The 60000-nt window shown below is 38.5% G+C and overlaps 2 protein-coding genes and 2 pseudogenes across 2 annotated transcripts; 3 read left to right on the top strand and 1 right to left on the bottom strand.

The window, feature by feature from the left end:
- The window catches only part of LOC122143822, a 9290-nt pseudogene extending 6559 nt beyond the window's left edge, over positions 1–2731 (top strand).
- Positions 2732–6904: 4173 nt separating this feature from the next.
- Positions 6905–37613, bottom strand: LOC109110978 (polycystic kidney disease protein 1-like 2). The gene is given in 44 exon segments (XM_042754411.1): positions 6905–7055; positions 7139–7270; positions 7362–7463; positions 8226–8436; positions 8570–8730; positions 8817–8944; positions 9027–9160; positions 9242–9572; positions 9679–9864; positions 9936–10076; positions 10180–10276; positions 10441–10895; positions 11253–11466; positions 11560–11804; positions 12064–12263; positions 12364–12510; positions 12622–12800; positions 12888–12989; positions 13107–13337; positions 13474–13664; positions 13751–13976; positions 14063–14194; positions 15791–15911; positions 16321–16445; positions 16530–16685; positions 16766–16903; positions 16985–17167; positions 17931–18076; positions 18179–18460; positions 20340–20469; positions 21620–21728; positions 21834–21892; positions 21894–22018; positions 22308–22443; positions 23396–23517; positions 23729–23796; positions 23798–24131; positions 24565–24791; positions 28539–28583; positions 28585–28690; positions 29001–29111; positions 35994–36185; positions 36262–36420; positions 37292–37613. Coding segments are annotated over 44 exon segments (7467 nt in total). The 3' UTR covers positions 6905–6929.
- Positions 37614–42613: 5000 nt separating this feature from the next.
- On the top strand, positions 42614–48818 carry LOC122143820 (beta,beta-carotene 15,15'-dioxygenase-like). The gene is made up of 11 exons (XM_042754413.1): positions 42614–42781; positions 44816–44944; positions 45117–45246; positions 45339–45486; positions 45609–45756; positions 46207–46427; positions 46537–46803; positions 47072–47177; positions 47255–47349; positions 47525–47636; positions 48262–48818. Exons 1-11 carry the CDS (start codon positions 42688–42690, stop codon positions 48417–48419), a joined length of 1608 nt encoding a protein of 535 aa, XP_042610347.1. The 5' UTR covers positions 42614–42687; the 3' UTR covers positions 48420–48818.
- Positions 48819–59478: 10660 nt separating this feature from the next.
- Positions 59479–60000, top strand: part of LOC122143821 — a 26306-nt pseudogene continuing 25784 nt past the window's right edge.

The raw sequence follows: 60000 nt of genomic DNA, 5'->3' as shown, positions 1-60000 counted from the left end.
CCTGAAGAGGGCCTACGCCTGCAGGGCTGAACATGAAAAGGAAGATGATGACGAAGAAGAGGACGGAGAGGAGGAAGAGGAGAATGGTAACTGAGCTTTACCAAATCATAATTATTATTTTTTTTTTTTAATCTATGTAGCAGCAGTATTTCAGTCTTCAGTCAGAGTAGTTGCAGTAATATTTAGTCATTTAGTTATACATTGCATTTTTCAGTATGGATACTGCATATCTTTTTTTATACTATGTAGAACAAATAATACAAAAAAGAAAACATTTCAAACATTAGGGAGGTCTTTTTTATTTCTCTCTTTATACAATATAGATTTTTTGAAAGCAGCTTTATAGTAATAGGGAAATAAGTTAATGTTGAAGTTCTTAAATGAAAATATAACCATTTTAAATTCTTTATTAATTACATTTTTTTATTAATCCAATTGAGTTGGAGCAAATAAAGCGTCAAGCTTGTATTTTTTCCAGTTTAATTTATTACATTGAAAATGGAACATCAAAATGAGTGAATTGGTATATTTGATAAAATAACTCTGTTTCCTGCTATTGTTTCAAAGTAATGAACTGTAATTTTGACATGGGACTCGTTGCATTTCCATGCAGTCGAGTTGGGCAGTGATGAAGATGACATAGATGATGAAGGCCAGGAATACCTTGAAATGCTAGCTAAACAAGCAGGAGAGGACGGTGATGATGAAGACTGGGAGGAAGATGACGCAGAGGAGACCGCTCTTGAGAGTTACACGACCTCAGTGGATGACGAGGACAACCTTGTTGATGAATACCAGATCTTCAAAGCCATAATACAGAGTATGGCTTTCACCTATAGTATGAATTAAATGAGCCACGTTTAAAAGGGTGTTTTACTGACAGACTGCTTTCCTTCCTCTAGATGTGCAGGCCCGTGACCCAGCATGGTACCAGGCACTCACACAGTGCCTCGATGAGGAACAAAGAAAACAACCTCAGGATATTGCAACACTTGCAGATCAGCGACGAGCAGCACATGGTGAGGCAAAAAAAAAAGGCTGTGCGAGGAAATTGATTGCGCAGCACTTTATCCCACTTGTTGACCAATATTTAATGTAAGATTTTCCTGGCAGATATTGGACCCAAAACTTACTTTAAGCTTTTAAACTTCTGTAAAAAGTTATGTACACACTAATCCAGATATATTTGAAAGTTCCACACTAGTGTTTTGCAAATGTTACTAGTCCATGCTGACCCCAAAATGGAAATTTTGTCATTAATCACTTCGTTCCAAACCTGTAAGAGCTTCATCGTCTTTGGAACACAATTTAAGATATTTTGCATGAAAACCGGGAGGCTTGTGATGTCCCGTAGACTGCCAAGTAAATAACAGTGTCAAGGTCCATAAAAGTATGAAAAGCATCGTCAGAATACTCCATCTGCCATCAGTGATTCAACCGTAACATTTATAAAGCAATGACAATACACATTGTATTTTAACAAAACAAAAATAACGAATACATTCAAGGACCTTTACACTCTATCTCTCCCTACATCACCGCCATTTTGGAAAACACCTGCTGGATGCAAACTGCGTACACTCTTCTATGTCAGCCGTGCCACAAGGCTACATTTTCTATGTGTATTTTGACATGCTTTGATTTGAAAGAAAACAGTGCATCCCTGCAGTGTGGCTTTGTTGAATAAAGTCGTTATTTTTGTTTTCTTCTCGTACAAAAAGTATTCTCGACGCTTCATAATGTTACGGTTGAACCACTGATGGCAGATGGACTATTCTTTTAATGCTTTTCATACTTTTCTGGACCTTTACACTGTTATTTACTTGGCAGTCTATGAGACAGTCACAACCCTCCTGGTTTTCATCCAAAATATCTTAAATTGTGTTCCGAAGACGAACAAAGCTTTTACGGATTGGGAACGAAATGGGGCTAAGTGATTAATAACAAAATTTTTATTTTGGGTTGGAGTATACCTTTAAATCACTGTGCAAATCATCAATATTGAGATAATACAGAGAGGCCAGAAATTATTCTTCCGGAAAAAATCATTTCAAAATCAAAAATTTCTATGCACGGTCAAAGAACCGCAGTTCCGAGTAAATACTGTCAGGGTTGTACAAAGTACTTATGCATTGTTACATTATGCGTTAATTATGTGCCATGACTAAACATGCATCATTGTTTTCAAATACCCCAGTTTTCACAGTCTACTCTAAAATGCATAAACTGAGTTTTCAAATTTAGCAACTTGGCTTCTGTTTTTTGCTTTACAAAAATTCATTTCAATGTGGATGAAAGGGCCAACATGTAGAGAGAAAAAAAAGATGTGTCCAGATTAATGGAAGGTTTGCCTTAATGTTCTGCCAAAATGTTAAATGTTAATTTTTTTTCACATTTTTTGCTTGTTTCTGATTGATTTTTTAGAATCAAAAATGATTGAGAAGCATGGAGGATACAAGTTTGCAGATCCGGTGGTGCCATCCAATTTCAACTTTGGTGGCAGTGCTCCTGGGATGAATTGAGTCCTCTCTTTCCCTTCCCCTTTCTAACTGTGACTGAATGTAGTGAAATGAAAACACTTGTGTTGCTCCCTGAAGTAGTGGTTCCAGAACTGGTTCTTCTCTCTCACTCTTCAATCTGACTATCAAATTTAAACAGCACCAGAAGATGTGGGAAGGCAACCAATGCCTGGGAAAACAAACCAAGAACTTGAACGCTAAGCAAGTTGGGGGGGGATAGCTCTGAACAACGTTGTCTTATGGAATCCAAAAATAAGAGGGATACCATAACGGCAGCTCCCACACACATACTACGGGGGCTAATGAATTGAAATTGAGACATAATGTTAAATCGTTGTCACTGTATGGGTCAAAGGGCCTTTTCAAGATTTTACCTCTGGGCAGTAGTGTGTCAACGTTTTTTCTTCATCAAAAAACAAAAAAAAAAAAAAATCTCATATTGTACATAAGCCAAGGCACTTGATTTTTAAGTTGCCTGGTCAAACAACCAGAGGCATTTGTAAGGTTTCAACGTGTATTCAAATGTAGCATATTGGATACTTGTCATAGCACTATGTGATGCCTGATCTCTGTAAATTAATAACTAGCACTTTCATATTGTTCAGGTCTCTTAGCCTTCTGTATCAGACTGCAAATTTTTTAACTCAGTTGAAAACTATTTAAGAATTGGAAAATTGTTACCTGGGCGGTGACTTCTCCTATAATGGTTGTGTTTCAGAGGGCTTCAATAGTAGTGTGTGGCAATCACTTGCTGCTTGTAATAATGTTTTAGGCTCCAAAAGAAATGCACTTGGTGTTTGATCTGGATGAAGAATATTGTTACAAGCACTCACTGTAAGTCATTGGAGCATGATTTAAGGATGTCTCAAGCATTTGGTTGATGTATGGATGAACCATCAGTATACACACAACATTAAAAAAACAGCTTTAAATTTGATATTTTTTGATCGATTTGCCTTGAATTTGTTAATTTGCCTTTAATGCGATTCGCCAGTTATTTGTCATTGGTGGCATTTCTTTGCTATCTGGGCTGCACTACCCAAAAGCATCATTAGCCAACTATGGTCGCAGTTTCTGTCATTACTAACATAGTTCAATGATTCTGTTTCCCGAATCTGTAGTTCCAACAAACATTCATTTACAAACTTGTGTGGATGGAACTACAGCATGTTCCAATCTCTTTAATTTAATTCAAAAACATATACATTGCAATCTATATATTCTAGCATGCAAACAATCAGGCCATGTTTGTAGAGTGAATAAATGTCTATGACAAGAGGGAAACCGCGAAGAATCAAACATCAAATAAAATAGAAGCAATACAAATAGGTTCAAAAACAGTGAAGTAGTCTTCAAAAGCCATGTTTGTAACGGCAGCTTCTCTGCAAAGTTACTTTTAGGAGAACGCTGCTGACTGTATGAACCATGTATGGCAATTACATGTTGTGTGTTTAAGTGATTCAAAAATGAACAGCTTTCTCTGTTTGTGTAATTGACATTAATCTGACATCGCTGTCAGGTCTGTCATTAATCTGACATCAATTGTGATTTCTTATTGATTGGAGTTTATTACTTCACCTATGTGACATCATTAACAAAAGTCCTTGTTGAACCAACATTGTGCAAATGACGGAGGTGCGACCATGTTGTGGAAACCAGTTATAGCTAGCTAATTATTTTCTCCAAGAATGCTTTATACTATTGTAGTTAAGTGAGCCAATAAAGAGTCCCTTAAGGCATGGTCTTGGCCACACCAAGACTTAGCTTAACTTTCATGAAAATTAAAAGTGAAAATTTGTCATGTTTTTTACTTTGTCTGAATCTGATCCAGGAGTTTTCAGACTATTCCTGGACATTTTGGATGTTTCCATTATTTAACACACCATGACCTTACTGGGTATGTCCAATAAAGGAGACATCCAAAAGGTGCGGTGCTTTGGAGGCACCATGAACAGTTTGAAAACCCGATCTGACCAAACTCTGACCAAAAGTTTAATGCCATTGTTTGGAACATGTGATGCATTGTTTTGCATGTACCCTGGGGTTATATGGTGATGAGCAACAGTGATTTAAGGACAATTTATTCTAAAGATGTCATGGTCCGGTTTACTTAAGTACACCAAAGCTTTAAAATATAGCCTCACTTCCTGATTTCTATTCCTGAAGCCAAGTAGCTCTTCAAGGTCAGAAATTTGTTTTACACAAATTATTTGGTGTGTCAAAAAGCTTTGATAACTATAGATGTTATCTAACCTAAATGTGAAGCAAATCAAAATAACAGCTGTAGGATAAGTTCTCATAGTGATGTACAGACTGTCCATCTTTATTAGTATAATGATGGCATTCATGTATTTGTTATGGCATCAGAGGCCACCTATTTCCTCATCATTCTCTTCTACTGTACTAAGTTTTTGTGCAGGTCAGCTCTTTAATGGAACACTGAAATATGTTGGTGCGTCAGTGAAGCCTATAATGCGCAATATCATCTGGATTTAACAGGACCAACCGATGAAACAGCACTTTCGGAAAGTGGCTCTCCAGCATTAGAAATGGGGATCCCAGCGTTACACAGAAATGATTTGGTGCATCAGAATTATCCAACCCAAATGTGGAGAAAATCAGATGCATCATGGGTGTTTAAAAATATGTGGTTTGTTCAAAATGGCAGGAAATGTGTGGGTGAAAATTGAAACCAAGTGCATTGGATATACACTGCCCGTCCAAAAAAAAAAAGTCACACACTAATATTTTGTTGGACTGCCTTTAGCTTTGATTATGCATTCGTGTGGCATCATTTCTATAAGCTTCTGCAGTGTCACAAAATTTCTTCACGTCCAGAGTTGCATTAATTTTTTCGCCAGGATCTTGTATTGATGATGGGAGAGTCCGACCACTGCGCAGAGTCTTCTCCAGCACATCCCAAAGATTCTCATTGGGGTAAAGGTCTGACTCTGGACTCCGTGGTGGCCAATCCATGTGTGAAGATGATGTTGCATGCTCACTGAACCACTCTTTCACAATTTGAGCCCGATGAATCCTGGCATTGTCATTCTTGGAATATGCCCGTGCCATCAGGGAAGAAAAAAATTAATTGATGGAATAACTTGTTCATTCAGTATGTTCAGGTAGTCAGCTGACCTCATTCTTTGGGCACATAACATAATCATCCATGCAGTAATTATCTTATGGGAGGATCTTAACTATTTGCTTAGTTAAATCCAGGTGGTGACTTTTTATTTTTTTTGGACATGCAGTGTATTTCCAGGCCACACTGTTCAAAAATTATAAACAGAAATATGTCAAAACTGTCAGTGGTTCTGGAATGTTTGAGAGACTTCAAAACTGCTACCATTAATGCCCTGTCCAATAAGTATACCAGATTTCACAACCGTTTTGCATATGGTTTTAAAGGCTATAGACTCCCAAAATATGTGACACATACTGATGAACTGAATAGGTTTGTTGCCAGACCCCAATGAAAATTCTAAACTTTATCAATAATTTTTAAGACTGACTGATTTAGGTCTTTTTGCTGGTACATGCTACATATTTATAATGGCTGGGCACCCAAAGGCTATTTTGTTCCTTATTTTTCATAGTTATTTGAATGAGTTTACGATCACAGGCCACTTTTTTAATGTAAGTCATTAAAGTGATTGACTGCACTCTTTAAAAAAAAAAGGTGCATTGTGATACCATAGAAGAACCTTTGTGTCTAAATTGTTCCAAAAAGAACCTTCAACATCTGGAGAAACTTTCTGTTTCACAAAATGTTCTTTGTGGTGAAATAAGGTTCTTCAGGTTATTAAAAGGTAAGAAAAAGGTGGTTCTTTAAAGAACCTTTGGCTGAATGGTTCTTTGTGGAACCAAAAATGGTTCTTCTATGGCATAGCTTGAAGAATCTTTTGAAGCACCTTTATTATCAAGAGTGTGTGTGAAATTTTCCTAGAACACAGAGACATTTAGTGCATGGAAGCAACTTTGTTTATGCTGCATGGCATTTATGATTCATATCCCTTTATGGATAAATACTCGTACACAGTGTGTTGGTTAAATTAGGTTGTAAACTCCCCAGATAGTAATTTTACTGCAGGTTGGTTTTTTTAATTACCCTAGAAGAAAAAAAAAAGAATGTTTTCAACTGTTATCCACTCAGAAATGCTGATACCGTGATAGATGTAATGCAATAATATAGTAGGACAAAAACTTTCAGAGGAGTTGCATATTTCATGCTTATCATTTGTAATAATAGCACTGACAAACATTAAAACAGAGCTAATGGAAACATTCTGCAAGATAAAAAGCTTTTTGAGATGTACAAGAACAATTATTAAGCATCCAAAGACCGAAAGGCATTTTACAATAAAGCTTACGTTGACTGTCACATGGTTATAAAGACAAGCATAATTTCTATGATATGACAGAAGCTGTAGTCACTGAAGCATCTGCATCAATTTGCTTTTTTTTACACTTGATGCCAAGAAGACTGCAGATCTTCATCAGCATCAGGTCAACAATCTCCTCTTCTTCAGAAGGCTAAGGGAAGAGATAAAGGACAATTAATTTAGAAAGGTGAAAATGTGGTACAGCACTGGATTAACTGATAATGAGAGATTTACAGTGGGATGAAGTTGCTCTTCATTGAAAGCCACCAAAATCACAGATATAAAGAGGTTGAGAACTACGAATGTCATAAAGATAATGCAGGATCCAATCAGGAAAGCTCCCAGGACTGGATCGTAATCCAAAACCTGTCGGTAGAGGGAAACGATACATTGAACAATGTAAGTTCTTAAACACATTAGCAGTGAGTACAAATTCAGTATAGGTCTTTATTTTTACCTCATCATAGTTAAAGATACCCAGCTGTAGACAAATAATGGTCTGTGCAGCCTCAAGCAAAGTTCTGTATGAGTAGAGCCTCCAACCGTACATCAAATTGCACTAATGGGACACAAAATTTAAAACTTTCAGACAAACGTGAGTAAAATTGAATGTGTGCATCCTGCAAAAGATAGATATGGTGGCAATCAAAAATTCCAGCAAATAGCGTGCATTTCAGTTCCTTGTGTTATTGACCAGTGGTCTCAAACATAGTTCCTGGAGGGCCACAGCTTTGCAGAGTTTAGCTCCAATCTTAATTAAACACACCTTAACAATCTCATCAAGGCCTTCAGGATTACTAGAGACTTCCAAGCAGGTGAGTGGAGCTAAATTCTTCAAGGCTGTGGCGCTCCAGGAACTGAGTTTGAGACTACTGACCTTTCAGGAGCTTGTAGGCCAAACTCAGTTTCCGAAGGGTCACAGTCCTGCAGAGTTTAGCTTTAACCCTAATCAGACGATGCAGCTAATCAAAGCCTTCAGGATTACTTGGCTGTCTCCAAAAGCAGAAAAATGCTGCCTCTGCAGGTAGCATACAAAGGCAACAAGGCACTATATCCAGTGATTGTGTCACATGCTCTGTCTACTGATACCTTCATCTGATTTACTGTGGAAGGCAGCATAGATGTATCCTTCACTACTTTAGTGCACAAACTCTGTCATTGCCTGATAGGGCAGTGAAGCAACAAGTCAGCTGCCAAAACTTTTGGATGCTACCATTGAAAGCTACAGGTAATTGTGTTGGAGCAGGGCTAGAACTATACTCTTCAGGACTTAACCATTTCTGGTCTATTTTCATTTTGTTACAGAACATCACATACTCACAGCAATGGAATAGGCCAGAAACATGATGGTCATGACCACAATGAAGCCAGAGATATCTGTCCATGCCCGCTGCAGTGTAGAGGTGATCATGTGTAGCTTGGGGTTGAGTCTCAGCAGATGCCACAGCTTTATGGTGGCCAGCAGGACTAAGAAAGCTATCAGATAGCCCAGTACAGCATCTGCAGTGGCAGTCTCATAAAAACTGGCAAACCTGTTAGAGAAGCAACTGTATTAATTCTCAAGTATTTTTTAAATATAAAGGGTGTATTGTGCAGGAAGAGGAAGTTTAGTATTCCATTCTGAACATGCCGATTGATTTTGAAGAAGTGAAGACATTCACTCAAATGTCTTTGTTGTTTTGGTAGTACTCAATGTCTCGGTTACCCAATATTGTCCTCTTGACAAACACAGATAATGCACTCCAACTTAGAATAATAATGGCCAACTCTAAGAGATTCCATTTGCTTTTGAAGTATGCCCATTTCTGCTGCTTCATCAGTTTGCCCTGTTAAATCCACAAAATACTGTGCATTACAACTCCACTGATGCAAATTACACCTTTTTATTTTAATGTTCCATAAGCGAGCAGACCTGCACAAACATGTAGTAGAGAATGAAGAGGAAATAGATGGCCTCTGATGCCATAACAAATATGTGAAAGCCACCAGTGGACTGATAAAGATGGACAGTCTGCACCTCACTACGGTACTGGTATACACCTGTGAAAACAACAAAATTACCATAAGTCCAACCTTTGACAACATGAGAATCTTTCAAGTATATAGAGAGGAGATGCCTCACCCACTCCCGTGGTCTCAAAAATGAGAGTCACAATGCAGAAGAGGTTCACATTTGCATTATAAACTGTGAACTCCACAAAGACAGCCCGTGTATACACGTCCAGCCAGATGTTGTCAAAAAGATACTGAAGAAGACTGTAGGACAGGAGAGGACATATTAACTGTTGTAACTTCTACTTTTTAAACTACATTGCATGTTGTTACACATTATGCTACCTGCTTGCATTCTTTTGATCCGGGCCTAGTTCCACCACAAATCCTCCACCCTTATAAAGGGCCAGCCCACCCCAAACAGGGTTTGCCCGGAGTTTGGCCTGAGTTTGGTAGCGCCAAGGGTTGGTTACAATCTTAGAACCGTTCACATTTTTAGTCCGGTTCCACCCTGGACCGTAAGAGCCCATGTCCTCCGCTTCCCAGGAGTATGGGGCATGGCAGTCAGGAACAGTGTACTGCATGGTCTTGGCAATTTTACAAGAGTCTTTCCTTACCCTAACCTGGCGGAATCGAGCGTTGCCAACAAGTTTTGAATTTCCATCTGTTATGAAGCCTGAAAAGGTAACAAACAACAAGGTACATTTAGGTCCGTCGGTTCAATAAACAAGCAGTTTTTAACCTTGAACAAGTAGACAATGTAGACATTACTGAAAGAATACCTGGATATTGCCCAAACAGATTACTGAGCAAGGAGGATTTTGCCCAATTTAATATATCTTTGTGGTTCATACTCTCTGAAATGCCATTGCTGAAACTCTGCCGGATATGCCGAGTGAAGTAGTATGCATGTGGATCTCGATGACCATATGCAACCAAGAGAAGCATCCAAAGGAATCCCACATAAACTGCAACATAAAAGGCTGTGTCAAACAAGCTGATCTTTCGATTAATGAAAGAGAAATGATGTTCTTCTTACTGAGAATCTCCCTGATGAGTGCAAACACTTTCTGCTCCTTGATCATGTTGTTTCTCATCTTTTCTATGTCAGTGGGAGGAGGAGGCTGATAGAAACTACATGTGCTGTCTCTCCTGGCAATTCTGATTGCATCGGGATCATCTGTGGACAGATATTTCAGCTGAGGTTTTGTCACACTAAAAAAGGGATAGTCAAATCAAATATGATGCTATAAAGTAATTCATGTAGCTCATGGTCCAGTTACCCGTGTTGGGTAGAGTCCCATCAATTGGAACATCTCCATAATCTTCTTGATCAACAGTTTTGAGTACCAAAGCAAAGAAGACTGCAAAGCCCAGTACCTAAAGAAACCAATACAAGCACATCACATCCAGGTCCCTGTAGCAACAAAACATCTAGTGGACAATGTCATGTAAATACAAGCTGCATGGGAAGTAGTAATGCACTATACACAAAAATATACAATCATAAAATGCAAAAAGGAAGGCCACAAGAATTGTCTTACTTTTACAGGCTGGGTGATGAAGAGGCTTTCGAAGAATGACACCACCATTGAAATGAGCCAGCTGATGGAACGGTCCTTTCCATAGGTCAATCCATATATCATAGTGAAGTATGCTGAAACACCACTGGTGGCTACAACAAGAAACCAACCAACGAACACAAACCACCAGGGCAAGCCTTTCTGACTACACTTTCTGCTGTCTCCACTGTTTCCCTCTGTAGGGCTGGAGCTACGGGTATGTAGGCCACTGACAGAACAGGAGGAGACATGAGGTTCAAGTAGGTTCTTCATGCCTTGAACCTGCAATACTGCCTGGTTGTAGCTGTTTGGCTTGGAGAAGGATGAAGGCCCCAGCAGTCTCAGCTCTCTCTCCACATTTTGCAGCTGTTTGTAGAGATACTGGCTGTAGACACTGTGTTTTTCATTTCGCTCTGAGCTCTCACAAAAACTGCTCTCTGTGATAGGAACAAAATAATATTGTTTCATATATATAATAATAATTATGATTATAATCATATGTTGCTCTCCATTCAAAGTTTGAGTTGGGAATACTTGAGTTGAACATTTTTACTTCCGACCTCAAAGCCTTCCTGTCATACTGCATTTAAGACAACTAGAACTTAAATTCTCCAACTTCCACTTGAAAATAACCAATGGAACAATGCTTTCGTTCCACCATCATGGATATTACATCAAAGGACACTTCTCCCTGAAGTCGAGTAGATTAACTCCAAAGCAACCAGAAGTTAACATATTTTAAATTATTAGATGGGAAATTTGAAGTTCTGAATTGTCCATGTCTATGGACTCACCTTTCAGATTTACACACTCCAGGGAAGCTGTGAGAGTTTGCTTCTTTTTATAAGAGTCAGTGTAAAACTCACTTCCAACTCGATTGTGTTGACGAATTATCTCTTCTACTAGTGACAGCAGATTGTTGATGTCTGTTTTGGTGGAGTCCAGTTCTGTTCTTGGAACAGGTCTTCTCATGACCTTATAGAGTGACTGTGCTATCCGTTTGATGTCCTGAAAAGATATTATAAAAAATGTCATAATACATCATCCATAATTACAGAGAGATGGAACTATTCTGGGCCAAATTCTTAGAGAAGGACTTGCCTTTATCACAGTGTCAGGTGTGATTTCCTTGTGATTATTGTGTGGAGGCTGATTTGGAGACACGCGTCCCATTTTGCCTTGCTTTTTGGGGTCTATCTTTGACTGTTGCTTTGAAGATGATTCAGACTTTTGTTCTCTTGGACGAGCATTTCTGAAGATGCTCACAATGAGGAGATTGATAGGAAACATGATAATGGAACTCTGGATGCCAATCATGACCTGTTGCCAGGTGAACTCAATCTGACCTGTAGTTCATGCAAAGATAGAAAACACATTATTATGAATCTACATATGTTTGATTCAAGTAACACAATTAAAAAAAAAAAAAAAAAAACTTTTTTTTAATGACTGAACTACTGCAATCAATGGAGCTGTCTAGTATATTAAACAGGTGTGATGTGATTGTGTTCTAGTGGCATGGAGTGTTATTGTCATTCTGTGCCCAAATATGTTTGAGTACAGCATCCTGTAGTCATTGTTAGATTAATGTTTTATTGGTCATACCCATGTCCATGGTCTGCTCTGAGGGGTCTGATGGGATACCCCAGAACATGATACTGGTCAACATGGTGCAGAGCAGCAGTGAAAAACAGCAGGAGACACGCTGTACTCTAGTAAAATTACTACTTGGGGGACGACTGATTACAGAGAACCAGATGTGACCATCACGGAAATCTTTTGCAGTCTTCATGAAGAACAAATTACTGTAAAGTTTAAAGACAATAAATTAAATGTTAATGAGAAAATACCCTTAATTTTGTACCACACATCTGTTTCTTACCAAACAATCTCTCAGCTACATACCTAAACCTTTTCAAGTCCATCTCTGTTGCTACAGGGAAAACTTTATCTAGTGTACATTCTCCCAAGTCAACGGACAACCATGAGTTGCACAGGAAGTGACACTTCTGCCCCGTCTCCAGGTCCTGTACCATTACCTTGTTAACATACCTGTGACAATTCCAGAGGGTCACATACAGAAAGTAATGAAATTACAGACAAAAATCAACATGCCTCCAAGAAATCTGACAAAGTACTATGTGACATTTCTATTCATTTTACCAAGCAGGATGCTGTCCTGAATTGTCATGCCACAGCCTAATACTTTGTAGCTCTCCCAGTGAGAAGGGGGTGGTCAGCAAGAACATATCCAGTCCTCCCCTTTCAAACAATGGTTTTTCAGGGTCAGTAAAATGGTGAGGTTCACTCTCTCCTTCTGTGCCCTGTAGAGTCACTGTCACCTGGAGCAATTTTATAGCATTGTTAATATCGAATGGCACAATAGTGTTCCTGAAAAAATACTGGAACTTAAGCTGGATGACACTTACCTGAGAAGAGGTGGAGGCCCCACGACGATGCCCTGTGTTAATACTCAACAAGTAACGATATTCAGCTAAGGGATCATTGTCCTCCAGTACTGTGACCTTAACCTTTAAGTAGGGAGATTAACATGAAAGTTAAACAAGGAAGTTTTATTTTATTTATAGTTTATCTTTTTGCTTTTTGTTTCAAACAAGATAAGGAATTGTCAAATTGGATTTTCAAACCTTGACTGCATCCTGAATATCCTTTCTTCGTGCCCACATCACAACCAACAGGTAAGCCAGGATGATGGCGCCTACAAAACACACCACCACTGGGTTGTTGACGAAGGTTGCAAAGAGTTCAGCAGTGCGGGACACATCAACCACATTGGGCATGACGAAGAAAGAGCTTCCAAAAAAGGTCAAATGGGAACATAGGCATTGAGTAACCAATGTTGTAGTACGAGGGCCAACCTGAAAAAAGGTAAAAATCCTATGTATAAATTACATGCTTATTCAGTTTAAAGGAGCGTTCACACAGACAATGATTGCAGTGATAAAATAACTGTCTTTCTGAACGGCCTTAAAAGACATTAATTGTTCAACTTACCCTACAGCCATCGCCACTCCAATTGGCCTTTGTCTCATCCCAATACAAACAGTGAGCAGCAATGGTTGTGATGAAAACTGAGGTGTTTGTCGAATTCACCCCTGCACCAACAACAGGCCTCACCAGAAGGTAGTAAACCCCTACTTCTATTGTCATTTCTGTGGGGTTAAGCACCCAAGTGTTCCTCTCCTCTGCACCACACAGATATAACAAAATAATTATCAATCTCTTTCTAAAAGTGTTAAATTCTGTTCATTTGTTTATATTTGTTAATAACCTTCAGAGTCGCCATCTTGAGGTAGCTGGATCCGAGCTTCATAATTTGTATCGTTAGGGTAGTCCTGAAAACCCAGGAGCAACTGCAGAGGTGTCTCCTCTGAAGGGTCTAACTTGAAAACCAGAGATATATTGGGTGCAGTCACATTAATGACCACAGTGCTGAAGTTTGCCAGTTCCAGAAGAGTTCGGTTAACCTCTGCCACCTCTTTCCTTGGTAAGAGAATCTAGGAAATTAAGAAAATAAGGTCTGGGTGTTTTATGTTTACAGTAGCCAAGCTTTTGGCCTTTATTGCTGACAATCTCCTTTTACCTCAATCTCCTCAGTCAGGTTTGCCACTGTAATCACAGAGCCATTCATTTTGGTGAGAGATAGAGACCCCACTGATCCACTGATATGCACGCCCTCATGCCGTGAAAATGGATTTATCCTGAAACTTGTCATCTGTGATAGGTTCAAGAGAAAATTAGTATTACAGAAGTCTAATTTTTGAATCTTACCTCACAAGTAGGTGGGAGAGGTGTCCAAAGGTTTCTCCTACTACTATTACGCAGATTACATGCAACTCTAATTTCATTACAACCGGGTAGGACTCAAACATCCTGAAAAGTGAAGCTGTAGGCTCTTTGATCGCCCCCTGGTGGCTGGCTGCAGTACAGGTCATAAACCGCACCCTTTCCATTTAAACAAATGGGACTTGAGTAAAAATGAAAAAATAAATTACACTTCCAATACAATTTTCCGAAAGATGGTTTTTGTCATTTAAGGTAGTTGTTATCACAATTCTTCATTTTTATGATAAGTTTGATTTTAGCTAGTAATTTGATGCTATTAAAATGGGGGGTGTTGTTATGGTTGATTGGGTCTGCACAAGTTTGGGCGGGAGTTTGATACCGCAGCTCCACCTCACGACACTACTGCGCAGACTTTAGCTCCAAACGAATCTCTACTGTGCAGACTCTGGATCCAAACGAATCTCTATTACACAGACTCTGGCTCCAAACGAATTTCTACTGCGCAGACTCTGGCTCCAAATGATGTCATTTACTCAAGATGGCAGCGGCCATACTGAGATGCTTTGGCTTAATTTTTTTATAATTGAAGGAAGTCGCGTCGTCCATCTTTTTTTACAGTCTATGATTGCAACCAGACTATTCCACGGTAGCTGTGTGGATCTTGGCCTGTCTGGCAGACATCTCAGCATGGCTGAAAGAACAACTCAACCTAGCAAAGATGGAAGTTGTCTTCCCAGCCACTCCAACATTTCAGTACAATTTCACCATCAAGCTTTTCAATGATAATTTCAACCAGATCAGTCAGAAACCTTGGAGTAACCTTTGATGATTAACTAGCTAGCTTCGATGAGCTTCAAAGGCCATATTGTAACACAGTCATGCAGGTTTGTACTGCACAACATTCTGATGATCAGGCCCTTCCTAACTATTGCAATGCTCTTCTGGCTGGTTGTCCAACATGTACAATCAAACCTCTATAGATTATACAGAATGCAGCAGGACAATCAGTCTTCATTGAGCTCAAGAGAGCCAATGTTACACTTCTCTTAATCTCTCTTATTGGCTTCTGTTTCAAGACACTGACATTTGGCATCTTTGTACCTCTACTCCCTCTTTACATTCCCTAGAAGCCTGAGGTCAGTGAGTGAGTGGAACCTTGTACTACAATCACAGAAAGGCACAAAATCCCTTTCCCTAACATTCACTGTTCCTTAGTGGTGGAATGATTTTCACAACCGTATCTGGACAATCAAACAATTTTCCTTGAGCACTTAACAGTGTCCTGTTAATGTTGACTCTTTAAAAGAAATTCTATGCTTTTTTCTTATGTCCCTTCCCTGTTCTACAAAATGTTTGAAACTTTTTTTTATATGCACTTGTGTTATTGCCTCCTCAGGATGAATCACAGTTGTTAGTCACTTTGGATAAAAGCATCTGCTGAATTCATAAATGTAAATTCTAAATTATGGGCTCATCAATTAGACTTCCTATAAGAGAAGAAAGATTAAATTGTCACTCAACTTACCCGTACATCTACTGGTTCATCTGGAGACAGAACATTAGAGCCCAGAGATGGGAGGATAAAACTGGCAGAGCTGTTCTTCTTAATGTTAAAGGGCTGTTTCTGAAGATCAGCCGATGATATTCTAAAAAGAGCACAGCAGAAGGAGTCATTTTATTTCTTTCTGACTAGCAATACCATGTAGTAAATTGTGATTTTGCCAGTCATGATGTATTGTAAATTATAGGCTACTGACTTCCCGTTTCAATAGAAAATGTGTTAAAACTAAATATTTCATTTCCATTTCATGGCTTTTTCATCTCCTCCCCCAACCACCTGTTACAAAGAAATCGCTTTTCATGATGACATGATCCAACCATTTCATAACCCATTTGTCTCACAGGATATCCTGTTTTGGAAAAAATTACCAAATCTATGTGACATTGTGACATACATACAAAAAAGGTGACACAATATGTTAAATTATGGAAGTAAAACGTGTCTTATGTTTATAAGACAATAAATTCCTTGACCTACCAATATTATTTGTTTACCTGTTGACATATAAACCAAAAACTGAAGAGCTGAGTATGATGGGCTCCTGGTTCACCTTTTTCCCAGCCAACAAGGCACTCTGAACATTGTCCACAGTTTTTAGTAAATGACTGGAGATCTCATTCTGTAGTATAGGGTAATGAAAACAGTGTCAAGAATGATGGTTTTGAATCAGAATATGGAGCACGGCTTGAGTGTTGTGATGTACCTGCTTAGAAGTTCTGGAAGAAACTTTGATGATGTTACTGGCAGCATCAATAATCGGCGTGGATGCTTGCAGTATTTTTTCAGAGAACTCCTTGCCAGAAAGTGTCAAGGAGACCAAGGACTTACTGAGGTTTGTTAGCAGATAACTAGCCTGTAACTGTAGCCAGGATGAATGAGTTAGGAGAGATGTATTACTACCAATGTATATTGCTACCATCTGGATGGTTAAAGAAGTACCTGAGCAGTGTCTGTCAGCTCATGACCCTGTGTGGTAAGGCCTGAAACCACATTAGCACTCATCTGCACCTCTGCTGGATTCTTTGGGGGGAAGGAACTCGTGGCAGCACTCAAACTCTGCAACATCTCTTCCCTCAGCTTCAGTTAGAAGAGGAATATTTGGTTTAAAAGATGGGTATATAAAACATTTCTGAATGTGCATATTTCCCTGTGGACTACCTCTTTTTTGACACTGTCATGCTGTCCTTCCGGTAATGCATCATTCAGTTTGTCGGACACAGACTGGAACATCTGTGCCAGCGCCGCCCCAGTGAGTCGACCTTGTTGCTGCAGCTGAGACACCTGGCTGGAAACCAGCACGTGGAGATCTCCAACTGTGTGATTACTACTGATGTCCTTTACCTGGAATGTGATGCACAATGATTTTTATTTTAACATTCTGTTTTTCTATCTTGACCATCATTCTTTTTGTCTGTATTTCACTCTGTCATTTTATCTTAAATACTTTATTTTAAAGACTGAAATTGGTTATATTAAAAATATAGGATTTAGAACCTAAATTTTGCATTTATTGAATTTACTGAATTACATACATTTTTAATATTTGTATTTATTTTATTTTTTATTTTTATTTTTTTAATCACTGATCATTGACACATGGTTTCCACCATTTGCTCTCCTTTTGCTATAATTATATGGCACAAAACGTTTTGATAGGTAAGTCATACATTCTTATGTATTTAATTATTTATTTTATAATGTTTGGTTTATTACAAGGGGGAAAAAAATGACACAAAAATTTCTTAGATGTCTATTTATATTATCAAGTGTAAATTAGTATATAGATTCCAAACTTGTTTAAAGTTTGAAAAGTTTTACGATTTGGTCATTGAAGAACAAGTATGTGTTGATTATCTGAATATTCATTCCTCTATGCTGTCCGCTCACTGTGTAGTGGTTACAGATCTGGTATTTTGGGCCTGAAGTGGAAAAATGTAATGTCTTGAAATTTGGCAGTGATTTATTCAATTGCTAAAGGACAAGTGGCACAGCTTTCTGGGAATGAACCATCTGTCTAATTAATTCAGCTGAATTGGTGTGAAGTGTGTATTTATCTTTTTTTTTTTTTAAAGATGCTCATAAACAAATCAACTCGACTACAAACCCGAGTGGTTACAGCAGTGTCAGCAGTAACACCTGCTGTGTTCTTAACAGTGATGTCCACCGTCAGACTGTAGTTGTTATGTTTATTCCCTAGAGGGAGGTAAAGCGACTCCACTGTGGGCTCGGCACCACAATAAAAATATTTACCTGCAAAATAGGTCAAAGTACACAAAGTTAACCCTAATACACATAGGTTGGTTTTACCTTTACAGGAAGAACCAAATTTAGAATATAAATCACATTTCTTACCCCTGGCAGTTTTGAAGCAGAAAATACAGGACCCAGCTTTGCAAAAAGATGGATCAACAGAGCAGCTGATCTTAAAAGGAGAGAGAACATCACCCACAAGAGGACTAATGACGCAGGAGGGAGGACTCAAGGCGACAGGGGGCGCTACAAATTTGTCAGTAGTAGGAGATGATGGCGAGACAGTAGTCGACAAAAGCGGCTGGACTGATGAATCCTCAGTACTGGATGTATCAACAACTGGAACAGTGTATCTAGCAGATCCAGACAAGCTATCCTTGATAGCTAAGAGAAAACACATATGGCATCAAATCCACTATAGGGTCTTAAATTTTATTAAAGTTGTACAAAATAATTTGGAGTTACACTTTATTTTTAACCCTTGTATGGTGTTTGGGTCTGTGGGACGCGTTTTCACTTTTTATCAAAAGAAAAATTATACTATTAATTATTTTTTCAAACTCAGACTCATTGGCCTTGGCTCATTTTCAGTGAAGAACATATATCAGAACAAATTTTCATTGACCACTCACTGTACACCCCCCCCCTACATATTTATATTACACACAGAATGTTCGGGTCCACTGGACACAGAGCTAGTAAAAGAGTGGAAATTTTTAGATCATGTGTACCTTCACTCGGTTCTCCTATTGTCTGGGCCTGCTATTAGTATGTGTTTGTGTAGATTATGTGTGTGTGTGTGTGTGTGTGACAGAGAGAGAGAGAGTCTGTAAGAGTGTGAGTGTAAGTGTGAGTTTTGTGTTTCTGCTCCTGCCATTCCCACACAAGGTTGTAGCACTTTAATACATAAATGTGATCTAACAAAAGTATGGTAAAATTTTACCATATATGCTGTTTATATTGCTTGTAATTGGGATAAAGTAAGCATCTAATGAGTATTTTAACATAGAATTTTTGATTGTGTTGAATTAAAACCCAAAAACTGCAGCGGGTCTACCAGACCCACGAACACTGGCTGAGTAACAAAAATATGAACATCATACAAGGGTTAAGATATCATTGTTACTGTGTAATTACACAAATAAATACAGAGTAATATTGATTAACAGCATGCACGTACTGTACTGCAGGGTTAGGGGTTTGGTTAGGGGTAGCTGAATGGTAGTTTAATTATGCAAAATTTACTGTTTTTGGTATATAATTGCAGTTATATGTATAACAAATACAATGTAAAATAAAGTGTTAACTTGTTTTTGTGGTCCCAAGCATTTAAAGGAACAGTTCACCCAAAAATGACATTGAAGATGTTTGTTTCTTCATTAAAACAGAATAGAAGAAATGTAGCATTACATCACTTACTCACTAATGGATCTTCTGCAGTGAATGGGTGCCATCAGAATGAGAGTCCAAACAGCTGATTAAAATATTACAGTATTTGTTTAGAATCACTTGGATTGTTTTTGCTTGTGAACAGTGCTTGATCTGTGCATATTTCTCTCTTGATTCAGATGAGATGACTTTTTCACTGGAGAAAGCAATGTTATGGATTATGGAATCTTATTTTAATGGAAAGCAAAGGTTTAAATTAAAACGCCTTAATAATGGATTATCTTATTAGAAACAAACAGCTTTTCACGTCACAAGATGTTAATTGATGGAGTGGTGTGGATTACATGTTGATTATTGTGATGTTTCTCATTCTGATGGCACCCATTCATTACAGAAGATCCATTGGTGAGCAAGTGATGTAATGCTAAATTTCTCCAAATGTGTTCTAATGACTCATCTACGTCTTGGATGGCTTAAGGGTGAGTACATTTTTTGCAAATTATTATTTAAAAGGTAAACTACTTCTTTAAGTCACATTTAAAAATGTATGAATGTCACTACATTAGATAATAATATCAAACCAAGTAGCATTTATTTGTATTTAAAGACAGCCCAAACACACAATTCTCGAGCAAAAAAATTAAAACAGATGTGCTGGGTTTCAAACAATAAAATAATAGATATACCGTTTTAAAATGAAACAAATTGTTTTTTACACTTTTTTTTTTTTTTTTCAGATTCTGTTTTGATATTTAGCTATCTGTGAATTGAATTTCATACATGTGCAAGTGTGATTTCAGTGCCCAAGCTGATTTTAGGCCCACTGTTTACTTTCAGAAGACCGGGTACAATTTAAGGTTAAAGCAACTCCTACCATAAACCACCACTGTGATATCCTGCTTTGCTTTTCGTAGTGCATCGCTCTCTATTGTTAAAGAGCTGCCCTCTGCCTTCTGTATCAATGGCTTTTTCACTGACTCTGAGTGACAGCGGCTCAGTGAACCCTGTGGGAAGATAATGTATTAGATAAATAAACCATACAAGCACATGGCCACATTTAAAAAGACAGAGGCAGATCTCTTATGAAAAATAAATGTGCTTAAATCATATTGAATGTGCACATGAATTGTAGTTAAAAATATTCAAAGTGCATTTTTACAAAACTCTACTTGCAGATAGCCTAATATATTATTGGAATTATAGGCCACTAAAGTGTACTTAAAGAGTGTCCAGTATCATGACTATGTTTCTTAACATCTATAAGTATACCTTTAAAAAGTTAACTTTGTAATAATGTCAAATTAAAGGTTCTACTTAAACATTTTAAATAATATGTTTTAATAGTCTTTTTTCATGCTTTAGATACTTATTTTAATATGTTGACAAACATACAAAAGAACATGTAAAGTACTTTAGAATTCTTACTGTAGTGTACTATTTGATTGCAACTTCATCATTACAAATGTGTAATTCCAAATATATATTTAAACATGGATTTCAATGGAAACAACATTAAAGTATATTTTAGTGCACCATACATGCTTGTCAGTACATTCAGCAGTACACTTACACATATTTCAAAGACAATAGAAGTAATTATGTATTCACATATAAAAATGTGCTGGAGTCCTACTTAAAGGGATAGCTCACCCAAAAATTAAAATCCCAAACTTTTGCACTGGCAATGGGAAAAAAAATGCTATGGAATGCTATGCCATTGACGGGGACCAAAAACTGTTTGGTAACATACATTCTTCAAAATATATTTTGTGTTCAACAGAAGAACAACTTGAGGGTAAGTGAATGATGACAGAATTTTTACTTTTGGGTGAACTATCCCTTTAAGTGGCTCAAAAAAGCGCTCTAAACTTCAGCTAATTGCATTTAATATAAGTTTATACTAGAATAAATTTTTCAAATAATTGTAATTAACATGCAATTATGTGTTTGAAAACATTACATTCCGTTCACATTATTAGTATATTCTTTTAAAGTATATTGTTTATAAGTATTTATTTTAAAAGCACGCTAAAGTACAATTTTTCCACAAGAGGTCACATGCAAAGTTGAACTGATTTTCAGAAAGCACACTGCAAGATCCTCCTAAAGCTACAGGTTTAATGAAATGTCAAAACATAACATAAAAACACTTACAGTAAAATCCTTGGTGCTCTCAAAGTACCAAACAATTTTCTGACATCCTTCACACTGCACCTGTAGCTTAACACTCTCAGCGACGTTCACTGGACTGCAGTTGGAACAGCTAAAAAGAGTATGCACAGATTTCAAAGCAGGCTACTTAGTAAAATGACAACAAATCTGAGCATATAATTTGATCAAATCAGATTGCAATCAGTGAAATTCTTACGTAACAGAAAGCTTCATATTTTCTCTAGGAATGACAGACATTCATCCATCTCCATCAATACTGTGTGACCCCATGTGACTTGGTATGTACAGTATACACAGAGAAACCGTACACTGGTGGTAGGCAAGCTTCGGATATCTCATGATCTCTATTTTTAACTCCACTGGAACAGGGGCAATCCTCATCTACAAAGAAAAGAGAAAGAAAGAAAGAAACACACACCAGATTCTTATATCAATTCTAAAAAGATATAAACAAGATGGTTCCATTTTTCTCTGCTGACAGCTTCAGAAGTATCAACGTTTTTCTGACTAAACTAATTGCAACATTAAAATCATGGCAGTCCTTAAAATCATGAAGGTGACTGAGCAACTGCAGTTGAGATGAATAAGAATGCTTACAGATTTCTCCAGGTATTATAGACCTCCTTGGATATAACACATTTTTTTGTGATTTAGCAATAGTGGTACTTACGGCATTTCCAGATAGCGTCATCATCTACTTCTCCATCAACATATAACTTGACGCTGGTAGTGCCGATGACTGGGACCTCTGGATCTAATGTGATATTTAGATTATTGGCTCTGGCAGTTCTCACATGCTCACTGATCTGGAGAAATAATAGATGTGTAATAGATGTGCTGCATTTTTCAAACAAGATAAGCTCTATTGACAGTATCTGTGGCATACCACAGAAAATAAGTTTGTAAAAACAAAAATGTGTGTACAGTAAGTAAGACACTTACAACGGAAGACTGCAAGGCAAGTCATTGCACTAAAATAATGCTAAAATACACATTATTTCAAAATACATCTGCAAGTAAAAGTCATCATTTAAATGTAAACTTTTATGTTCAGGGATAACAGAAAAAAAGTAGTATTTTATAAAAGTAGTTATATATTTAAAAAATAAATTTACAATAAATTCCTATAAGTTAATAATTTAACTTTAGTTAATGCATTAGCTAATATAAACCAACAATGTGTAATACATTTTTAAAAGTTAATGTTTAGTTAATAAAAAAAACAATATAAACTGTTGCATTGTTAGTTCAGATCCATTAAATAATATTAACAATTAATAACTTGTGGTTTTAATGTATTAGTAAATGTAAAAAAAAACGTGAAACCAATAAAGGCTGTTACATTTCATGTTCAGCTCATGGTAACTAATGTTACCTTATTGCAAAGTGTTACCAAATAAAAATATCAGAAATGCATAAGATGTTCATCCTCCTAAAAAAGTAGTCTTACCGCATTTAAGAGAAACAAATTAAAATGTACAGCTTACAAGTAATACATTTTTTGTACAGAAGAACACAGTACAGGCTCAAACCAAAAAAGTACTACATTTTGTGTACTATAAACCCCCCAAAATTTTATGTCTTAATGTAAGTAAATGTATTGCAAATGTTTTTTTTTTTTCACATTAACACTGATAAAATTTTTTTTTTTTAGTAACCCTGTAGTCAACAAAATATATTATTAATTAATGAAAGCATAGCTTGTACTGAGTGCTTATAACAAAGCATATGTTTATGGACAGACTCTGGATCACATACCGTGTCTTCTTCATGTTTGTTCACTGTTTCATTGTGACAATACACTGTTGTGTTGCAACCATCCATTTCCATGCTTGAGAAGGAATTCTCTGCTCTGACCACAACATTTAAATTTGCCCTAAATAAGATGGAGAAAAATCTGACTGAAGAATCGGAAAGCTGATTAAATATACACTACTTAACCAAAAGTGTGAGGATCAGTTTTCATTGTAATGCATGTTTATAATATTTAATAATGTTCAAAATCATATTAATGCCAATGGTTATGAAATCAAACACTCACTTGCTTTTGGCCCTCTAATGCATGTGTAAATAAGTAAAAGGCAGTACCTTGTATTGTGTTTGAGATTACGAAAACTTGTGGATTTCCATGAAGCATCTCATGCATCTCAGAAAAAGTGATTGGCTCCAGACACCAGAAAATGGAGTTGCACTGGAGCTCCCCGAGCCAGAGACACATTGACATAGAGGGCATGGACCGGACACTGCTCATGCTCAAATTCAATGTCCACTATGAGTCCTTCCACTGGCTCCACCAAGCACAGCTGCAGGACAGTGGAGCGATCTACAGCTGTCACCCCATTGAGAGCCACAACAGTAAGCTGTTGGCAGCCTGGTCCTAGCTGCTGCTGTACTTCTGGAGATATGGTGATATTATGGGGAACGATCCCTCTGATAGCGGAAACGGAGGCCAGCTCTGTATTTTCATGCTGAATTTTGTATGTGACATTTGTTCCTGGAGGAGTTAAACATTCATTTAGATTCTGTCCATTTTTAAAACTTATAATATGTCCTTATATATTACTACAAATGTTTCTGCCATCTGGTGGGTGAAAAATTTAAGTAGGCCTACAGTAAATGTAACTTTTGAATTTGAATGATAACTTCTGGAGAGAAAAAACACAGGCCATGAATAGCGATAAAACTTTCTAGTGGGCTTGTGTCGAGCACTTGTGCTCATGCATGCTATCAAATGGAGTATACTTTAAGGTTAAAATGCACGTTCAAATTTATACCCTAAGTGTTTGCATTAAAAATGAAGAATACTTTGTGCTTTACAATAAAATGCCATATCTAGGGGCTACAATGTCATAGATACACTGTAAAAATGCTAATTACATTCCCTTTTGTCAAAATAATAACAATAATAATAAAACATCTATTTTTACCTGCGTCTAATTCCAATTGGATTCTCAGAGGGTTATTATAAAGTGCTTTGCAGTTGGAATAGTCTGTTGATTTATTCATGCTGTGGCACTTTAAGGTCCCAAACTGTCCGAGCGGTTCCTGGATAGTGATGCTTTTGGAAGCGGTGACATGCCATTCACTAGTACTGCACTCTACCATGGCAGTGTATACTCCAGCATGGCTGTACTTATGCACCACATTCTCCATCCTAAAAAAAGTTTTTCACAGTCAATCATTAAAGTTCCATTGTGAAAAAAACACGAGCTTAATTGTATTGAATATGCACTTGTAGTTTACTTGCAGATAACATAATATTAATGAAATAAAAGGCCACTTAAGTGTACCTAATGAAAGTACACTTTCATGACTGTCTCTTAACATATTTAGTAGTACACTTTTTAAATGTTTATCATTATATTTTAATAATCTTTTGTCATCCTTAAATGTTCACTTGTTTTGATGTGTTGACTAACATATAAAAGCACATACTGATTATAATTTAACGGTATTGTGTTACTCAGTATTACAGTTAAAGTGAATATATTTAAATGTACTAAATTACAAATCTGTAATTACACATATATTTATATGCATAAACTATACATTTCAGTAGAAAGTGTATTTTACTTTATGTAAATGCTTGTTAGAGGGCTAAAGTACACTTTGATATCTGAGACAATAGAAGTAATTATGAACTTATATATAAAGATATACTTAAGCTCTATTTAAAAGGGCTATATGTAGAATTCAGAAACTCTTGTTATTAGCGACACCGGTGGCGGTTTAAGTGAATTGTAGCCAGCAATTATTACTTGTGCTCGCACTTGTGCAGAAGAGCAGGGTCGCCAAGACGCCAACTCTTATGCATTTGGGATGAGACACACACTTTTTCAGGCTCTGTCTAATGTTCTCACACTGCCCAGGTAAACCTCACGCCAAATAAAAATGCCCAAGTGCTGCGCAGACCAAATCTCACTGTATTTTGATGTAATACACCATTCGGTCTCCACAGTGCTGCATCAAGTAGAGACACAGGTATTGAAGACCTGCTGCCACCTCTTGATTGGACCAGTCATACCAATCACATTTTCCCTACATCGTTGCAAGGTCACTGTAGTACAGAGGCTCTTAACTCTGGCCCTTGAGGTCCACTTTCCTGCAGAGTTTAGCTCCTACTTTGATCAAACTTGCCTGCAGCTAAATTCATACTAATCCTGAAGACCTTGATTAGCTTGATCAATTGTGTTTGATTAGGGTTGAAACTGAACTCTGCAGGAAAGTGGACCTTTAGGGCCAGAGCTGAGAACCCCTGCTGTAGTATTGTGCAGCATTGTTATCTCAATACACAAGGACATTATCACATGAACTTTATCTCCAGAGTTTGCTCTGAGAGACACTTCACAATCTTTTCAAACCGTTTATTTTGAGGAAAAACTACCGTCAAGCAGGCATGGGCCAATTACTGATTTCAAGGTATACCTTGATTCGAAAATGTCATGATTTCAAAACCACTAAAATTTCCAGTTATTCCCGTTGCACCATATACAAAAAATCTAAACCTGACTTCCTATATTTGGAATCTTATAATGGGCCATGGTTGAATCTTCCATCAGGACAATAATCCAAAACAAACATCAAAATCAACACAAAAATGTGTCACTGAGCACAAAATGAAGCTTTTCTGCCATGGCCATCCCAGTTCCCTGACCTGAGCCCTATAGAAAATGAGTGTGGTGAACTGAAGAGAAGATGCAACAACATCGAGCTGGGAATCTGAAGGATCTGGAGAGATTCTGTATGATGGAATGGTTTCTGATCTCTTGTCAGGTGTTCTCCAAACTCACCAGGCTTTATAAGAGAAATCTGTGAGCTGCTATCTTGGGAAAAGGACATTGTGATAATTGGGTGGCAATAATAACGTGAACTAGAGATAAACGTTTATTTCATAACGTGAGTGTCCCCCCACTTCCCATTGTTTTACTTCAATGATAGGTTAGAATTAAGTGAATTTTTTAATGAAATATCAAAAGGATAAATGGTGCAGATTTATTTTCACCGCCACCTTTTCTTATATTTATCAAGAGTGCCAATATTAGTAGAGGGCATTGTATGATATGATTTTTTTTTTTTGGGCAGAGCCTGCATTTACAGGAAAAAAATATGACTGTTAATGTCATTAGAGGAGTGTATTTGTGTGTTCCAACAGGTGACATGTAAAACATCTTGCTTTTGAGTATTGAAATAATACACTTACAAGTACACTACTAGTACACTGATATTTGTATACTTACTACATAAAGTATGCTTAAAAATATCCTTGAACTTTTCTTAAGTATACTTAATAAAATAAACTTATACTTCCTTTTCGTAAGGGATATGCAGTTTATATTGTAACATTTAAATACTATACACTTTTTGGCACACATTATTTATTTATTTTCATATTTTCTTAAATTAGCCACTAAAATAATCTGACTTGATGGTAAATTATCTTAGAAATAATCTAATCAGCATGGGAGGAATGTTTCTAAAAAACTGCATCTAGTTACCACATTAATCATATGATAAGTTCTAATATTAAAATGAAATTAAAAATAAATTGTTGAATTCAGCTAGGGGTATTTGATTGATTCAGTTGTTGAAATCTCAGTACAGCTGAGCAACCAAAATTGGCAACCCTGACAAGAGATTAAACGTGAATCAGTGACCGGTATACTCATGGTGAAATCATTTTCTTTCTTTGCTTAGAAGTAAAAAGAAGTTGGAATACCTTTGCAGCAATATACTGTTAATGAACATCATGCTGCTGAGAGCGACCTTTAATTGAATATGTAAATATATGCTGTGCATGCTTTCCTCTCAATAACCAAATATAAACAACAAAAATGGACAGCGGTGAGAAAACATCAGTTAAGAAAGCATCTGATTCATAATGATGTGGATATGTTTGCACCAGCTCACGTCGAAAGGTAATTAAAATTACAATGTTATGATTATAAATGGTATTTGAGACTATAGACCAGTGCTAATCCTAGGACGTCTGGGGGGTCCTACACAAAACTGTGTCAGCGGGGGGGGGGGGGGTTGGGGTGACTTGAACTGGGGTAGAGTTGGTGATGAACGAATTAATAATTAAAACGCATTGTTCTGGTTTCAATCAGTCTTGAATCGTTGCTCGCGGAAAGTGCTTAAGAAAACAGTGTCTCTTCCGCAGCTTCTGTATGTACTTTCAAAATTCAATCGTTTTTTGTTCTAGACTCGAGCAAGACTTGTAAGACATTCACGTTACCATGATTTGACTGATGTTTAACGTAGAAAGGGCGACAGCACACCAACATTAAAAGAACGATGATCATTCATTTTTTCATAACCAATGGCTAATTCAAAAACAAAACGAAAATTAAATCATCTTTGAGAGCAAGGGGGGCCCATGGTGTTTCGGGGGGCCCCTACGCAGCTTGCGTATTTTGCGTATAGGGAGGATAGGCTCTGCTATAGACTATATACATCTGGCTAATAATCTCTTTTCTTTGTGTGGTTGGTGACACATACATTACGGTACAGAATAGCTCTTTTCAGCATTATCCTTTCGATTTTTCCCGGCAAAAAACACCAGAGTCCTTGACATTTAAAATCAAGCTCTACAGGCTTTCATTTAAGAAAGTACAAACTAAGAAGTCAGGGAAGGTCTCGTTTTTTTAAGTTTGCATTACACACTGTTCACCGCATTGGCAAATAAAAAAGCAATGCTACATGAAAATTCTTACATATAGCCCCTTTAAGTGATTCCAAAAAGCATACTTAAGTTAAAAACTAATTTTATGTAATATAATTTAAACTGTAATACTACTCCTAAAAGTATGCTAAAGTGCATTTTCTTTTTCATATACAGAATATTGAACATATACAGAATATCTTTAATAGCTATTATGTGTTATCAAACATGCAGGGCAACACTCCCTCTTCAGGACTGTAATTATCAATGATGTGTCCATCCCCCCAGTGTGCACGTGAGGTTGCCTTGAAATGGATGGTGCAGCAACCATTTCACTGTGATGGGAATGTTGTCAAAGACAGCAGCCAGCTTACTCATTAGCAGATGAAGAGCTGACAACAAGAAGTATAAACGATTTAATATTATCCTAAAGCCAAGTTGTCAGTATTAAATGTTCTTTTGACCTACAGTCGAAATGTATGGAGAATTGTGCAACGAGATAAGCTGACAGAGCACACATGAATTCATGCAATCAGACACGTACTGGGGGGTAATAAACATAATGTCTAAAGGCCACAGTGTGTACTACAATAAGAGACAACAATGCACCGTATTATCAACATCAGATATGGGTTTTGAAGTAAGGAAAATGTAATGTTTCATCATGTGTCATACTGGGTTGGGGACAAAAGAGTTCTGGACCATTTTTGCAATGATATTCCACTGACAAATAGCTTCCTAGCACAGGGCACGGCTCTCCAAAAGATGAAATATCTGCACCAGCCTGACACACCTGCAGTCCGTGGCAGTGCTCTTGACAGAAAACAAAAAACAGAATAGTTTTTCATTCACTGTGCAAATAATCTGTAACATTCATCACTATATGCTGCTGAATGCACATTTATACATGCTCAAATAAATCATCCCTCTGTAAACTATTGAACTGAAGCATACATTTGGTTATAATTTCCTCTTTTACGGTTAAGAACGCATGTAAATCTGATAGTTGTTGAGTGTTTTTTTGTTAATGGTGAGAGAGCTTTTTGCGCTGTATTTACCCTGTACGGAAGAAAGAGCGCTCTGAAAAGTCCATAATGTTCCCCATTAATAATACGCAATATGGGTTTGGGACTGGTTGCATAAAACACTTTTTCATTTTTTTTCAAATATATAAATAAATCTTTAGTGACAAGCCTGAAATCATAAAAGTGTTCCTTTATTGTTTATGGCACTTTTCACAAATAGGGTACAAAAAATGCAACTCTAAAAAATTAAAATGAACAAATAAATTTTTTTTTTTAATTCAACAAATGGGTAGTAAGATATTTTTTAACACTTTGCTGTTGATTTTAAAACTCAGGAATTCAAACAAACTGTTATATGCTGCTGAAATTGAATTGCAACCCTATTATCGAAATTTGGAAATGTCTAAATTTGGGTGTTTTAAAGGAATGAAACTAAGTAAATGTAAAAACCAAACAGAAAAAATATAATTAAATAAGTAACTTAATACGTAAGAATGCATAACAATTTAGCCAAGTAACAGGATTTCTGTCAATTAGTTTTGGGGGCAAATGTTTGTTTGAAGTTACCTTTAAAAATTCCCAGAAAGGAAAACAAACAAAAACTGATTTGTTTATTGTTTATTTGTCTTAAAATAGCTTGGATAATAAGGTTGGATAGTTGATCTTATTGAATGCAGTCAGCAACAATATGTGTATATATATATATATATATATATATATATAATATATATATTATATATATATATATATATATATATATATATATTCTGTCATTGACAACTAACTCCTCAGAGGTATTGGGCATAGTAATGTACATGACAATGTTAAATGTATTTGGTCTTGGCGGAATTGATTTGCTACTACTGCTGCTGCTCTGAGAGTTGTCGTGACCGAAATATATATATATATTATATATTATATATATATATATATATATATATATATATTTCTGTCATGACAACTCTCATAAATCTGCTACGCTGCGGCAGATATTTAGTCTTGGTGAAATAAATCTGCTACGCTGCGGCAGAGTGCTGCTGCGGCAGAGCAAGTACAGAGACTGGCTTCATGAAAAAACATCCACAACATGCTGCTGTGAGCATGTAAGAATATTGCTGCTGCTAATATGACATAAAATAAAACCCCATATAGCATACATGAATCACCTCGTAACAGATCTATACATGTGGAGTTGGGGAAGGTGAAGCGTTTCCTGAAGCAAGCTGCAAACTGGTACAGCAAGCTCTAGTCAACATATTGAATGTTGAGCAGCGAGCTCATTGGCTACTGATACAGGAGAGAACCCAGTCAGCTTTGCCATGTGATAATGATGTCATAGGTCAGATTGAGTAAGACCTATCGGACTGCGCCATCTAGAGTTTCATGCCAGAACTCTGTTTATATATATATATATATATAGTTCCCTTTCAGTCGGTCACTCTCGACGTCACGTCGGTGACCGACTAATTGGGATATCGCTTCGATAGACCAATCTACTTCGAGTGTAAACTAAACGAGCCAATGCACATTGGCATGCAATTGTTGCATCCAGCTGCTGCTGATTACAGCATGAGTATAATAAGGCAGCAGGTGCAATGCATACCAGCTTTTCAAACTGTGTCTGCTGTGAAACTATGAGTTCAGCACGCTCTTGGAAGCTTCACGTGTTGGCGAGACGGCACTTCAGCGGTGGTCGTTCCCGAGTCAAGTGGGTTTGTGCACTTCAGGCTGCACTACCCCCTGCCATGTTGCAAGCAGCCAATTCCCCTGTGCGCCTCAGCACTAAAAAAGCATTTCCTAAAGAGCCAATTTCTCTAAAAGAGCTTCACGGGTGTGTCTTTGTAAAGACGACGGATCGTCCTTATTTAAGGATGCCGTTTCACCTGTGCGTTTCTGGGTGCGATTGTCACCTGGCAATGGGTGATGGTCACGATCACTGTCTCATGTGTCTGGGCATCAAGAATGCTGAGGTGGGCTTCGTGGATGAGTCATGTTCCCACTGCGGGAAGATGACCATCTCGGAGCTGTGAACCAGGCTCTGCTGCCTTCAGTGGGGCGCAGTCCTTGTTGCCACTGCCGCGATCTGGGGCTCGTTCTGGCAGCCGACAGGCGAGAACCACTTCCAGCAGTAGCGCGGGTGGTTTGAGGATTACAGTGGTGGCAAACCCTGCAGGGAACCAACCCTCTGGGGACCATCACTTCTCTTGCACCTCCGATCCAGTGGAGCAACCCACGGAACGCGCTGGGCCCTCTTAAAAAAAAAAGAGCGTACCAGCGGTATCCAGTGGGCCTCCCCCCGACCAGATGTTGATCTCAGCTTCGGAGGGAGAGCTGTCTGATGAAGATTCGGCTGCACTGCCATCCCTCGGGACTATATGGCTTACGGGGAAGCTGCTTCCGCCTTACACGCTATGGCGTTACTGCAGTTGCACCAGGCCAAGGCACTGAAGGACCTGCACGAGGGTGGTCACGATCCAGAAGTTCTGAAAGATCTCAGAGATCTCCACTGACCTCGCTCTCGGAGCCAAGAAGGTCACCGCGCGTTCTCTGGGTCATGCGATGTCCAAGCTTGTGGTCCAGGAGCGCCATCTCTGGCTGAGTCTGGTTGAAATGAGGGATGCCGACAAAGATCAGTTCCTTAATTCCCCTGTGTCCCAGACCGGCCTCTTCGGCGACGCGGTCGAGAACCTGGCCCAGCAGTTCTCGGCTGAATGGGAGCAGACTGAGGCGGTCCAACCTTCTGCCCGGCGGGCAGCTGCTGCCTCCACCCATCTGTCGGCTGCAGCGCCCCAGCCTGCCTCCTGCGTCCACCCCCACTCCCGCGCCGCATCCGCAGCAGCCTCCAGCAAGTGGCGCCATAGAGCTGGGCATAGGCAGGCCGCCCCACCCGTCCTGGCCCCCATCAAACCTGGCCGTTAGCGGAAGAGCACAAGACCCCGGGTCGGGCAACCCAGAGAGAGGTAGCTGCTTTCTGGGGGATGGTGAAAGCACCTCTCCCTCCCCTGGACGTGTACTTTCATGTATCGATCTTTCCATGCCACAGACCTTTTCTGCGGATTGTGTTCGAAGGACGGGCGCATATCAGTACAAGGTCCTGCCCTTCTGGCTGTCACGAAAGTCACGGAGGTGGCTCTTGTTCCCCTCAGAGAGCAGGGTGGTTCGCATTCTCAACTATCTAGACGATTGGCCGATACTAGCACAATCTCGGGATCAGTTTGTGCGAGCATAGGGACCTGGTGCTCCGGCACCTCAGCCTGTTGGGCTTTTGGGTCAACTGGGGAAAGAGCAAACTCTCACCGATGCAGAGGATCTCTTTTCTCGGTATGGAGTTGGATTCGGTCGAACAGACAGCACGCGCCACAGAGGAACGGCGCTGTCGGTGCTAGCCTGCTTGAATAAGTTCAGGACAGCAGTCCAGCTGAAACTTTTTCAGAGGCTCCTGGGGCATATGGTGGCTGCAGCAGCACTTACACTGCTCGGCCTGTTGCATATGAGACCGCTCCAGCACTGGCTTTATGTCCGAGTCCCAAGGTGGGCGTGGAAGTGCGGCACTCACCGGATCCAAGTTACACCGGCCTGTCACCAAACCCTCATCCCGTGGTCAGATCTTGTGTTTCTCCGGGCAGAGGTGCCCCTAGAGCAGATCTCCGGGTATGCTGTGGTTTACACGGATGCCTCCACCACCGGCTGGGGGGCCACGTACAATGGGCATGCAGTCTCAGGGGTTTGGACGGGCCCGCAGCTGCGGTGGCACATCAAATGCCTAGAGTTGTTAGCAGTGCGCCTTGCCTTGAACCATCTCAAAGGTCACGTATGAGGCAAGCACGTGCTGGTCCGAACGGACAACACAGCGACTGTTGCGTACATCAACTGACAAGGTGGTCTGCGCTCCCATTGCATGTCACAACTCGCCCGCCACCTCCTCCTTTGGAGTCGGAAGGTGCTGAGGTCACTTCTTGCTGTTCACATTCAGGGCCTGTTCAACCGTACAGCCGACAAGCTGTCTTGAGCAATGCTCCCGGGAGAATGGCGACTCCATCCCCTGATGGTCCAGCTCATTTGGAGACGGTTTGGAGACCTGTTTGCTTCACCAGAGACCTCTCACTGCCAGTTGTTCTCAGCATGGACTCACTGGCACACAGCTGTGAGCCAGTGAGCCTTCTCGCACAGACCATTATGCGAAGTCCGGGAGGACGAGGAGCAAGTCTTGCTAGTGGTGCCATATTGGCCCACTCGGACCTGGTTCCCCAAACTATCTCCTCCGTGGCCATTTCCTCTGAGGAAGGATCTACTACCTCAGAGACGGGGCACCGTTTGGCACCCGTCTAGGTGACCTACCCCAGGAGGTAGTGAACACCATCAATTCAGGAAGAGCACCGTCTACGAGACACACTTATGCCTTGAAGTGGAACCTGTTCATCGAGTGGTGTTCTTCTTGCCGAGAGGACCCCCGAAGATGCCAGATTGGTGGTCGTGCTTTCCCTTTCTGCAGCAAGGGGTGGAGCGAAGGCTGTCTCCCTCCACCCTCAAAGTCCAGGTTGCTGCTATTGCTGTGTACCATGACCCCGTGAATGGCAAGTCTTTAGGTAAGCATGACCTCGTCATCAGGTTCCTTAGAGGGGCCAGGAGGTTAAATCATTCCCGGCCCCCCTCTTTACCCTCTTGGGACCTGACTCTAATGCTAAAATCACTACAACAGGGCCCATTCAACCCTTTGCATTCAGTTGAGCTAAAGTTTCTTTCATTGAAAACTCTGCTCCTGCTTGCACTGGCCTCCATCAATAGGGTATGGGACCTGCACGCATTTTCAGTCGACGATTCGTGCCTAGAATTTGGGCTGGCTGACTCCCAGGTAATCCTGAGGCCCCGGCCTGGCTGTGTGTCCTCCAGGGGCAGCGCTTGCAGGTTCACCACTTGGTCTTTGAAGGGTGTAGTGGGAACCTGCAAGCGCTGCCCCTGGAGGAGGCAGACCCAGCCCTGGCTTTGCTCTGTCCCCGTCCGAGCATTGAGATGCTACGTAGACCAGACACAAAGCTTCAGGACCTCAGACCAGCTCTTTGTCTGTTACGGAGGTCGGCAGAAGGGGAATGCCGTCTCTAAGCAGAGGATGGCCCACTGGATTGTGGATGCCATAACCCTGGCTTTTTAGGCACAGGGTGTGCCCTGCCCATTCAGGTTGCGAGCTCACTCAACCAGAAGTGTTGCATCCTCCTGGGCGCTGGCTCGTGGTGCCTCGCTGACAGATATTTGTAGAGCTGCGGGCTGGGCAACCCCTAACATGTTCTCTAGGTTCTATAGCCTTCATGTAGAGCCGGTATCCTCCAGTGTTATCTCATCAAACGGGTAGTGGCACCGAGAGGCCCCGGTTACTGTTGAGATCCTCTATCACCCTAGGCAGCTGAACGCGGCGGAACGTCCAGCGCCAGGCCTTCATGATGAATCCGTAAGAGCCGTGGAAGACTGGGTTTCATATTGAGACCTAAGCGGTACTCGTATGCATATAGTCCACAGTATAGCCTTAGAGCCCGTGTTTCACCGCCAGACTTCTGCCTTCCCAAGAGGGTTTGAATCACCTTAAATTTCTCCACATACACCTAAACGGATGCTATATGTGTATTTGCTTCCGAAAACTCCTTCGGGAAGAATGGGGCTTCCACAGCATCCCTGTTCCAAGCGGAACAGGTACGTTTTCCCAGTGTTATCCAATCTCACCCAGTGAGGTAGTGCTTTGACAATGGTGAGTGGAACTACTTGTTCCGAGCCCCGGCCTACACCTAATAGGGGCGCAGGCGGCTTGCACAGGGCACTGGAAGGGGCAGCACCCATGGCGCTTTGGTAGGGATCCCAATTAGTCGGCCACCGACGTGACATCGTGAGTGACCGACTGAAAGGGAACGTCTCGGTTACGTATGGTAACCCTCGTTCCCTGAAGGAGGGAATGGAGACATCACGTCCCGTCGCCATGGTTGCTGTACCACCGCTGAGCCGTGGTATGCATTGCACCTGCTGCCTTATTATACTCACGCTGTGATCAGCTGCAGCTGGATGCAATAATTGCATGCCAATGTGCATTGGCTCATTTAGCTTACACTCTAAGTAGATTGGTCTATCGAAGCGATATCCCAATTAGTCGGTCATCGACGTGACGTCTCTGTTCCCTCCTTCAGGGAACAAGGGTTACCACATGTAACCGAGATATTTTTTTTAAAGATGACTTTCTTATGTTATTGTCATGCTGTAGAAAGGTGTTTTCCAAATGGTCTTTTTATTTGTATCACTCTTTTAAGGAATGTTATATTTTTTGTTATATTTATAATGGTGAATTTAACAAATAGCTTTTAGTACAATTAATTTAATAATAAAATATGACATGTTTTAAGATTTAAATTCTTAGAAATGAGGTCAAGGTCATTACCACTAAATTTGGACAAGCCAAAGACCCCATTTTAAGCGGGGATACATATATTTAATGTGTTTAAAATGAGCTCCTTTTCACTGTATCTTTATTTTGTTAGATATCTTACATATCATATAATAACATATTTCTCTCAACAAAATGACATTCGTGCATCCAAAGCTTTTTTAAGATGTCATGGGACACCAAAGCGTAACCTACTCATGGAAAGTGTCATATAATAGTGGAAAAGTGGGAAACTTTCACTGGATGTACCTGATACAGTATCTACTATATCCACCCAGCTGCACTCCTCCTGCTGTGGAGATGCATGTGAGCGAGCGTGGCTGCTCCTGCAGTAATGCACCGTCTTCCTGCCGTAGAAGCTGTCATCAATCTCTATCACTTGACCAGAGCCACACTGAAGCGTAGCATTATGATCAGCGCAGGCTAAAGAGCGCCCGGACTCTAAAAAAAAACAATAAAATACCAACTATAACCAACCAAACCAAAAAGGTATTTTTATATGAAGAAAGAGACCAACCAAACTCGCAGATGAAGTAGAGCTCCTGGCTACAGTTACTGGCAGTTTCCCACTGAAATCCAGAATCTCTCCTTATGTAGCCACAGGATGCATTCAGCAAGGGCTCCTGGAGCCAGTTGGAGTAACTAACATCTGAACCATCCAACCAGGACAAAAGACCTGAGAACAAAAAGTAACAAAATAAAACAACAAAGTAAAAAAAAATTATTGTTCAGATCTTGAAGAAGAATAATCAGGCTACTATTTTACGTAAAAATACATTTTGTTTTCATATTTCAATATCAGTAAACAGTGTAAAATGGCTTTCCTCACTTTATGAACCAAATTCAAAAGCTTCTCACATATTATATTGTTGCTAAAGGTCAGTTATTGTATTAGTGTATGTGATAAAAGGTATCCTTGAATTTTGCAAATTTAAATCCTGTAAACCATGAAGCGTTCTTCTCTTTTATATAATCTAAGTAAGGTGCTGGATTTAAACAGTGCAAAGACAAATCTAACAAAAGGGGACATGGCAATAAAGGATGCTTTTTATGTGCCTGGAAAGGTCTTTGTAAAGCCGGAGATTGGTGTCAAACCATAGACCCATTAACAACCTGCTGCTCTGTAGAGATAACACAAGTTAGCTAGTAATAATGGAGGTAATGAAAAATAGTTTGTTTGAACATGAAACACAGCTGACAAGAGAGATAAGACTTTTTAACAGTCAGTGTCTTGTCCAGCTTATTCTGATAAGGTTTCACTGACAAGCAGGGATATATATATATATATATATATATATATATATATATATTTATAATGTACTTAATCACCATTGTTCATTGTGTCACTTGCGGGCATAATCAGACTATTTTTTTACACAATTCATACAAAGTATTTAATGGTGCAGCTTCTAATTAAAACATATTTCTAAATAAAACTTAACTTAATGTTTAATTTAATCCCCAGAGCCAGAAACATTATGTTGGTAGAACAGTAAATAGCTTTTATATTGTCTTTAGAGGCATAATTAGGAAAGTTATAAACATACCTTCAGTAGCAGCAGAGTCCAGAGTGAGGTTGGTGGAGGCAGGAGCGAGTCCTATCCACCAGTCCTGCTTCGGCTGCAGGTGTTTTTGGAGAAACTGTTGGGTTTCATCATTCTGGATGAAGGATAGATGCCCACCGCCACGCTCACACCAAGCTTGAGCACTGAGGAAACTGCGCTGCAGAGCCACAAACTCATAGCAGGAGCTCTCAAATGCCTGCTGGTGCTCTGGACAGGAAAGAAACTCCTCATCATCACTCCAGATTGAGATGACATGAAATCAACTCACTATTAGAAACAGAATGTAGAGAGTTTGATTGTCCATCCTAATCCTTAACCTGTATATGAACAGAAGCAGCCTGAGTCCTCTGCATTTAAAGGCCACTGACGTCCGCCCCCCTCAAAATGAGAGTCCGATGTCATCAATAAACTTTAATCACCAACAATAGCTTGATTGCTTGATGGCTGGCCTTTGTGATGTGCTCTTAGATGCATTAACATAAAGCATCCCACTGCATTGTGCCCCCTCTGTGTAAATAACACTGCACAGAAACCACTGATGTCTGCATCCACAGCCTGGGCAGAGGGAGATAAGACAAGCATTGAATCCATAAACAAAGCTGGCATCTGATCATCAAACTACTATTTCTTTTTCTAACACAGATACAAATGAAATCAGACTTCACCTTGTCGTTTCTGCTGTCTATTCAATAAAAATCTGAAATAGAATTCAATACATCTTCTGGGGAAAAATGGTGTGTGGCTGTGCATAAGGCATTATGACAAAACATTATGGTTGCTAAGGTGTTCTGTGTGCGTTTTATCATGTTGCTGTTGCATACCATTTCAAGTCAAAAGAGCTCAAGATTCTGTGACATTCTGGTCACTATAGATGGCTCAGGTTCATCCTGCAATGTATTAGATATTTTCATCTGTTTTGTTTGCCAGGCAAAACAATCCAACTGACTGCTTAGAAAGTGAATGTTAAAATACTCCATTTAAAAAGTATAAAATGTTTTAAAATGATAGCTAAAAAGTTTTTAAATGATAAATACCTGATATAAATGTTAACCTGATTTTAGTTCTGTGTAAAGTTATATCTAATTTTATAACTTTGTCACCATGACAACACAATACTATTAAACCTAAAAAATCTTTATTTTAACAGCTTCACAGCTCAAACAATTACAGAAGAATTAATGTTAGTTGATTTTTAGAAGAAGAAAAAATTATAAGCTTCACATTTCTACTTTTAAATCCTCCAGAAATTGGCTCCATTCACTTCTATGGTAAGTGCCTCACCTTAAAAGCCCTTTTTTTTAACGACAAGCCCTTTTTTTGTAATCAGCAGGAATTAGATGCTCTGGTTTCTTTTCAGTATGCTCCTGATGGGCAAAGGTACTCCCTGTGGGGACTTGGTGAGCACACTTGCTCCTTTTGACAAACATGCAGGCATAGGCATTACCTTTGGAGTCCAGCCAGGCATCAGTGCTCCCTGTGTGCTCTTAGCAGGCACAGGTACTTGTGTGGACACGGTGGGAGAAGTACTCTGTGTGGGGTATTTTTAGGTAAAGCCAGGCATACTCTTTGGGGTTCTAAGGGGCATGGGTGCTCCCTGAGTGGTTTTAACTGGCACAGCTGCTTCATGTGGAGACCTGGCAAGCACAGATGCATACTTTGTAAAAGAGGTCTGAGGCTTCTGTTGCCTCTGATGCTGCCTCAGAATCTTAGGCACTGTCAGTTTCTCTCTCTCTGTGGGGGCTGCTCCCAGTGAGGAATATTTCCAGCACAATTAATCTCTTTAAGGACTTGGAGGGCATGACTACTGACTTTGGGATCCTGATGGGCAAGCTGCCTCAAATGCTCATGGATCCTCTTTTTTCCTCTGTGAGGGGTTCTGGTTGGCACAGGTGCTCCTTCTATTGTCTTGGTGTGCACACATGATACTTTTAAAGAATATGCAGACACAAGCATTCCCTGTAGGTTCCTGGTGGGCATGAGTGTTCCTTGTGTTACGTGGGCTTGAGGATTTTGCTGCTGTAGTTGAATAGGTTTCCACAGATTTGCTTCCTGTGTGGCCTGAAATTTCCACTGTCTCCACCACTGCCTTCCACCATTGTTGAGTGGTCTGCAGTGTTGCAGGCTCTCCCACTGCTTTAGGGGACTTGAAGAACACAGGAACTGCATGTCCTGGCATGCACAGGAGCTGAGGTCTGGGACCAGGTGTGCACAGGAGCTGACTCTGGTGACTCAGCAGGTGCAGGAGCTGCCTCTGGGCACCCGTCGGGCCCAGGTTCTGCTTCTAGGGATTTGGTAAGTACAGGAGCTTTGGGGACCTGGCAGGAATATGCACAGCTTCTGGGGACTTGATAGGTACTGGCACTGCCTATGGGGTCCTGGTGTGTGGAGGAGCTGACTCTGGAAACCGGGTGTGCACAGGTGTTGCCTCTGGTGACTCAGCAGGTACAGGCGCTGCCTCTGGGGCATTAATAATTACAGGAGGCTGCCTCTGGGGACCCGGCAGGCAAAGGTTGTTCCTCCTCTGGGATTTGGTAAGTACAGGAGCTTTGGGGATCTGGCAGGCACAGCTTCTAGGGATTTGGTATGTACAGGGGATGCCTCTGGGGACCCGGCAGGCACAGGTGCTGCCTCTGGGGACTCAGTAATGTAGTATTGGAAGAAGTTCCTTGCATAGACAAGTAGACATCAAAGTGACAGTGGGGTTCTGCATTCTTCTATGAAGGAATTCATCTTTGAAATTGTCATAGTCTGTGTATGCTATGTTGTTTTACTTCATTGACAAGAGTTCAGGGGTAAATTAAGACTCTTTGGTGCTCATGGGCACTGACAAGTTAACAAAATCTGGACAATAGCAAATTAACTAAAACATGGCGTGGTCCAAGCTAATCATTACCAACTGCCCAATTAAAAGAATTCTGGGTAGGTTTCTTTCTCAAATTTTGATTTTGCAATGCAAACTTGTTATTGACATTCTGAAAATCCAAATGTTTACCACTTCAGACTCTGTGGCCTTACTAAGAAAGTATGGATATTCTTTTGTCATCATTATTGTTATCAGGTCATCGTAATTAATTAGAGTTATTGATGTCCTCAGCTCATCGTATTTAATTTACTAAATAATTTTCAAATGTTTACACCCTTCAAAGAAAAGTAAAAGGGCAGACAAAAAGATTGCCCTGATTCCTGTTCTACATACTTTTGTGAGGTTCTTAAATGAAAAAAAAAAAAATAAAAACTCACTAGTCCACACTAGGCCCCCTTTATTATGTGCCAATAGCTGCAAAGTATGTGAAAGTGTGATGCTGATGCTCGCTCCATAGTGCATTTGCACATACATTACTGAAGAATTTTAATTTAATTGAAAGGGATGCAATACCGGACCGCACACTCTCAGTGTGAATGCTGAAATCTGTAAAGCTATGTAGCAACATTTATTTATTCTCGGATATAGTGTACAATGGCTTTGCAGCTATCAACATTCATTAATATTAATTATTAACTTTTCGCTGTGTGTAATAAACTATGAAGATTGTTTAAGTTGCACGCAATGGGTAGTCCAGATTCTCTTAATGTAATGGATGTTATACTTTTGGGGAATTATGCTTTTGTCTAGAGATTACAATTTGTAGAATTTTAAAATGTGTACAATTTGTGTGTGTGACTAACATCAGGCATCCAGTTGAATGTATTTGAATGTAGTCCATCTCTCCAACAACATGGAGAATGTTTCAGCAACATAAAGGAAAATGTGTTGCAGGTTTTTAGGATACAGTTTGTTATTGTGTGTGCATGGTGAAGTAGCTTAATGTGTAAGAAATGAGACGGCACCTATGGCAGATCTCCACTGGCTGATCTGAGATTATGGTTATACTAATTTACCAAAACAAGTCAGTTCTCATTGATTAAAATCAGTTAAAAACAATTATCATACATCAAACTCCATTGCAGGTTAAGTCAATTAAGACAATATTTAGAAAAAGACAATCATTATAAAGATATATTCTGTAAAAATAAAGTCTCCAGAAAGAAACTTGACCATAAAATTATTATGAAAAATCATAATCATAACCAACAACCGAAAAACTCAAATAACATTGCTGGCTTACAACTACACTCTTATCAGAATTGTTTTTCTCTTAGTCTGAGGTAAAAGTGCATTGATGTTTGTGTGCTGGCAACGCTTCATTTATTTGTTTATCATGCTTGATTCTGCAGTTTAGCTTCATTCATGTCCCATGGGGTTAATACAGTGCTTTAATGTTAGATAGGCAACAGTCAAGCCATTTACACTATAGGTGAGAAATGTTTATTTATTTTTTATTTACTTATTTGTTTTTTTTTTGAAGAAAATATAAATATATGTCTCCTGTGATATATATATCCATTCAGAAAAATAAAGATACAAGTATATTAAGGAAAAATCTTAAAACATGGCACAAAGTTCTAGATGTTTTATAGCTTTCTTGTTAACAGACATTGAAATTGTAAATACAATTTCAGTTCTTGTTTGAAGATGTTAAAGTGGGGTTTAAATTTAGTGTATTTACATTTATGGACGAATATATAACATTTGAAGAGTTCAACTGAGGATACAAGTCATTGGTGACGTTGACATCTCTCAGCAGAACATTTCATGGAGTAAGTGTGGCTTTTTCAACACAAATCTTTTAAAAAAGGACCTTTTTAAAAGAAGACTTTTTATTTTTATTTTTTACTTTTGCTATGTATATATATATATATATATATATATCTATATATATATATATATATATATATATATATAGCAAAAGTAGAAATTAAAAGGTCTTTTAATTTTTTTTTTAAAAAATTAATAAATATACAAAAATAAGGAGATTCCAATTTTTTATAATTTTTTTGGAATAAGTACAAACTACGTTAGTGTGTGTGTGTGTGTGTGTGTGTGTGTGTGTGTGTGTGTGTGAACTGTACGCTATATAATTTTTTTAATCTGTTACGTCTAAATCTACGTCTGTTAACAAGAAAGCTATAAAAACATCTAAAACTTGTACCATGTTTGAGATTTTTTCTTAATATAGCCTACTTGTATATCTTTTTTCATTTATTTTACATTTTTACTCCTTTCTGTCCATTTCTTAAGAATTTTTTATATTATATTGCTTTTTCTGTCATCTATTAATCCACAAGTATAGCTTATTATTTAAATGTATTTTGGATGTTTTGTACGTACTCTTTCTTTTCTGTTTGTTTTGTACGTACAGACCGTACTGTACTCTTTGTTGTTTATTATTGCAATAAAAAAAAAACCTGTTATATAATCGTTGACAAGCGCTACAGCGTTCGCGAGGTGTCTCAGATACCGCATGCAGCACGCACTATAAGCGTGTGGCTACACAGCCATGTCAGCTTCAGCTCAGCTTCAGCTCAGCATGCTCTCGTTTTTCTGGAGAAACGGAGTGGAGACGCCGGAGCCGCTTAAAGCAGACGTGACAGGTAAAGTTTCAGCTCAGTGAACATTTTTATGCAAAGCGAGGAACACTGTTGTATCCTCAGGACTCCTCAACCAGATGTCCGTTCTTCGTACATTGATTACACAGTTAGCTGGATTATATTGTTGGAGATTTAACATGATCCAGGATCGTTTGGTTCTTCGGAGCTCATCGCGGAGTTGCTGTCATAGCAACAGGTCCATTAGCTCGAACCTGCTCTGGAGACACTTATTTCATGTGAACAGGATTAGACTATATCATTTTAAGTGAAGATGATACTGACAGTCTGTCCCAACCACTGCTTCTATTTTACAAGAGTACCAGGAAATTATTAAACCAGGAAAAATAATTTTAAAATATAATTTTACTATTTTTTTGATTATTATTTTTAATTAACTAAAATGTTCTTAATCTATAATAGCCTAATATACAATTTATCTTTTACTCATTGAGATTTATTCGTGAAGGAATAATTATCTCATAATTTTATCACAGTCAGTTATATCTTACGATGGTCAAGCCATATAGGTGTATATGACGTTTCTTCTTTCAGACGAATACAATCAGAGTTATATTAAAAAAATTCCTGGCTCTTCCAATCTTTATAATGGCAATGAGTGGGTGTTACTTTTCAATAGTCCAAAAGAAGTCCAATATAAAGCACATCTATCCATCATTAAAAGTACTCCACACGGCTCCAGGGGGTTAATAAAGGCCTCCGAAGTGAATCGGTGCCTTTGTGTAAGAAAAAAAAAATCTGTATTTAAAATTTTATAAACAGTAATCCCTAGCTTCAGCTAACTGTTGTACACGTTTTTTTTTTTTTACATATTTTAGACTATTGAAAAATAACACCCATTCACTGCCATTATAAGGCTTGGAAGCGCCAGGACATTTTTTTAATACAACACTGATTGTATTCATCTGAAAGAAGAAAGTCATATACACCTAAAATGGCTTGAGGGTAAATTATGGAGTAATTTTCATTTTTGGGTGAACTATCCCTTTAATTATTTGATGTCATGTCTCACCTCCAGTCAGTCACCGCATTGCTAATCATGGTTTCAAGTATCGATAAATCTGCCCTTTCCAATTAACATGTCAACATGGAGTAATCTCAGACAACTTAATCCAGATATTTTAATCTAATCCACTAACTTGTTTGAAGAAACCAAATGAGCCAGAGATCAGTTATCATTGTGTTGTTTTCATTTTGATAATCCATTGCATATTAAAATGTTACTAAAACTGACTATTACTCAACACTCAGTTTTGGTCCCCCCACCTGTCAGACCGGAATTGTATACATTTGTTAAAGCCATAAGTACAGGTTATTTCATCTTATTTAAAATGTAAATTAAATAAATAAAAATAAAATCACATTTTAAAATTGCTTTAAAAACCTCCTCTGACAACTGCCAACAATATTAAGAGGATAGATATAAAATTAAAGAATATTGAATTACAATGTAATAATAATAATAATAATAATAATAATAATAATAATAATAATATAAATAATAATAATATTTAAAGGCAACTGCCAACAATATCATCTAAGAAGTTGAATATAAAATGAGAGACTTCTACTTATTATGAAACATGATATTTTTTATTTGCTGTAAAAAAAAAAAAAGATTCAATCAAACACTGCTGCATAAGCGAAGTTTGCTTGCAGAAAAGTTTAGGAAATTGGTCAATTGGCCAAAAGAGCAGAGGATATAGCATTCTTACAGGACTATTTGGTTCAAAAGTTATTAGGTAAAATGTACATAAAAATTTTGAATTGACAGTGACCCCCAGTGGCTTGAGAGACTTACCACATTGAGACCCACCCAGTATGCCAGATTTCACAATTTGGACAAACAACAGAACTCACTGCAATGTAAACTGATCAGACCATAATTCATCCTTCTAAATTTTGTAATTTTGCATCATCTTGGCTCATTGAATTTATATATTTTCATCGATTTGCTGAAAGCCTCAATGACCTTAATGTCAGAATTCACACATTAAATAGTCTGTTTTTGTTTCTTAGGCTCAATACCACCATGGCTTCAGGGGACACTTTTGCGAAATGGTCCTGGTCTGTTCTCAGTTGGCAACACTTCATACAAGCACTGGTTTGATGGAATGGCACTCATCCACAGTTTCACATTTAAAGATGGTAAGTTGGGTGAGAAAGAACCTTTTAAATGACATTTACTGAAAATACTGAAAACACTGTTGCAAAATCTGCAAAGTGCATGTGCTATTTTACTATATCTAGGGGCGTATTGACATGCACCATGAGTATTTGGATGCACCATAAACAAATAAAACTCTAATTATTTTTCCAGGCGATGTATTTTACAAAAGTAAATTTTTGAAGAGTGAAACGTACAAAAAGAACATAGCTGCCAATAGGATCGTTGTGTCTGAATTCGGAACCATGGTTTATCCAGATCCCTGCAAGAACATATTCTCAAAGTAAATTATCATTCTTCTTTCTGGACCTTTTTAATTTTGTATTAAGATCCCAATCAAAATGATGTGGTTAATTGCTTCATATTTCTTTGTAGAGCTTTCAGTTACTTGATGAACGCCATTCCTGATTTCACAGATAATAATCTCATTAACATCATAAGATATGGTAAAGATTATTATGCATCATCAGAAGTGAACTACATTAACCAAATTGACCCTCTGACACTCGACACATTAGGAAGAGTGAGTCCAGATCCATTCATTCATTCATTCATTCATTCATTCATTCAATTCTTTTTGTCAGTCGCATCTCAAGATGTTTTTGTTTTTGCCACTGCAGATAAATTCTTTTATTATCATTTCAGACTAACTACAGAAACCACATTGCCATCAACTTGGCTACAGCACACCCTCACTACGATGAAGAAGGGAACACGTACAACATGGGCACAGCCATCATGAACTTTGGCAAACCGAAATATGTTATTTTCAAGGTGCCTGCCAATGCCACGGGTAACAAAAGAAATGTATACTATTAAGTAGACCATGTTAAACTCTAAAGTTTGTTTTTAATCCTCTTGTGGTCTTCTGTCTTTTTAGACTGAAATATTTTACTTTTTGAATTTTTTAAATGGTACGAATCTTGACTATTGTGGCCTTTGCTTTATATATACATAAAAAAAACAGACATGATTGGAAGAGGCATTAAAAAAATAGTCAGATTTGTGATCTTCACGGGCAAAAATGACCAGCATAGGAAATAAACAGGAAATACAAAAATACAGAGCATTTTTTTTTGGGAAACAATCAGCCAGAATGAAGTAGTCTTTGTCTAATGTCTAAAAATGTCATGCTTATCTGCAGTCAGTTTTGACTACCAAATGAGGAATAACCAAGGTTAAATTGTAAATGGGCTATATTTCAGAAAGAACACATACACAATGTATGTGATTCTTATCGCAGATAAAGAGAAGAAGAAGCCAGCCCTCGGAAACGTGGAACAAATTTGTTCCATTCCTTTCCGCTCCACCTTGTATCCTAGCTACTTCCATAGCTTTGGCATGACGGAGAACTACATTGTCTTTGTGGAGCAGGCCTTCAAGCTGGATATCCTCAAACTGGCCACAGCTTACTTCAGAGATGTCAACTGGGGCAGTTGCCTGAAATTTGACAAAGATGATATTGTGAGCAAAACTTCTTCTGTTTTGTCTAAAATAGTAGTTCATCTGTTCATCTAAATGCTAATAACTGTCCGAAATAATCTTACAACTGTTGGTTTTGATCACCACATAGACACTGATCCATCTGGTCAGTAGGAAGACTGGGAAAACTGTGAACGCGAAGTACTACGCAGACGCATTTGTGGTCTTCCATCACATTAATGCTTATGAGGAAGATAGCCATGTTGTCTTTGACCTGATCACATACCAGGACAGCAATCTGTACGATATGTTCTATATACACAACATGAAGCAAGATGTTGACAAATTTATAGAGACCAACAAGGACTTCTCTCGACCTACATGTCAACGGTTTGTCCTTCCACTGAACGTAGACAAGGTAAAACAGGAAATATAAAGAATGCAAAGGCATTATTCTGACAATAATTCAAATTCATGTCATTATGGAATTTAATAGTTTATATCTTCCCTATAATACAATTCTTAAGCTGTTTTCAGAACAGCTTTGTGCAGATAAATTGTGGCAGGGGAACTCTTTAGCATATTTCTTTAGATAACTATAAATTGTATCAAAACCATTGAATAGATTCAAATGGAAATGTGATTTTTTTTAATAGAAAAACAAACATTTTCTCTCATGCTATCAGGAAACTCCACCAAACACCAATCTGGTCAGGCTGCAGGACACAACAGCCAAAGCAATGCTGAAGCAGGACGGCTCCATCTACTGCACCCCTGACACTATTTTTGAGGGTGATTCCTATATTCAGAACTTTCACATTGTTTTATATTTTTTTTTTTTTTGACCATATTTGCTTGTATGATTGCAGGTTTAGAATTACCAGGGATCAACTACAAATTCAACAGTAAGAAGTACAGGTATTTCTATGGCACCAGGGTGGAGTGGTCACCATATCCAAGCAAGGTAAATATTTCTAGCATTCTGGACATTTGCAATTATTCAAACCAAATTATTTTGCTATTGCTGGCACCTAAAAATGCAATAATTTACCAATAATACCATTTATATATATATATATATATATATATATATATATATATATATATATATATATATATATATATATATATATATATAGATTGCAAAAGTGGACATAGCTACCAGGACACATCAAGTGTGGATCGAGGAGGAATGTTACCCATCTGAGCCAGTGTTTGTAGCATCTCCAGATGCTGCTGAAGAAGATGATGGTGAGCATATTAATAATGTTTCCGCATAATAAATTAATTAAAAGCATATAACTAGTTCAGTCATGATGGTGTACGCTGATAGGTCCTTTAAATGCAATCTGTAGCACTTACATCATTTATTACATGGCACAAGCTGATTGGCCTCTGCTGATTTTACAGTCAATGAGATTGCTTGCTCAACATTTAAACAGTCTGGTTCGGTGTTTGCTGTAAGCTGGTCCTGCAACATGTTATCAGAGTTCCTTTAAGAACCTCCAACTCCCCCAGATCCACCTGTCTAAAGCTGCTACAGGATTTATTTATCTTAAATGCTCATAGCAGCATGTCTGTGTATCAACTGGAAGTAGCAAGCCCATACTTGCTTTGCAGCAGCAGCGTGTTGCAGATCTAAACCAAATGCATCTTATCCATTAACATGCTAAAAGTATTGAGAGAGTTGTCATAATTGAACTCTGTTTAAATCAATAGCAAGTTTAGTCACCCGTGCTCTTTGCTATTTGTGTGGCTGCCTATGTAGAGTGAACCAAATGAGGTTCCATGACCATTAGACAGCATAACTATTAGTGCAAAGCTTTTGTAATTATGCTGTCTTGACAAAACGTAAGTGATTTTTCTCAATTTTCAGGTGTTATCCTGTCTTCTGTGGTTTCATTCAATCCCCAAAAGCCTCCTTTCCTGGTGGTCCTAGACGCTAAGTCCTTTAAAGAGATCGCTCGTGCTACCATTGATACTGCTGTTCATATGGACCTGCATGGGCTTTTCATCCATGATAACTCTACCTAAAATGGACATCAAAAATAATCCAACAACCCATTTTTAGTGTGTAGGGTTTAAAAAAGTATTCTTATATATAATTTTTTTTTTTTTTTTGTAAAGATATACAGTGTATATAAGAGATATAAAAAGAGAAGTCAGATTTTTCCTTCATAATTCTATGCAAACATTATTGATCATTCTTTCATTATCGCTAATTGCATTTTATTTTTATAGACATTCTGTAAAAAAAAAGGCTATTGTTACATAGTAACATGATTATATAAAATGATCTCTCCTTAATTGTTTGTGACAATTGAGAATGTTTTAAGTAGAAAAAAAAAGCTTAAATCTGTAAAAATAGAATTTTATTGTTCCTAATCTAGCATTGTCTGCTATGAATAAACCTGGCATTGTACGCTATGAAAATTGTTGGCTCTCTGTCCAGTTTATTTGTATTTTGCATTTGTAAGTCACTTTGGAAAAAAAGCATCTGCTAAGTGAATTATTTTTATAATTTTATAGACCTCCTGTAAAATAAACTATTTTGATACATATATCGTAAATGACTAGTAAGAAATAATAAGTACTTATTTAAAAAAAAAAAGTTTTTAAAACTGTTTTCACATTCATGTTTCATATACAGTCTTTTTATGCACAACTACTGCTGAATATGTGCCCAGTATTCAGATATTAACCAAATTTCTCTCATTTGTTGAATTACAGATCACTACCATTGATCATATATATAGATAGATCAGTGATCGCTACAACTAAATACTATTATTTTTTTTCATAATTTCAAAAATGTTTTATGTGAAAATAAAAAGAAAAAATATCATATTTTACATTATGAAGTAAATGATATATTGAGCTTCTGCCTGAAATATATTTATTCTGAGTATGAAAATTCACCATTGACCACCAGCTACACTGTAAAAATGATTTTTTCCAAAGTTGTAAATGAAACTAAGATTATTGTGATATATTTTCATATATATCACAATAATAGTTATAGTTATTTCATATATATAACTGTTACAATACTATTATGATACTATTTTAGTCTTTTTACTTAAAAATTTCACATTCAATTCAGTGTTACTTGCCATTTCTTTGTAATTATTTCTGTATAAATTTGATAATAGTCACAGTTCAAAATAATGGTAATTGTCTAATAGTGGTCTATACAGAACCCATAATTCATAATATTTCCTATCCATATATATAATTAATAATATATACTGTATATAATTTTATTTATTTTTCTGAAGACAACACTGCCACCAAGTGACAAATCTTTGAGTGTCATCATTCTGGTTATAGTTGACTTGCATCCTTAAGCCTGAGGACAACTATGAAAGACATCATTACTCTGTGTGGTCGTCCATACAACGTTGTAGGTGCTGTTTTCCTGAGAGTGACTAGTTCTGATGCTGCTTCAACTTTGGACTAATGTTGAGGGTAAAGTTCAAAAAGGGCAATGTACAGTTTTGATAACTATAATTAAATTAGTTGATTTCTTATCACAAATCTGATAAGACTCAGCCAATGGTGGATTTCAGTCTTATATGTGCAGGTGGGTGCCAGGGCATCAATACAATCTATGATTTTTTTTTAACACAATTTGTCTCTGGTACCCTGAAATAGTACACCTTTGTACCATATTTACCCCTAAATGATGCATTATAGTACTTTAAAGGCTTTCGAGTGTTTGTGGTTGCTAATGTTTTATCAAGTCTCCCTACATATACCTCAGGTGAGTCTATAGGATTGATTTCTTTTGCCAAAAGAAAAAGTGAAAGCACATTTTTCCTTAGCAAGCCAAATAATTGCAGGCAATATTCATATCACAAGTTATGCACCAAACTTTAATACTTACAGTAGGGTTGGCTGTTTGGTTAAAGAATATATATATAATATATAATTTTTTTTTTTTTTTCCCACAGCCATATTACCTTGTAGCCCAAGACTGGTTGCCCACTGAAGCTAAGCAGGGTTGATCCTGGTCAGTATCCGGATGGGAGATGGAAAAGGTTGCTGATGGAAAAGGTGTTAGTGAGGCCAGCAGGGGGTTGGAAACAACTGATTCTCAAAGGCTTCAAAAGGCACCCATCACTACATATAATCAAAGACTTTAGCTATACTTTACCCAGACACTTATATTACTATCAATGGGAAGAAGTGCAAAGCACAACATGGCAAACATAATCATGCAATCTAAATAAAAGAACCTATCGCCAATTGGTAAAGTTATTGTGTCACTGCAAATATGGCAGCAGAATAAACTTTACTTAGAAGGGACTTTGGTATAATGCTTAAAAGTGATGCATGACATTTAGTGGCCACCAGTGGCTGTAAACAGTATTGCAAAAATATTTTTTAATTGCAAGTTTGGACACGAACAGTGCTACGGACACTTTTTGTTCCACTCTGACCTCTTGCTTGGACAACTTTTGCCCACTGTCGTCTAGACCAGCACGCACCACCCCATCTGCCCCTTGGCTGTCCGATGTACTCCGTGAACATCGCTCTAAACTCAGGGCTGCAGAGAGGAAATGGCTTAAATCAAGAAACTCAACCGACCTCAGTGTGTATCAGTCTCTCCTCTCTTCCTTCTCTGCAAACGTCTTCACTGCTAAAGCATCATATTACCACGACAAGATTAACAACTGTTGTGATGCTCGGACACTCTTCAAAACCTTCTCTTCTCTTCTTAATCCGCCTCCACCTCCTCCTCAATCGACTCTTACAGCTGATGACTTTGCAGTTTTCTTCACGAATAAGACAAGAACCATCAGTGACCAATTCTCCACACTGCAGACTGAGGATAACTTCACAACGACTAATGCTCACTCGTTCTCCTCCTTCTCTCTCCACTCTCAGAGACGGACGTTTCCAAACTTATCCTGTCCAGTCATCCTACTACTTGCCCACTGGATCCGATACCCACTCACCTCCTTCAAGCGATTTCTTCTTCAGTCATACCTTCACTTACTCACATTATCAACTCCTCTCTTCACTCTGGAACATTTCCCTCAGCATTTAAGCAGGCTCGGGTAAGCCCACTGCTGAAGAAACCATCTCTAAATCCAGCACTTCTAGAAAACTACAGACCGGTATCCCTTCTTCCATTCATTGCAAAGACACTCGAACGAGCTGTGTTCAACCAGCTCTCTATGTTTCTTGTACAGAACAACCTCCTGGACAGCAACCAATCTGGCTTCAAAAGTGGCCACTCAACTGAGACTGCCCTGCTCTCGGTTACTGAAGCCCTGCGACTGGCAAGAGCAGCTTCAAAATCCTCAGTTCTCATTTTGCTGGACTTGTCTGCTGCTTTCGACACTGTTAATCACCAGATTCTCCTGTCCACCCTCAGAAAGATGGGCATCTCTGGAACCGCTCTCCAGTGGCTTAACTCCTACCTTTCTGATAGATCCTTCATGGTGTCTTGGAGGGGTGAAGTTTCTAAGTCACAACAACTTGCTACTGGGGTTCCTCAAGGCTCAGTACTTGGACCGCTTCTCTTCTCCCATCTACATGACGTCATTAGGATCTGTCATTCAGAAGCATGGCTTTTCCTATCACTGCTATGCTGATGACACTCAACTCTACTTCTCATTCCAACCAGATGACCCGACGGTAGTTGCTCGCATCTCAGCCTGTCTGAGTGACATTTCTAGCTGGATGAATGACCATCACCTTCAGCTCAACCTTACTAAGACTGAACTGCTGGTGGTTCCAGCTAACCCATCATTTCACAACTTCTCTATACAGGTGGGTTCGTCAACCATAACTCCTTCAAGGACAGCCAGAAACCTAGGAGTTGTGATGGATCATCAGTTAAGCTTCACAGACCATATTGCTACAACGACCCGGTCCTGCAGATTTGCCTTATACAACATTAGGAAGATTAGACCCTTCCTGTCAGAGCAAGCCACCCAACTTCTTGTCCAAGATCTTGTTCTCTCCAGACTGGACTATTGTAATGCTCTTCTGGCGGGCCTTCCTGCATGTACTATCAAGCCTCTACAACTGATCTAGAATGCAGCAGCGAGGGTTGTCTACAATGAGCCAAAAACAGCTCATGTGACTCCTCTCCTCATCAGGTTACACTGGCTACCAGTAGCCGCTCGCATCAAATTCAAGGTACTGATGCTTGCCTACAAGACGACCACTGGCACGGCGCCAACATACCTAAACTCACTAGTTCAGTCTTATGCGCCCTCCAGAAGTTTGCGCTCTGCAAGTGAACGACGTCTTGTGGTGCCATCCCAAAGAGGTTCAAAAGTCACTCTCACGGACTTTTTCCTGGACTGTGCCCAGCTGGTGGAATGACCTCCCGATCTCAATTCGAACAGCTGAGTCTTTACTCATTTTCAAAAACATCTAAAGACTCATCTTTTTTGCCTGCACTTAACCAACTAATACTAGTACTTACCTTTTCTTTTTCTTGTCTATCATATTCAAAAAAAAAAAAAAAAAAAAAAACCCTGGCTACGTGTTCTGTACTAGACTAACTGAGACTTGTCATAGCACTTGTATACCGTTGTTGTTCTCTCGTTGATCTGATTGTTTCGACTGTTCTCATTTGTAAGTCGCTTTGGATAAAAGCGTCTGCTAAATGATTAAATGTAAATGTAAATGTAAATGCAAGTTGTCTCTGCAAAACTCAACAGCACAGTGCTAAGGTGTTGTGAGTGGCTGCTAGGGCATAGCAATGCTGCCAGTTGTTAAGGTGTTCTTAGTAGTTTTTAGCACATTGTTATGCAGTTGTTATAGTGTTCTGGGTGGTTGCTTACTGGTCCAAAATAAGCTTCTCTCAAATCTCTATGTAGTGTGCAAGCTGAGCTAAGTTTAATACTTGGGGTTATGGATTTGAACAAAACCCTTAAGATGAAAAATAGTAAGGTGCACCAGAAATTATACTTCCTCCTGGAACCTTGAACAATGTGTATTTAGTTTTGCCCTTCTCTGCGATGCATGTTCCCATACTGTAGCTATTTCCCTCTTTATCATAATGCATATGTCACAATATTTACAGAAAGGTATTTCAGGTAGTCCACCTTGAGCGAACAAAGCAGCAACAATATTCTTTGAGAACATGTAAACAAAATTAAGAACATTGCAATAATGACAACTCTCAGAATAGCTTTAGCATGTTAATGGACATGAAAAACATTAACCTGCTATGCAAGCTGCTGCTGAATGGACTTGCTACTTCCAAATTTATACACTGCTGTGAGCATGTAAGATATGCTGCTGCTGCATGAATAGGCATAAATAATCCCATAGAACATTTTTGATAGGTGGTGCTGGGGGAGGTTGAAGGTTTTAGAGGAACTAGCTTTTAACAAACACTGAACCAGCTATATATGTCGAGCAAGCAATCTCATTTGCTGCAGAATCAGGAGAGACCAATCAGTTTGTGCCATGTAGTAAATTATGTGGTTGCTAAACAGATTGCATGTAGTGGATATATCGCTCTGCACCATCTAGAGCAGGGCTGGGCAATTTCAGTACTGGAGGGCTACGGTCCTGTAGAGTTTAGCTCCAACCCTAATCAAACACACCTGCCTGTAGCTTTCTAGTGATCTTGAAGACATTGATTAGCTTGTTCAGGCATGTTTGATTAGTATTGGAGCTAAACTTTAAAGGCCTGAGACACAATGCACGATTTTTGGCTGTCCCAGATGAAAGACTGGCATCGTGAAACAGTCGTGGCGATTTCTGTGATCGTGGCTCCTAATCGGTGGTCCTATGTCATACAGTGAGAGAGGTTCAAAGACAGCCGTTGTCATAGTCTTACAACCAGAGATAGCCTATGATAATTTTCTGGCAGGGTCAGAAATTCAGCATGTTCATCGCACAGTGTGTTTGCAGTTATGACCCACATTTACTGACCAACCTGTAAAAATGTGACATGAAATCAACGTGACATGGCGCTAAAATATAAAACTGCTTACCTCAAGCTATTATTTCTTCCACTTTCGCCACTACCACTTTTGAAAGTGTGATTCATTATGCTCTTTTTTGTTTACCAGCGTCATCAACCTAAAATCCTCAATCAACTCAAAACCAAATTGCGTCGTAGCATACGAGTCACTACGTGTCATCATCGTACAGTCTGCATGCACGTCATACCCAAGTTTATTAGATCCATGTCGCAACAGTGTGACCAGCAATGATCTTATAGGATTGCTAAAATCGTGCAGTATGAAGAAGGCTTAAAGGACAGTGGCCCTCCAGGTCTTGAATCTCTAAAGTCATTGGTCAATCCATATTTGATTATGTTATTTAGCACAGTTGGCAGTGAAGTCTGGTATGGTGTGGTGAAGGAAAGTGATCACTCTGAAAAGCTAGTTAAAAAGAGCACAGTTTTACTCACAATGAACAATGCTTATGTTTTTTCAATTTCAACAGAGTAATGTTAATTGGAGAATAACTTCATGAATTTCAATATCTAGTTCTTCTTCTTCTTCTTCTGAAACAAAATTTGGACATTATTTCCTCAGAGTTTTCAAGCTACAACCACGAAACTCAAGTCAGTGGTTCAGACTTTTCTGACTCAGGTTGCTATATCTTATCTAACGGAACAGACCTACAATTTTTGTTAAACAGACGATCAAATCTATGAAAAGTCCCATGGATAATGACACAATAAGACTTATAGAGTGTTTAAAACTATCTGTCACTATCAAAGCTTAATGAGTTGACGAAACGTTATCATGTTCATGAAGCAGATGTAATGGTTCGAAGCACAATGTCATAACAAATGTCAGGAGACCCGGCAAGATTTTAAAATGAGAGGTGGTTCATTCATACTGTACATTTGAGCCACTTTCATGCAGTGGAAAAATGCAAACCAGAAGACAGAACGAGTGCAGTGCTAAGGGGGGCGGGGCTACATAAGGTCTATAGGTTTATCAGTTGAAAACATAATAATTTATTGCAGGGGTTCTCAAAGTTCTACATTTAAAGGTCCAGATCTGAATTTTTCATCAGGGTCAAAGGTCTGGACCGAAAAAAATTGGTTATTAAACAAAACTGGCTTTAAATAAAACATACATAACATGCATAACAAATATCATTAATTAAAAAAAAAAGTTCCCTTTGCATTCAAAATTACATTAATAACAAGTGCAAAAGTGGAAAAACAATTAATTTAAGTGTCAGCAATAGAGGTTGATCGACAAGGGGATTTTTCTCTGGCCAGTGCTGATATTTAGAAATCAGGGCAAACTGATGGCAAATATATGATGCTGATTTTTTTTGCCCGATATATTTGGCTGATTTTACTTTTTTATACCACTTTAATCTCATAAAGAGAGTTTAAGTAAATGAATATTGCAGGGGGACAAGATCGTATTAGTAGGCTAGTAGTAGTACACTAATTCAAGTGAGTAATAATACATGGCTCAAAACTTAAACACACCTTCTCAAAACAGTTCTGAAGCATGCTTTTTGTTTATTTTTGTTGACAGACACCAGTGTTTCCCAAAGACTTGCCAAAAGCAAAATTAATTGCTCTGCGGCAGCAGAAGGTTGCTAGCAGGAGTGGGAGATACTAGTAATTTTCCTGTAACGGCTGCGTAATCAAATCAGCAATGCACTCACAAACAACTCACTTTAGCAGCCATTACAGGAAAGATGAAATGAAAAGAATTGAAGCTTTTCTGAAGGACGGAACAGGAAAGGATGAAATTAGAAATGAATTGAAGGCTTTTCCATGAAGACAGGAACAGTTTTTTTCAGAGATAGCATTCTATAACAACACAAACCCGCACATACAATTATATAATTTCTTGAAATGTGTCAGTTGCTCATTCACAAAGTATAGGGCCTTAATCGTAAAATCTAGTTTGTGGAGCGGTCCAATTAGTATTTTAGGCTAGTAGTAGTACACTTAAATTTCGAGTAAATACTGCTCAAAACTTAAACACCTGCTCAAAATACTTCGGAAGCATGCACTTTTGTTTATTTTTTGTTGAACAGACCCCAGTGTTTCCCAAGACGTGCAAAAGCACATTAGTCGCCGGCCAGCAGAAGGTGCCTGCAGGATGGGGATAATAGTAATTTTCTGGTAACGGCTGTAATCAAATCAGCACTGCACTCACAAACACTACGACTTTATCAGCATTACAGGAAATATGAAATGATAAATGACATTGAGCTGTTCTGAAGAACGGAAAACGTATGTATTCAGAGATACAGTCATATAACCAACACCCTCACTAGCTCTACATTTTTTTTGGAAAATCGTGCTCATTCAACAAAGTAAGCCTTTCGAAAGATCTATTCAGTGGCGGTCAGTTTGATATTGTGACGGCCGCCACAATAACGCAAATGGATGGGAAATACGGGACACTTCCTAGATCAAAAATGCCATAATCTGAGAGAGTAAAACATAAATGTATATATATTATACATCTAATAAGAATATATATATTTTAATTATTATTAATTCTATTATTATTAGTACTCATATTAGCCGAAAATGTTTATCAAAGTAGGAATATAATCGTCTCTTGAAATTACGAAATTGAGGCGGTCCGGACTTTTAGAAGCACTGATTTTTGTATCTTGTGCTTAGCCTAAGACAATGGTGTCCATATCTTCATCATAGAAATTGGGCATTGCAAGGAGATTTATTTCGGATGACTCCAGGTTTAACAGCATGAACTGAATGGAGAACCCGTTTTATTTAATGCTTTTCTTTAGTTCATTGTCCACTGTATTCTCAGAGTTTTTTTCTCAATGGCCACTGGTCAGTTAATTATGATGCCATAGACATTAAATCGCTTGTGTTGGGAGGAGACTACTCAAGATCTTCCTTGTGAACAGCACGTGCTCTCACAATAGATGTTTCGCTGGGACATGTTAAAGACACAAAAAATAGTTTGGCGTGTATTACGGCTTTTTACTTATCTTACCACAGGTACGCAAACCATAATTAACAGAACTTAATGCAAATAGAATGGGAAGATGTGTTTTATGCAGGCAAATCCTGCAAATCAAAACTACAAACAAGTCATGAAAAGCAAATGAAGGCTGGGGGGAAAGAGTACGTTGCTATTCTGAAATGGTGTCGCAAATATCCAGGAATGGAAGAGACATGAGGCAGAGGCAGCTTTGAGCATGAGCATTCTCTGAAATTAGGACTTTAAAACAATCAAGTTCCTGTTTGAAGCTGTGGGGGCTTAGAGTTAGGGCAGTGGGTTACACAAGGGATATCTCATCAACGTGGTACAAAAATGGGTTTGATTCAAGGTCTTTTTCTACCTGCGGATTGGATAACTGAACCAGAGAGAGAGCTGTGTACTGTCTAGTTATAAGGTCCTGTGGTTATGAAATGGAAGCCAATTTTTAGGATCTTACAGTGGCATCGAATCATAGTGTCATCAGTATTTCACTAATCTGTAGATTATTTATGGTGGTATAGCTGATAAATGTTGAAGGTTCAACGAAGAGAATTGGATTATCATCAGCATATCAGCGAATGTTATATGGTGAATGATTTGCGGCTAATGGCATAGGCAAAAAAAGCGTTTTGAAATAAGATTTTGGGCTGAAATTAACAATGAGAATGAATAACAACCTGACTCACATACCCTGATTTTAGCAGCAAATTGGGAGGCAAAATGATTCGTAAAGCAACACCTCATCGTGATTATTTAAAAATAAAAAAATAAAATCTTACAAATAAAAGAAAGAAAAGTAAAATAGTAAAAAAAACCTAATTTTATTTCAGCTAGTGGGCACAAAGAAAACTCCATAATTTAAATATGTATAAAAAAAGCAAGGCTACACAATCACGCTGCTGGGCTATGAAAAAAAAAAAAATGATATAAATAATTAAAAAAACTTTACTGGAAATCCATAAGCATGAAGACGTAAAGCAACACAGAAGCCATAAAGGCGTTCCATTAAGAAGGGCATCATCACAATGGTAATGGGGCCCTAACATCCCATTCAAAGGGTTGACACCTCTGTGAGTGAGAGTTTCGAAGGGATGAGTCAAACGTAATAGGGATTCAAAAAAAATTTTTTTGGAAAAAGCAACAAAAAAATTTATTATAAAATAGCATTTCTGCAATCAAAATTATAATGCAAAATTATCAAAAACAGAAAAAAAGCGCCTTCGTAAATAACATAAAAAAAACAACATACTGCACATAATTATGTAAAAAATAGTTGGAATCCCCAAGTCGTAAAAGTTCTTATTGTTAAAAATATAATGAATAACTTTTGTATATGTAAAAAAAAGGTAATTATAGTATATTGATAATGTATAAATTGGTAATGCTATGTTAATTATGAGAAATGATAAAGAGCAGCACAAAACGTAAAATTTGTTTGAAGTAAACAGATTTTCGTTGTTGACCCATGATAATTAAACCAAAAATCTAACTTAAAAAAGGACAGCAAAGATATAAAAAATATAAAAACACAACCACAAAAACAAACTATCACATATTCATTAGAGGGTGTAATTTGAAACTCTGTGACACCCCCCCAAGCTTCCCTGTGGCAAAGGAATTCATAAAGGTGCCCAAGAGAAAAAATTACCACTTTATGAAATCCCTAAAACATTACCGAAGGGCCACTTTAGAAAACAACGGCCATTATTTGAGCACTACAGGTTTTGAACGAACCTTCAATATGGGAGGATAAACACATGAAGTGCCCTTCCATAACGGAGGCGATATATCAAAATAACTTGGAAAAAAAAATACAACCGATAGGGTAACGAAAAATCAACAAACAAACACAGCATAAAATAACCGGCAAAAAAAAGAGCAAATCAAACGAGGATACTTAACCATAACATAGAAGCAATGAACTAATCAAACAATTATGGAAAACGAGGTCAAATGAAACATGAGGAAAGAACAAAAAACCTAAAATTCCATGATTCATGAACAGTACTCTCCCCTTTACCTCTCTTAATAAACAAAAACACAAAAAAGGGATGGTCGGGGACTAAGGATGAGGACAAAGGAGTTGAAGTTGGGATTGTAATCAGGGGACTGTGAAGGGCAGGGGCATTGAAGGCAGGCATATACCACCAGTGCAGGCTAAAGCGACGATGAGGAAGATGCCAGGAAAGGTAAGGAGGAACCATGGTGGAGCCTATGGAGGGAGGAGTCCAAGGTGGAAGGTCTGACGACTGCAGGGGGCCGACCGACTCCAGGGGGCTGACAGTGGCATAGCAGGTGGTAGAGTAGGTCTGAGTGTGTAAAGAAAGAGAGTTGACGACCACGACAACATCATCGGATCTGGAGGGCCAAGGCGTATCAAAAAATACAGGGAAAAACGCGACCGAGTGGCAGGCGGGAATACTGGACTGCTATCTTGTTCTGGGATGGTGTGGTGTGCAGTCCCACACACACCCAAATGGGCGACACCCATGACAGGGAGGCACTGGGAAATAACAAACAGGGGGGGTTTGTACAAATTTGAATCAACCTCCATTAAAAAAAACGAGGACAGGCAGATAGTTCCACGTCAAACAAGATTCAGACAAACAGAAAAAACAAATCCATTTTCTTCAGGAAATTCAGGTAGTGCATAAATGGCCTCATCTGGCCGTAACAAAACAGGCAAGAGA

Source organism: Cyprinus carpio, unplaced genomic scaffold (genome assembly GCF_018340385.1).
Source record: "Cyprinus carpio isolate SPL01 unplaced genomic scaffold, ASM1834038v1 S000006513, whole genome shotgun sequence".
Taxonomy (NCBI): domain Eukaryota; kingdom Metazoa; phylum Chordata; class Actinopteri; order Cypriniformes; family Cyprinidae; genus Cyprinus; species Cyprinus carpio.
Note: the sequence above shows the minus strand (reverse complement) of the source record. Positions and strands in the feature narration are given on the sequence as shown.

Coding starts and splice junctions, on each gene's coding strand:
- LOC122143820 (XM_042754413.1), top strand. CDS start 42,688: ATGTCAGCTTCAGCTCAGCTTCAGCTCAGCATGCTCTCGTTTTTCTGG. Junction 42,782..44,815: donor GCTTAAAGCAGACGTGACAG/GTAAAGTTTCAG, acceptor TTTGTTTCTTAG/GCTCAATACCACCATGGCTT. Junction 45,247..45,338: donor TGCAAGAACATATTCTCAAA/GTAAATTATCAT, acceptor ATTTCTTTGTAG/AGCTTTCAGTTACTTGATGA.